Source organism: Crinia signifera, chromosome 5, assembly GCF_055691185.1.
Source record: "Crinia signifera chromosome 5, ASM5569118v1, whole genome shotgun sequence".
Classification (NCBI taxonomy): Eukaryota; Metazoa; Chordata; class Amphibia; order Anura; family Myobatrachidae; genus Crinia; species Crinia signifera.
In genome coordinates, this window is record NC_139221.1 from 299,876,442 (window position 1) to 299,937,389 (window position 60,948).

The 60,948-nt window shown below is 46.7% G+C and overlaps 1 protein-coding gene across 1 annotated transcript; it reads right to left on the bottom strand.

Annotated features, from left to right (window-relative positions):
* Positions 1-35,380: 35,380 nt before the first annotated feature.
* Positions 35,381-56,921, bottom strand: STEAP4 (STEAP4 metalloreductase). Its single transcript, XM_083189376.1, has 5 exons — positions 56,745-56,921; positions 45,237-45,695; positions 42,854-43,381; positions 40,676-40,840; positions 35,381-36,639 (listed from the first exon to the last, which is right to left on the bottom strand). The coding sequence occupies exons 2-5, from the start codon at positions 45,690-45,692 to the stop codon at positions 36,391-36,393; spliced, it is 1,398 nt and encodes a 465-aa protein (XP_083045502.1). The 5' UTR covers positions 45,693-45,695; positions 56,745-56,921; the 3' UTR covers positions 35,381-36,390.
* Positions 56,922-60,948: the final 4,027 nt, after the last annotated feature.

Genomic DNA, 60,948 nt, shown 5'->3' on the forward strand with positions numbered 1-60,948 from the left:
TTTACATTCCTCAGAATAGGTTAAGGCCACTTTGCAGCGCTATTGGACAAGCATAAATGCAATCCATATGTACAAGTAACAATGCTTACGGCCACATAAGTAATGCTGATATTGCTGGCTGAAGCCCACTTCGAGTTTGGGTTTGAGGTTCATTCCTTTATAATTTCATCAAGAAAGACACTTTGGGCCAGATGTATCAAGCTTCAAAAGTGATATAGTGGAGAGCGATAAACAGCCAGCCAATCAGCTCCAGTCTGTAATTTTTCAAACAAGATAGGAGCTGATTGGCTGGCTGTGTATCACTCTCTATTTTATTACTTTTTGAAGCTTGATACTGTACATCTGGCGCTTTAGATCTTATACATTTCTTCAAGCTTTTTCTTGTGGTGCTTTCATTGACCGAATCTGTTGACCAGATCCGTGAAATTTCCTCATATTTCCCGTAACATTTATATATTTATGGATTACCTATGGGAAATGACAAAGGTGTTCTAGTTACTGTAAAATAACAGAGCACTGAGAGCAAAGGGCAGACAGATATTTACTCACGGGAGACCAAGTTTACTTGTGTTACGATGACCGAATGTGACTATTTGTTCTTGTTATTTGTACAGGTCAAAGCTTGAGTTGTTTGGGTTTTGTTTCATAAGGTAGGATCTCCAGTATCCGGTGTTTCCACGGTTCCTGGCATAGCCCGAGTGATAACAATATAATCAGCATCATCACAGTTTATAAGGCAAAACAAGGAACAGTTACATAAAATGGAATAAAACAAGTAAACCGTAAGATTCATGAACAGACAAGTGATACGCGTCAGGACTGGACCTGTGTACATTTTCAGAGCAGATATAACCATAGAGTACAAAGTATGCGATAATCATACAAATCATGCAAATACTTTAATAAAGTCAATACGCATTAGGATATATATATATCTATATATATCATATGTATATGTCTAGTGGCAAACACAGAGGCAATCACAAGATAGCAGACTAGCTTTCGAAGCATTAGCTTTGAGTGGACTTACTTGTATGTGTATATATATATATATATATATATATATACATATATATACATATTTATATATATATATATATATATACATAGTATATATAAATTTATGGCTTACAGCATCATTCTATAAACTGGTTTTACTGTAATGATAATATATTGTATAATTAATGCCCATACAGCATCTTTTTTTATTAACTATGTATGCACTGAGGTCATGGGTTTGATTCCCACTATGGCCCTAACTGTGCAGAGTTTGTTAATTCTCCCTGTACTTGCGTGGGTTTCCTCCGGGTACTCCGGTTTCCTCCCACAATCCCAAAAAATACTGGTAGGCTAATTGGCTCCTAACAAAATGAAAAAATAACCCTAGAATGTCTGTGTGTGCGTGTACATGTGGTAGGGCAGGGGTTCTCAAACTCGGTCCTCAGGACCCCACACAGTTCACATTTTCCTGGCAGGTGCACAGGTGCATTCATTATTCACTGACACATTTTAAAAGAAATGTAAAATTATTTCACTTGCGACTCTGTGAGGAGACCTTCACAACATGCACCGTGTGGGGTCCTGAGGACAGAGTTTGAGAAGCTGCGTGGTAGGGAATATAGATTGTAAGCTCCACTGGGGCAGGGAATGATGTGAATGGTTAAATATTCTCTGTAAAGCGCTGTGGTATATGTGTGCGCTATACAAGAAACTGGTAATAAATAAATATATAGACTGGACACAAATTAAACGTCTAAAATTTAAGATGCTGTCTAATTATTGTATCTCCAATTCCACCATAATGTATTCTGATTTGCGATTAGACCTTGATTAAATAACTTATTCAGTAATTATGTGATTATCATTTATAGTTGTATCTAGTCAGAAGATTAGCTAATTGGAATTTATAATCTTGTCCAATTGGAGTTATTTATAAGACGAGAATTCCTTTGTAGATACAGTTTGTATAATCACCAGTTTAAAAACATAAAAACATATTGCTTTAAAAAAAAAAAAAAAAGAGCAGCGGCACTCTGTGTTTTTACTCTTGGCGATGAAGTACTGTATGTATTTTATTAATTCTACAACATTTAAAGGAAGATTACCGCAGAAGATGATTTTTTAACATATTTCCATATTAATTGTGATTGACTATACAGTTGATAGAATTCAATGCCTGCCGTATTCAATGTTCCCTGTCTGCAAGAGTTTGTAGTTTGAAAATCCCCTTTAAATCCTGAGTGCTGGATATAGATGATCTACATCAGGGGCTCTTAACCTCAATCCCAGGGGCGTAACTACCATAGGTGCAGGGGATGCAGCTGCTATGGGGCCCAGAGCTGAAGGGGGCCCATCTTTGCTGTCAAACTAATATGTTTTGCATACATTTATCACCATCAGTGGCTAAATAGGGGGCCCTTACAAACTTTTGCTATGGGGCCTACGAATATCTAGTTATGCCTTTGCTCAATCCCCAGTTATTCCCAACAGAGAATTTACTATTTTATTTTGGGGACAATTTAGTGGGGAGGGGGCAGTTAGTCTGCGAGGGGAGATGGTTAGGGTTAGGCTGTGTGGTGGACGGGGGAGGGGGAATACTTCTGGTGCTTGGTCTGCAGGAGGAGAGGATTAGGGTTAGGCAGCAGAAAGGGGAGAGTTATACCACTTTCACACTGACAAAACGTTTCAAAAACCGGTATTTTTAAACGGTATTTAAAACGGGTATGAGCCTTCACATTGCAGTAGATTACCGTTTTAAATACCGTTTAAGTACCATTCACATCAGTCAACCCATTTAATCCCCTGAACACGTTTCAAGGCAGAATGCAGGGGACAGCCTATCACAGGTCTGTAATCTGTTTACTAAATACAGTTTCAGAGCCATTCTCACTGCATAAAAAATGGCTCTGAAACGTGTAGGACTCTGCTTTTTAATCGTTTTGAAATACCGGTTATCTTTAACCGGTAAATGAACTCTGACGCTTTCCCGCTGCAGCCTTAAACGTTTTGAAATGGGAAAAAAACACTGCACACTCCCTTATCACATCCATCACTTCACCCCCCCATAACATCCCCATCACTGCGCACCCCCCCATAACATGCCCATTACTGCACACTCCCTTATCACATCCATCAATGCACCCCCCCATAACATCCCCATCACTGCAAATCCCCCCATAAAATACCCATCACTGCACACACCCCCATCACATCTCCATCACTGCACACCTGCATAACTGTACACCAGAGGAGGGGTTTATAGTAGCATTAGCATAAAGGTGTAGAAGCGATTAAAACACACAATCCACGGAAGCATCTTACTCAGAATCAACCCAATATCATCTACTCTCATAGGGCGGGATGTATTCGCCTTCCAGCCGCCGCGATGCTACCGCATATGTACTATACCTGTAATGTGGTGTGCGGGGGTCTCCATCACATCCCGGCGGCTGTCAGTGTCCCCCTGCGTCCCCTCCTCCCCCCTGCAGCCGGATGTCCTCCCGGCTGTGACACCTGCTGGAGGAGGAGGAGATCGATGGAGGACGGGGGGGGGGGACGCGCGGACGGCGATAGAAGCCCATAGGCCCTGCCAGGCGGAGATGGGGTGGACGGGTAATGGTATAGGAAAATGCGGTAAAACCCCTGTTTTACCGCATTTTCCCTTTAGTACATCCCATCCCGCCCATAGACAATAAGGGTAATTTTCCATCTGTCTGAAATTTTTTTGAACACTCCCAAATAGTGGCCGCTCAGAGGCAAGATTCAAATAGTGGAGCCACAACTACTGCCTAAAGGTGCCCATACACGCCGATACAACCGCTGGGTGCAATGAGATGCGCGCTCCCGTCACACATCTCATCGCCCAGCTCATAAAGTACCTTTTGGGCTGTGCAATGAGCTGTGTGATGGGAGCGCGCATCTCATCGCACCCAGCAATTGTAACAAGTGCAGGGACCTTTTATCCTCTGTTTGAATAACTGACTGCACTGCAGCCCCACCTCCGGAGTCGGCACTGTTGACAACCATTCCGGGGGCACTTTTTGTCCACTACAAGAACTGGATCCCCACCCCAAAACTTTATTTGTTTGAACACAGAACTTTTGAGGACAGTAATTACTGTGCTGCTTTGACAAAAAAAGTTGAGACACCCATAGATCAAGGAGAAAATGGCTCTCTCAACTCCAGCAATTAAAAGGGTTGAATTTTAATCTTTTCTTAATGGGGCAGCGTTACACATTGGTTCACAGTGGAACATAATCTATAGCAGTTTGCTGTATACATCCATTCTAGCACAGCGTATGCAAGTTATCAATGCTTACAGCGCAGCCGGATGGCCCTCCCCACCCACCAGGTTGGTCATAACCATATAATAACAGAGAGCTGAGCAATGCAAAGTTCTAGAACACTGATTGCTGCGGTTTTATTATGGCTCTAATTGAATTAGATAGCAGGGAAACTGTCACCAAATAATCAATCGTATTAATGTATGCTTTCATTAAGATGTAGGGGGACATTTACCAAAATGGATTCGTATTTTAAAAGTGAAAAAAGTCGTATTCGTAGGCGTATTGTCGTGAATTTCTGGCGTATTCGTGAAATCGTAATTTAACAAGTAAAAAAATCGTACTATCGTGGAAATTATCTTGGCGTGAACTTGTCATATTGAGGTCGTATTCGTATATCAAAATACGACTACGCATGTGTACGAAAAGTCTACACCATCGATAGAATACGAATGATTTTTGCATGGCCTAGGCGTATTTTCATCATGTACTAAAAATTCGTATTCGTGAAGTTGTAAAATAGGATTCGTAAACAACTCAGAATCGTAAAAAAATTCGTGAAATAAAATACACCCTCCTTGACAAGGTCTATTTGGAAGTGTATTTCACCTGCTTCAATGGAACACATGTGTTATCATTTTAAAAACACATCACAGACCTTAGAAATCACACGTGTGTGCCTTATAAAAGCCAAACATCCACCTACAAACACTTCCTGACTTCTAGCATGGCAGACTATATGCTATATCAGGGTGCTTCAGTGTGGGCTTTGAGACAGCTGATGTCTTGGCTGTGCCAAGGGAGAAGACGCCGGCGTCATGAAACTGAGCATGACCAGCAGGTCCACTCAGAAATCACTTTTCACAATCTCACCAAAAATCACCAAACAACTCTCTCCTACACACTCCAAACTACACCCACAACAAGTTTTGGCGCCTCCACGCCTTATATATGGGTGTGAGAGCCCTCCCCAGTGTAAAAGAGATACACCAATCACGCTTGTAGTTTCATTTTCGTAGTGAGCCATGTGGTTGAATATACGAAAATTCGTATTTCATTTTACGCCAAATTCGTGAAATAACAGCGTTTTCAGACAAAAATCTCTACGCCATTCGTATTTCATCTACGACTCTACGACACTACGAAAACATGTGTAAACCAACATACGAATGCCTACACCATCGGAAAATACGAATTTTAAAAATACGACTTTGTAGTAACTTACACTCCGGAACACGACTTTTTCAAGATCACTATCATTCGTACACATTCGTATTTCCTACGAATACAAATACGAATACGAATTTTTAGGGAATCCATTTTGGTAAATTTCCCCCGTAATGTCTAATTATGTTCAGAAGATTTGGCTTTAATTGAAACTGAGCAATATATATAATTAGAAAGGAATAGTTTTGGTTATAATTCTTGTTTTGTCACGATGATCTACAGTATCTCTCCACCAAACTGCAGAATGCCTTTAGCTAACTCTAAGTGAAAGTAAAACACCCCCCCCCCTCCCCTCCCTTCGAAGAATAGAAAGGACACTGAAGAAAAAAGTTGGTAAAGTTTATTTTTTTCTAATGAATAATGTTTACATACAGTAAATGTCAGCACTTTGATTGGAGGATAGTTACAACCATCCACCAATCCAGCCACAGGGAAAAGATGTCCTCTGGTCCAGCCTGCCCATGCTTGAATGCCCTTAATGTTGGGGTCCTGGGTAACTACCAATGTGCCTATGTATCTTTAGATATCCCTGTTTAAAGCCCATTTTATATTTTCACACACCTCATTTTGAAATTGGGACTAGAACAGCTGGCCTGTAAAGGGGATGGGTCATGGCAGGGAGGGGTGTGGCAACTTTTTTTTTTTTCATTTTGGTGGCATATCCAGCACTCCCTGAGCAGCTTCTAATCACACATTCTCCCACCTCATGGCAAGGCTTCTGTCGCTTCTTCCTGGTAGCTACTCTCTGTTCCAGTACACTGATTGAGGATTCAGCAAATTTGGAAGAAGAAGCTGCTACCACTGGGCATTTGTATCAATGCACAATGTGCCGGCAGCTCTAATACTCATATTATATACCATTGCTATTTTTGCCATAATCTGAATCACTTGCCAAGAGGATGAGGTTACCTGTGCAACCAGAACCCCCCCCTTCCCCCCTGCATTTGCCTATGACAGGGGTGTGTTAATAGAAGAGGGGCCTATGTGCAGTTTGCAGCCAGGCCCCCTCCTCTTTGTCCGGTAGATTGGCAACACATCGATGGGCAGTACCACAAAGTCTACAGTGCATATGCAGGTCTTCAAGGACATGGCACAGAGATTTTCAGGTGGTCATCAGACAGTAGTTGGCCATAAGTTCCTAGTTCTTAGCCCTAAAACTAACCTAGCCCCAATACTGACCAACGGTATTCTGCAGTTGGAATTCTGTCCGTTCGGATCCAGACCACCGCCATATTGACTACATTTCTGTTGAAGTTGTAATAAAATTTGTTTGACACTGAAAAAATCAACTCAAAAACTGATTATTTGACAGAGAGAACAGCTCACCGGAGACACGGAACACGAGCGATAATGCCAACAGCAAGACTGGAGGAGATTAGCATATTTTGTGTTCCAAGAGCTGATAAGATATATTTGCTGTATTTTATAACTTTATATATTTATAGTGTTGAAATCACTGCTTGGGTTTTTTTTTTTTTTGGTGCTATTTATGTAACCTTAAAAGTTCCTTCAGTGAGATGTTTTACTATAAAATAAAAACATACAGTATATCTGCAATTTTGTTTATGCAAGCCAGAAAGTGGAATTGCTTTATATAAAATGCTGATGCCGACTTTTGTATGGCGTGACAGGCATCTCGCGCCAAGTGATGTTGACACATTCATTTCAAATAGGTCAGAAAGATGCAGGAAAATATGTTATTTAAAATTTTCTCAGGCACTTATTCTTAAAAGTTTTGCAAAACGTCTACAGAACTTTGGAAAGTGTGGCTGAAATGCAAGCTGTCATTTACTTGTTGTGTTTGATTTGTATCTCAGCTTATTTTCCGTGGACGGCTCGCACAATATACCTTCACCCAACAAGTAGAAGTCTGGCAATCTGCAGAAAATATAGATAGGCTGAAATGTACGCTTTAAAGCGTACCTGTATAAAAGCAAGTGATAAAGTAACACAGATGTCCATTAAAATAGAAAGCGGCTTTTATTTAGGAAGCCCTGTCTGCTGGAACTGGCCTGACGTTCCCCAGAATGAAAAGCTGCTGTCTAAGCGACAAAGCCTCCGTGTAACAGCCAGGCCCAACTGATTTACAGCGCAAATCCTGGCGCTAGACAACTTCCAGCTCAAAGCTGGAAACTGCTGGAGCCTGATTGTTAATACAAAAGAGCTGCTGTCATTACGAGAAGTGATTTGCGGCCATTTTCTGTTGTTGAAAACAAGGATTAAAATGAGCAGTTTCACTGTAACACTAAAAGTTTAACTAATTTTCCGAGTTGCAACATTATGAAGCAATGTCAAAAAGTAAGAGCAGTCTTGGCTGCCTGCCTGGTTATTTTGTTGTAAATAGGCATGTGGGTGGCCAGAAAACTATACTTTTAAGTTGAATTGACATGATTGCAGCTCACAAGTAGATAGGTTAGAAAAAAAAATAAAAAAATGATTATTTTTTTCCACCAAAAAGCAGCAGCACAGCTAATAACAACACATGGTAAACAATCCTGTTATTATTGGATAACTCCTAGAAACAAGCATGGGTACCCTTTACCTAGAAGGGCGCCCAGGATTTTGATCTTGGGCATCGCAAGGTAAAAAATCGCGTTGGTCGCATCGCATGCGACCAAAAAATCGCATGCGATGCGACCGACGCGATTACGCGATTTCCCATAGGGAACAATGTTAAAAGTCCCAATTGACCCGATTTTCCATAGGGAACAATGTTAAATGGCCCACAGAGGCAAATAAGCACCCTGAAGTGTGAAATGGCCCCCCCAATTGTTAACGTCACCCCACGATCAACGTGAACCCGAAGCGTGGCGAGCGCAGCGAGCCCGCGAGGGGCGGCGGTACGCGTCCTACGACCTTTTCATACCCCCACTATCCACGTCGGCGTGGAGTTGAGAATAGAAAGTGTGGCAAGCGCAGCGAGCCACCGAGCCCGAAGCATGGCGAGCGCAGCGAGCCCCGCGAGGGGACGCGGACACCTGTGAAGCCCGCGAGGGGACGCGGATACCTGTGAAGGTATCCGCGTCCCCTCACGGGGCTCGCTGCACTCGCCACGCTTCAGGCTCGGTGGCTCGCTGCGCTCGCCACACTTTCTATTCTCAACTCCATGCCGACGTGGATAGTGGGGGTATGAAAAGGTCATAAGACGCGTACCGCCGCCCCTCGCGGGCTCGCTGCGCTCGCCACGCTCGCCACGCTTCGGGTTCACATTGATCGTGGGGTGGCCATTTCACACTTCAGGGTGCCTATTTGGCCTCTGTGGGCCATTTAACATTGTTCCCTATGGAAAATCGGGTCAATTGGGACATTTAACATTGTTCCCTATGGGAAATCGCGGTAATCGCGTTGGTCGCATCGCATGCGATTTTTTGGTCGCATGCGAGCGACCGATGCGATTTACATTTAACATGTATTTCTATGTAAAATCGCGGGCATCGCATCGGTCGCATCGCATGCCATAATAATGGCATGCGATGTACATGCGATGCCCGCGATGGGCGCCCTTCTAGGTAAAGAGTACCCAAGCATGTACAGTAACTCCGGGCAATGAGCATGTAGGTAAGCGGCACTTATGTGGCATAATATGTAAAAGGCATTATGGTATCATATGTCATAGGCATTATGGTGTGTGGTGTAATATGTAATATGCATTACGGTGTGTGGTATAATATTTAATAGGCACTAGGTGATTCATCGCGCCCTACGGGCGCTCTTCACACCGTCGTAAGGGGCTGCGCCCCCTTAATTTGTGAACGTTTGTATATGAGAAATATGGTTAGAATTGTATGAAAGATGCCCTGTATTGCAACTTAGGTGTCCGCGAATCGCGGGTGGGGGGGGTCGCGGAGGGTGCCGCGAATTGCAGGAGGGGGGGTCGCGGGGGGTGCCGCGAATTGCAGGAGGGGGGGTTGTGGGGGGGTGGATAATGCGAATCGCGGGAGGGGAGGGATTGCAGAGAATCGCCGGAGGGGGGTCGCGGGGTGGGTTGCCGCGAATCGCGGGAGGGGGGTTACGGGGGTGGGGGTTGCGGCGAATCATGGTAGGGGGGGTCGCGGGGGGTGTGCCGTGAATCACGGGAGGGGGGGTCACGGGGTGGGGTGCCGAGAATCGCGGGGGGGTGTGTGTGTGCCGTGAATCGCGGGAGTGGGGGTTGCGTGACGCGAATCGCCACAAGAAAAAATCAACACAGAAAGGTCAACACATGTAAATGTTGACATAAGTGTGGCACTTCATTGGTGTTCATGTCGACACATGAGAATGAATATGAAAACATTCAAAAAATGAAAAAAAAAACTTCAAAAACTCATGTCAACCTTTTTCATTGTCGACCATAGCCATGTCAGTGTTTTCCATGTGCAATTTAATTCTGGAGCTGCCGCGAATCGCGGGGGGGTGCCGCGAATTGCGGGAGGGGGGGTTACGGGGCGGGGGTTGCGGCGAATCATGGGAGGGGGGGGTCGCAGGGGTGTGCCGTGAATCACGGGAGGGGGGGGGTCACGGGGTGGGGTGCCGAGAATCGCGGGGGAGGTGTGTGTGCCGTGAATCGCGGGAGTGGGGGTTGTGGGCGGTGTGACGCAAATCGCCACAAGAAAAAATCAACACAGAAAGGTCAACACATGTAAATGTTGACATAAGTGTGCCACTTCATTGGTGTCCATGTCGACACATGAGAATGAATATGAAAATATTCAAAAAATGAAAAAAAAAAACTTCAAAAACTCATGTCAACCTTTTTCATTGTCGACCATAGCCATGTCAGTGTTTTCCATGTGCAATTTAATTCTGGAGCTGCCGCGAATCACGGGGGGTGCCGCGAATTGCGGGAGGGGGGGTCGCGGGGTTGGGTGCCGCGAATCGCGGGAGGGCGGGGTTCACAGGGGTTCCGGTGGGGGGTTGCCGCGAAATGAGGGAGGTGGGGGGTTACGGGGGGTGCCGCGAATCGGGGGGGGGGGGGGGGGGTGTGACGCGAATCGCCACAAGAAAAAATCAACCCAGAAAGGTCAACACATGTAAATGTTGACATAAGTGTGCCACTTCATCGGTGTCCATGTTGACACATGAGAATGAATATGAAAACATTCAAAAAATGAAATAAATCTTCAAAAACTCATGTCAACCTTTTTCATTGTCGACCATAGCCATGTCAGTGTTTTCCATGTGCAATTTAATTCTGGAGCTGCCGCGAATCACGGGGGGTGCCGCGAATTGCGGGAGGGGGGGGGTTGCGGGGTTGGGTGCCGCGAATCGCGGGAGGGCGGGGTTCACAGGGGTTCCGGTGGGGGGTTGCCGCGAAATGAGGGAGGTGGGGGGTCACGGGGGGTTGCGGGGGGGTGTGATGCGAATCGCCACAAGAAAAAATCAACACAGAAAGGTCAACACGTGTAAATGTTGACATAAGTGTGCCACTTCATTGGTGTCCATGTCGACACATGACAATGAATATGAAAAAATTAAAAAAATTAAAAATAAATCTTCAAAAACTCATGTCAACCTTTTTCATTGTCGACCATAGCCATGTCAGTGTTTTGCATGTGCCATTTAATCCTGGGGCTGCTGCGAATTGCGGGGGCGGGGGGGGTGCCGCGAATCGCGGGAGGGGGGTCGCAGGGGGGGTGCCGCCAATCGTGCAAGGGGGGGTCGCGGGGGGGTTCTTTTTTGCCGCGAATCGCGGGAGGGAGGTCGCGGGGGGGGGTTTTCCGTGAATCGGGGGGGGGGTCACGGGGGAGGGTTTGCCGCGATTCGCGGGAGGGGGGGTCGCGGGGTGGTGGTTATGCCGCGAATTGCAGGAGGGGTCGTGGGGGGGTTCTTTTTGCAGCGAATCGCGGGAGGGGGGTCGCGGGGGTGTTTTTGCTGCGAATCGCGGTAGGGGGGGTCACGGGGGAGCGGGTGTTTTTGCCGCGAATCGCGGGAGGGGGGGGGGCGCGGGGGGGTTTTGCCGCAAATCGCGGGAGGGGGGCGCTCACCTGGTGGCTGTGGAGTAGCAGTGCTGGGCAACATGGGAAGTCAGTGGGTGTCTGGCACTGTCTGTGGGCTCACTGGGCTGGTTCTCTGTCACATACCTCCCAACATGACCCTCTCCAGGAGGGACACAATGCTCTGTTTCTAGACTTCCCCTTAATGTATGATTGCCATCACCTGTTTTAAACAGGTTAATTTCTCAGAAAGGTGTTCCGCACAGATGAAGGCAATCACACATTAAGAGGAAAGTCCAGGAACAGAGCGTTATAGACACAGGCACCCACTTTGAGTGACAGATGTAGCCAAATATATAGGAGATTACAGTGTGTGGTATAATATGTAATAGGCATTACGGTATGTGTCACAATACGTAATAGCTATTATGGTGTGGCATATGTTATAGGCATTACGATGTGTGTGCATAATATGTATTGGGCATTATGGTTTTTGTATACTGTAATATGTAATAGGCATTACGGTGTTTGGTATAACATGTAATAGGCATTATGTTATGTGGTATAATATGTAATAGTTGTAATAGGCATTACATTATGTGGCATGTACTGTATGTGTAATGTAGGAGCCGGACTGGAGGCAAAGCCTGGGGGTAGGCTCCCCTGACAGGGTTTGTAGGGAGCTGACTAGCAGGATAGTCATAGGAGGGGTGTCTAAGGAGAGGGTCATAAGGGGAGGGGCTTAACGGGGTGTTGGAGGGGTTTATAAGCAGGGTTCAGGCGGGAAATAGGGGTCACTGGGAGATTTTTCTCAACAGCTAAGCAGCGCTGGCATCTCCCATGGCTTCCCCAGGCAACGCTGATGCTGAGGTATCCGCTGCGCTTGCTGCCCTCAGGGAGGCAGCGGGCACCAGAGGGGCTGAGTGGCTGCAGCAGCAGATGTCAGGTCTGTTGGGGGGACTGGGAGCAGCAACGCAGGAGGCTGCTCCAGCGGGCGCACGGCCTCGGAGGTCTAGGCCTCCGGAGCGCTTCAGCCCATCTGTGTCCCCCAGGGTTCAGCGCCGTTCACGGAGCCCCGTCAGGGACCCTCCAGGCCAGGCTGCGGGCCGGGCACCTTCCGCCCGCAGGACCAGGTCTGGGAGGAATCCAAGTAGCAGGCGGAACCCTCCGCGCGGGGGGGATCCCCCCCCGTGCAAGAAGATCCGGCGGTGCGAGGTACTGGACCTGGAGCGGCGGGGCATGCGGCGCATGCTGCCGCCCAGCGTGGGGTGAGTCGTGCCAGGGGGGCTGAAGTACAGGCTGGGGACCGCAGGCCTGGTACACGGAGCGAGCGGCGCACAGCTGGCTCCGCCTCCAACGAGGTCACGCCGGCTGGTGCTGTGCCTGAGGGTCGTGATGACAGGAGAAGAGAGATGTCAGCGTCAGCAGATGATGGAGAAGTGCCTGGTCCTTCTTCATTGGCTGGGGCTCGTCAGGACACTGGACCTGCGGCTGCTGGGTTCACAGCCCCCAGGCAGCCTGGTGAGTCTGTCTCTATGTCTGTTAATGCTTTAGCGCAGAGTCAGGGGGGGGGAGGGTTAGCCCTCCAGGGGGAGATGAGCAGGGGCTTTAATGAATTATTGAGTGGTTTTGCAGATTGGTTAGTGGGTTTGCGGCAGGGGGCGGGGCCGTCCCCGGCGGCGGCGTGGGCGCCGCAGAATTCGGGCACACCAGCTAGCAATAGTGTGCCAGTCAGTAATAGTGTGCCGGTTAGCAGTGGGGTGCCGGCGAGCAGCGGGGTGCCGGTATCTGGCGGGGAACAAAGTAGCGGTAGTGCGGGGGCAGAAGGGGGCAGTGTGGGGACGCAGGAGGAGAGTGGGAGGCTCAGTGACACTGCAAAAGGGCAAGTGTATGTATGTTTTGAGGGGCCATTGGGGGCCCATCTGAAGCAGGAGGTGAGGGAGAAAATTTGGAAAGGGGAATACGTGGATATATTTTCACTGCTCCCTTTAGAGCGTTTTAACCTGGATAGGCCCCGTAAGGAGGAGAAGGAGGAGGAGGAACGGCGGCGGTATCGGCTGATACCGCGGTCATTCACGAACTGGTTGCAAGCATTTGCTATTTTAGCTAGCGTGATTGGGGAGAAGGCACCTGAAAATTGTTCAGGCTTGTTTTGTTACATGGACGCGATAGGAGAGGCGTACCGGGTGTATGGGGGCTTGGCTTGGCTCCGGTACGACGAGCAGTTTAGACAGAGGAAGGCGGTGCGCCCTAACATACGTTGGGACCATAAGGATATTGCTTTATGGTTAAAGGTGACGGCTCCCATAAAAGGTGGGCAGCCCTTTCGTGGGGACGGGGGGGGGGGGCCGAGGGAGGCCACAAATGGGACGGCCATGCAGAAGGGACTCTGCTTTGCCTTTAATGACGGGTCATGCCGGTTTGGGGCGAAATGCAAGTTTAAACATGAATGTTCCTCGTGTGGAGGGACCCATGGTGCAAATAAATGCTTCAGAGGGAAGTCACGGGACGGTAATTCGAAAGGGGGAGACACCGGTTCGGCTGGAAAGGATGCTGGGCTATCTGCGTAGGTATCCTGACCAGCAGACAGCCGTGTTGTTAGAGGAGGGGTTTAGGGAAGGTTTTAAGATACCTTCTGATGTGCAGGTTTCAGGGAGTTTTAGGAGGAATTTGAAGTCTGCAAGGGAGCATCCAGAGGTGGTGCAGGAGAAATTGCTTAAGGAGGTGCAGCTGGGTCGTATGGCGGGACCTTTTAGGGCGGCACCATGGCCAGATTTGATAGTCTCTCCATTGGGGGTGGTACCAAAAAAGGAGGCGAACAAGTTTCGTCTTATACACCATTTATCTTTTCCAAAGGGGGCGTCGGTCAATGATGGCATTGACCCCGACATCTGCTCGGTGGTTTATACATCGTTTGACGCGGCAGTTCAGTGGGTGAAGCGGTTAGGGAAAGGGGCCAGGTTGGCAAAGACTGATATTGAATCGGCATTCCGTTTGCTGCCGGTTCACCCAACTAGTTTGCGTTTGTTGGGATGTTGTTGGGACGGGGAGTTTTTTGTTGATCGATGTTTACCGATGGGTTGCTCCTTGTCGTGTGCTTATTTTGAGGCCTTTAGTTCTTTTTTGGAGTGGGTGGTTAAGGATGTTTCTGGGTGCAGTTCAGTTATTCATTACCTAGATGACTTCTTATGTATTGGTCCTGGGGGGACCGGTGTATGTGATTTGTTGTTGAGGACTGTTGAAAGGGTGGCGGCAGACTTCGGGGTCCCGCTTGCGCCAGGTAAGACGGAGGGCCCTGCGACTGTGATCAGTTTTTTGGGTATTGTCATTGATACCGAGAATATGGAGTGCCGGCTGCCCGAGGAGAAATTGCTGGGTTTGAAGGCCGAGGTAGGGAGGGCATTGCTGTTGAAGAAGATTAGATTGCGGGAATTGCAGTCCTTGCTGGGTAAATTGAATTTTGCGTGTCGCATTATGCCTATGGGCCGCATTTTCAGCAGGAGGCTGGCAGCAGCGACAGCGGGGGTGGCTCTTCCGCATCATTTTGTCAGATTAGGTAGTGAGTTGAAAGGGGATTTGCGGGTGTGGGCAACTTTTTTGGAAGCTTTTAACGGCAGAGCTTTGTGGATGTCAGACACATGCGGGGCTACTGAGCTAGACCTCTTCACAGACGCGGCCGGGAGTGTCGGTTTTGGAGCATATTGCCAGGGACATTGGTGTGTAGGCCGGTGGCCGGAGTCTTGGGTGCAGAGGGGCATGGTGAAAAACTTGGCTTTGTTGGAGTTGTTTCCTATTTTGGTTGCAGTAGTTGTTTGGGGGGATTTGTTCCGCAATAGGAAGATCTGTTTTCACTGCGATAACTTGGGCGTTGTCATGGCTATTAACCAATTGTCGGCATCTTCACCGCCAGTGGTCACTCTTTTGCAGCAGTTAGTATTGGAATGTCTGGCTTTGAATTTGTGGGTGGTGGCTAGGCACGTCCCCGGTGTCTCTAACGGCATTGCGGATTCTTTATCTCGTTCACAGTGGGAACGTTTCCGGGAGTTGGCACCAGAGGCGGACAGGGAGGGGACCGGGTTCCCGAGTCGGCTCTGGGCTCTGCTGGACGGGTAGTCGATCAGCTCATCAGGGAATCTTTGGCCCCGAATACGTGGTCAGCATACAATCAGGAATGTCGGAGCTGGTTGGAATGGCGCGAGGTGGTAGGTTTGAAGGAGGATGATGACGAGTTGGCGGTTCTCTTGTATATAGGCCATTGTAAGGAGATTGGTTGGTCAGTGGCAAAAATCACGCGCTGCATGGCGGGTTTGGCTTTTGGGTTTCGTGCAGGCGGCAGGCCCGATGTTACTAAGAATTTCCTGATTGCGCAAGCCTTGAAGGGTTGGAGAAAAGGTCATGTGGTACAGGATCAGAGAAGGCCGGTGTCCTTCCAGTTGTTGCAGAATATGGGCATGAAGTTAGGGGAGGTCTGTAGTTCCAATTTTGAGGAAAGGTTGTTCGGGGTAGCCTTTTCGCTTGCCTTCTTCAGGGCACTGCGGATAGGTGAGCTCGTGAGTCCAAGCGTGTCCAGGCCGGGGGGCTTGTTAGAAGAGGATGTGGATTTATACTCGGATAGGGTGGAGCTAGTGGTGAGGAGGTCTAAGACGGATCAGTTAGGGAAGGGGAAGAAGGTAGTTCTCTTCTCTGTACCAGGGTCGGAGATGTGCCCGGTGACACGGCTAAGGATATTCAAGGAAGTCAGAGTGGGCAGGGAAAGGGATCCCTTGTTGATGCATGCAAATGGATCCTTTTTATCACGGTTCCAGTTCACAAGCGTGTTTAGAGCAGTCCTACGGACGTTGGGCCTCAAAGGGGAGGAATACGCGGGTCACTCTTTCCGCATTGGGGCCGCAACTGAGGCTGCTAGAATGGGATTTGGGGATGAGTTAATTAAGCGTATTGGGCGGTGGGAATCGTCTCGCTTTCGTTCTTATGTTCGTTTAGGGGATTGTTGAGGTTGACTGTGTTTTTTCTGTTTTAGGGCAGCCTCCGTGCCTGATTTGGATTTTAGGACATTCATATGTCTTTTGGGGAGCTTTACGGGCTGATGTCAGACCGATCGGCCGCCAGCTGGGTTTGGATAGAGAGGAGGCAGTGGTTCGCTGGCTGGGGAAACGCGGTATGGTATGGAGTGGAGTGCTGCAGGAATTTCACCGTTTTGTTCGGCTTGATAGGGTTCCCGACATATTAGTTTTGCATGTGGGCGGGAATGACCTTGGGGGCAGACCATTTAGGGAGTTGATACGGGATATTAAGTTTGATCTCCTACGGTTATGGGCAATGTTTCCGGAATTGATCACGGTTTGGTCGGATATCGTGCCACGCCATTATTGGAGGGATGCAAGGTCGGCTGACAAGCTCAATAAGGCACGGATTAAAGTTAACAGAGCGATTGGGCGTTTTATGGCCAGGAACGGGGCTGTTGTGGTGAGGCACAGGGAACTTGAGTCTGGTGCCGGGGGATTTTGGAGAGGTGACGGTGTGCACCTGAATGCTGTGGGGATAGATGTTTGGTCTTTGGGACTACAAGAGGGAATAGAAACAGCGTTCCGGATGTGGGGGGGGCGCACGGGGTTAAGGGTTTAACCTCGTGCTTAGTGGCGGAGGGGGGTCCTCGAGGTTGGTGGCATTGAGGCTTAATTATGCGGCGGGGAGGGCCCCATGAGGGGGCTGGACTCCCCTGGGTGAGGTTAATTAATGAGCACTGGGTGTGTACAATTGATGCCCTCGAGCCAATCGCTATCGGCTGGGGGTAAGAGCTCCTGGAAGTGCTTAGAGGTGTGGATATATATTTATTGAGGGCCTCGGGGACCACCTTCCGTGGGAATGTTTTTGGGTTATTGTTAGAAAATTGTATTGTTTCAATAAAGATGGCTGCTGTGGCCAATTTTATCCAACAAGAGAGTTATGTCATTTGTGGGGGGATAATTGGGCACAGCGATTAGACAATACCCTGTCATGTAGGAGCCGGACTGGAGGCAAAGCCTGGGGGTAGGCTCCCCTGACAGGGTTTGTAGGGAGCTGACTAGCAGGATAGTCATAGGAGGGGTGTCTAAGGAGAGGGTCATAAGGGGAGGGGCTTAACGGGGTGTTGGAGGGGTTTATAAGCAGGGTTCAGGCGGGAAATAGGGGTCACTGGGAGATTTTTCTCAACAGCTCCCACCCACCCTTCCCTATTTTTTATAGTTTAGGTAGAATATTTGATAGGATGTCTTTTTGTCACAGTGGCCTGTGCGGAGGGGGGTCCTCGAGGTTGGTGGCATTGAGGCTTAATTATGCGGCGGGGAGGGCCCCATGAGGGGGCTGGACTCCCCTGGGTGAGGTTAATTAATGAGCACTGGGTGTGTACAATTGGTGCCCTCGAGCCAATCGCTATCGGCTGGGGGTAAGAGCTCCTGGAAGTGCTTAGAGGTGTGGATATATATTTATTGAGGGCCTCGGGGACCACCTTCCGTGGGAATGTTTTTGGGTTATTGTTAAAAAATTGTATTGTTTCAATAAAGATGGCTGCTGTGGCCAATTTTATCCAACAAGAGAGTTATGTAATTTGTGGGGGGATAATTGGGCACAGCGATTAGACAATACCCTGTCATGGGTATTATGCTGTACATAATCCTGATGAAGTGTGTCAAAAGGGCTCTACCTGGCACAGTGTCCTAAGGAGCTCTAACTGGCACTACTGTGTGGTGTAATGTGAACAATGGACACTACTGCGTGGTTTAATATGAATTGGAACAATTATATGATTATATGGGGGGGTTACCAATTCCTTTTCTTTAACAGGGCACCAAGATGTCTAGATACAGCACTGCTGCTACTGAGCATATCATGTGTAAAAAAAGGCACAATTACTCAGGGCATTATACACCCTATTTTCAGCATGCGCCTTCCCCTGTCTCTTTGTACAGCATGGGAGGGTGCAAATTTATAGTTTGCAGGGTGTCGAGTGTAGAGTTTGTGGGGAAGGGGAGGGTTACGGATACGGTCAGAACAGTCAAACTCTGGAACTCTCTTCCCAAAGAGGTGGTAACGGCTGGCTCATTAAATGCGTTCAAGGCAAAGTTGGACAAACATTTACTGGAGAAAAACATCCATGGGTACAAATAAGAAATATAATTTGTCTGTAAAATACCAGAACCTACCAAATCAGCAATGGATATCTATACCAGGTTGAACTAGATGGACGCAAGTCTTTTTTCAGCCTTACCTACTATGTGACTATGTGACTATGTGGGTTAGGATAAGGCTTCAGTAGGGGATGGTTAGGCTTAGGCTGTGGGGGAAAGAAAGTTAGGGTTAGGCTGCAGGGTGGGAAAGGTTAGGCTGTGGGTAGTGAGGGTTAGGGTGTGGGAGGGGTGGCTTAGGGGGTAGGGTCAAAATACTTACCGGGATCCACCACTGTGGGCATGCTGACCATAAGTATTTTAACTATTGGGATTTGTAACCAATCCGCCTTCCGCAATTTATACCATAATGTGTTATCTGCATTATAAACATAGAATATTCTATAGGAAGACAATGCAGATATAAGTCTTTCAAGTGTTATTATCGTACATAAAGTCCACTATGTTATATTAGTGTAACCAGCAAGTTCCTTTTATCATTACTTTTTCCTTAAGAGAATTTATGTTTTGTATACAGGGGGTTATAGAGGCCTGATTGCTTCTCTGCATGCGATCAGACAGCCGCTGCGATAGAAACAGGCTGATCGGGGCCAGAGCTGACGTCCCCAACACTTCCAGAAAATGTTTGGTTACACCCCCAAATGCTGGCTTCCTGTCAATCAACTTGCGTACGGCCAGCGATGAAATAATAAGCTAGATTGGCCTCGCGCATGCCTACTGCAAGCCATACACATGCCCAGTTGACCGATTATTGCTCGACCTGCGTAGTCGCAGCTGTGCCATCAGGTCCGAATAACCCCCACAATCCGCTGGCCTCTGGTTTTGTGGTGTTTACGGGGCAGCGGAATTCTTTTTTAGTGTTACTAATATGCTGCCGGAGCAAATGGTTGCGATGCTTTACATGTATTTTATTATTCAGTGTAGATAAAGCTGCAATACTTCATACTGGAGTATATTATACATTCTAGTACAACAAAAAGGATAAAGATGAGAGAGAGTCGTCAGTCTGGGGAAACTGGTGCTAGCATACTGATCTTTGATTCAGGTTCTCTGTAAACGAGAACAGATGGGCACACCTGGGAATGCGCACAGCGCTGCCATCAGTATACTCAGGATGAGCACAAAGACATGACATATCTGTAACATGTCCAGAGGAAAAACAAGGAGAATAACACAGATCCAGAAGGAGAAAATACACACTCACAGGTAACACGAATTGGCATTGCCTGGCATCCCTGTAATGTGTAACTGTAATAGCCCAGATGTAAGTAACGTGGCTGCTAACAAAGTGTATAACGCAGCAATATCCCAAATATTGGGCCCGATTCAGACCCAGGAGTCACTCGGCAGCTGCACGGATCGATGCGAATTCGGGCGGGTGCCAATTTCATGTGCCTGTTCCGAGCAGGCACGTCCAGGAAGCGCCGGGGGTCCACCCGGACGCTGCCGGCCCCCGGTTGGGACGCGGTACAGTCTTCAAAAAACGTGACTGCCCAGCAAAAGTCGGGACAGATGGGAGGTATTCAGCAACTTTTTATTGTTGTTCCTTGTATTTCTACAAGGAACAACTATTTGTAGCAGCCTCCTAACATATTGGTCTACAACGGGCGGGGGGTCCCCCCAAAAAACGTGACTGCCCCACAAAAATCGGGACAGTTGGGAGGTATACTGGTGCAAGGAACCCATCAACAATTCCCCCTATACACCCACAGAAGACATATATGCTTATGTCCAAACATCACATTTCCGTGGGATGGGACTGGTTCACACAAATTCATGTAGAATTAACTTGTTTCCATTTTGACAAAATTCAGCTGCAGCTTTCACGTGTCCCCCAACATACTATGCAGTACAATAGTGATGAGATGAAGATACATCCTTTCTGTGTTTCTAATTTGACACACTTGCAGGGACCAATGGATGCTGAGGATTCCATCAAATTAAACTTACTGGAACGCTGCTCCGGATTCCTTCCTCCATCGGCTCAATTCTAACTTCCATACACAACACAGAGGATTCACCTTTGGACCAATGGGAATGTGGCTCCAGACTCTCCTCCAGTGGTAATATCCCATGGTAAAGTGCACTTACCTGCCCACTAATAAGCTGCTCAAACTCCCCGCCCCCTCTTTTTTATGCCCTAATCCACGCTGCCTAAAATCATCCTTTGGTTCCTGCAATTGTGAGACCTGATAATTTTAGGGGTGATTCTAATCTGCTCAGTTCCCCGCGTATTCGCACCAGGGACTGATGTTTAGCCTCTACACATGTGCATATTTGCTGCTGTGCGAACACCTAAGACGACTTGGAAAGTCGCCATAACATTTTCACAATGGGGGGGCAGTGGATCGAGGTGGGTAGGGGGCCTTCGCATACGGACGCCCAGCTATTCCTTGGCCCATGCGAATGCAGGCAGGCAGCTGCCTGCCGGGGGCGGGACACTAACGTCACAGGACGTCAGCCGCTTGCCGGGGTCAGGCAGCTGACGTCACAGTTTTCGGACCGGATGGTGCAAATATAAGGTCAGTCACGACTGACTTATATTTGCAAGCAAGCGGGCGGCATCAGTTGGCGCTCTAACGAGTGATTTTTCGCTGCTTAGCGAATCAACCAGAATCAGGCCCCATATGCGTATGTGTATATTTTTATTTATTCATATATTTATGCTTTAATTAAATACTTATTTTTTCTCAATCACTTGTTCAACTATTTTCTCTTTAGTACTGCTTTTGCTTTCTTCTTGTTGTTTTTTGTCTGTGGGGACTGACTATCCCCGTGTGAATAGCAGCTGCTTGATTGAGAAACAGCCCAGGACCAACCTTGGTTGATTAGTTTTTCCAGATTCCACAGAACGCTTGTCTTCCTGCACCTCTGCCATCTCACAACAGGTTAATATTTCCTGACTTTGTTTTCTAAATAAAGACACTTCCATCGTCACGTCGCTCAGTAACTGTTGGAGATAAAGAGTGAAAAATCCCAAATCTCTCATCTCGTCATTTTATCTCACATTCTGAACAATGTCGCAGATGTACCGTCTTTCACTCATAACTCCTTCCACATCATCCACATAAACCAAGACATAAACCAAGACAAGAATTTTTCCATTGATGTCTTCTTAAAGGAATCTGTTTTTATCCCGGTAAATCCTGCCCGCAGTGGGGAATTGCTTCACCTTCTCATTGCAAGCACTGGCTACTTGCTCAAGATCAAAGACACTGGAAGCATGATTTCCACCAGACCCGACGAACCTGCGGCTCTCCGAAACAACAAGTCCCAGAATACACTGATACAGTTGTACTATTAAATAATGCTAAAACTGTGGCAGGGCATGCTGGGATATGTAGTTTTGCAAAGACTGAAGAACCACAGGTTGTCGAGGAGTTGCAGTAATGTTGAACATTAATGGCCTCCTGTGCAGGTCTGTTTCTAGACTATTTGGCTCCCAGTGCAAACAGGTCAAAATGTTGCCCCCTGCTCCAGAAAGGGGGTGTGGCCTCACATGGAGGGGAGTGGCCTTGCAATAGTAGTGTGGCCTTGCAGGAAAAGACTACCTTACAGCAACTGCTGCACAGGGTGACTGTCATAACAATAAAAAATACAGTAACATCAAAGAAAATCAACACAATATAATGTATATTGCCTCTGTCCTTAGTGCTTCAAGTTGTCTGAATCACATTTAGAAATCAATTACATTTACCCATAGCTGCCTACCCTCCTGCATTCTGCAGGAGACTCCCTGAAATAGCAGCAATCTCCCTCTCTCCCTCATTAGTCTAGCAATCTCCCTCATGTCACCTAGCCCACATTACTCTGTTACATTTTTTTGGGGAAAAAAAGAATGAGAGATAGATACATTTACATTGAATCACCAGCACCATTTCCCAGCACTTTACCAAGTATAGTAGCTCTTACTAACTGCTTTGGGGCTCACCTACATTTGGATATGTCATTTTAAAAGATTCCTCTCAGATGTAGCAGTGCACACCCACGCTTCCAGGTGCCATGTTCACAGTCTCTTTTCACGATCTCTCCATATATGGAACTAGACACGCCCTTTGGGAGGAGCATGAAAAACCCCTTCAATGGGGCGCTGTTCAAAATTCTACTACCAACTATAATCTCCCTGAAACTAGTTTGCAAAAGTAGGCAAGTATGCATTTACCTTTTTAACAACATGATGAAGACTGCTGAATCATCCGAATCATTTGGAGTAAATACGCCCACCAAGCGGAGTACTAGGGCGGTGATAATGGCTGTGGGACTGGGAGGGGAGGAACAAATCGGGGGACCCAAAGTGAAGCCGCTGGGAGCTGGCAGTGTAAGTGACTCACTTGAAGAGAGACTCAGCAGCAGTGGTAAATGTGGGCTGGTGGGCAGCGCCAGTGGCAAAGGTGGGCGAGAGGTGGTGGGTCACGGACTCACAGGTGAGCCGGTGGCAATAAGAAGTGCGAGACCAGTCAGCAGGCATGGCTCCCCATGTGCTTGCACAGCTAGTCCGCCTGTAAAAACAACACTGCTTCTTTGTCAAGGGTATAACCAGAACTTGGTGGGGCCCTTAGCAAGCCGGAGGGGACCCGTGGGAAGCGCCGTCGGAAGGGGACGCGCGCGCATCTCGTGCATGCGTGTCCCCTTTCGCAGATCAGATGGCGGCTGGTGGAGGATGGCGGCTGACGATTCTTCTGCCATCTCCTGCAAAGACCAGGCCAGCTCCATTTGTATGTCAACATAGACACTTGAAAAACCGTGATAAACTCATGTTGACCTTATTCACGTTGACCATGTCAACCATAACCTGGTGTCGACATTGTGTCAATGTCGACCATTTCAAGGCGTCAACCTAGTGACTATCGACCATTAGGGGCCAACCTAGTGACGGTCAACCTAGACTACCATTTATACCATAACCGAATTAAGCCCATAGATTGATCTGCCTTAAATTTGGTTTTACTGCACTCAACATTTCTCTCGCCATCTCCATGTGGCCTCATTCACCTTCCTTCACTTGTCCTACAGAGGAACTCTACCTGCTCCGTGACTCATTTTCCCTCAGCTGTTAATAATAGAAAATGAGCAAATTATTGTGAGGCTCATTTACAAATTAATTTTAGCTACTTAAAACTCATCGCACGTGATAAATGGTGCTTCAGCCAATCAGCTCTTACAGAGGTGTTCTGCTTTATTGTTGCTCTGTATTGCAGCTTACAGTAGTCGGGTCACGATACAGACGCAGCGCGGCATGTCACAATCGTCCCCATCGAAGCCAGAGTCACCATAATGTCTAGTATTGCGTCTGCTATGTTGCATGTTGTATCCTGCGGAAGGACACATCTGTAACTGTCATGTGTTGACAGCAGTAGATTAACTGAAGCAGTATTTATCATACACAATGAGTTTTAAATACATAGCTAAATCTTGTTGATAAATGGGCCCCTTAAAAACAAAAGTTCAGTAAAGCCCAGGTGTTGTGGTGCCTGAGCACATGTAAAACTGATAGACTATCTTCGGCAGAGTTGCTGGATGGATTTATAGCATAGTTGCCTAACCTCCTGCATTCTGCAGGAGACTCCCTGACATAGCAGCAATCTCCCTCTCTCTCTCATTAGTCTAGCAATCTCCCTCATGTCACCTGGCCCACATTACACTGTTACATCATAGTTACCTCCTCTCCTGCATTCTGCAGGAGACTCCCTGACATAGCAGCAATCTCCCTCTCTCCCTCATTAGTCTAGCAATCTCCCTCATGTCACCTGGCCCACATTACACTGGTACATCATAGTTACCTCCCCTCCTGCATTCTGCAGGAGACTGCCTGAAATAACAGCAATCTCCCTCTCTCCCTGATTAGTCTAGCAATCTTCCTCATTTCACCTAGCCCACATTACATACTGTAGCTGTCACATTTTTTTTTAAAAAAGAATGAGAGACAGATACATTTACATTGAATAATCATCAGCACCATTTCCCAGCACTTTAGCAAGTACAGTAGCTCTTACTAACTGCTTTGGGGCTCATCTACTGTACCATTGGATATAAGTCGTTAAAAAAGATTCCTCTCAGATTTAGCAGTACACACCCACCCTTCTAGGTGCCATGTTCACAATCTCTTTTCCCAATCTTTCCATATATGGAACTAGACACACCCATATAAGGAAATAGACACGCCCTTTGGGTGGAGCATGACACACCCCCTCAGAGGGGTGCTGTGCAAAATTCTACTACCAACTATAATCCCCCTGAAACTAGTTTTCAAAAGTAGGCAAGTATGGTTCATAGAAGTTGCGAGAAGCTGCTGAACTACAGGTGAAAGCCCACAACAGCGGGATTTCAGCCATTAGCCTACAAACACAACAATGATGCCAATATAACAATCAGAAATAAATGTTTAAACAGTAACATGAAAAGACCGTAATGAGTAATAGATCAGCCCTGTGGAATATATTACTGTGCTGATGGTAAGGAAATAATATCAGAAGGAATACATACAAAACACTGTGCATTATGCATGGCGGAATGCCTTTCTGATGGGAGCATAAGTACAAGGCTGACCTCTCAAATAACAACGTTCTCTTGTCTGACATTGGGAAACGAGATTATATTTTCTGTTTAGTGTACTTTATAGTTGCTTCCCTGTTACTTTTTTGTATCATCAGCACTACTGGTGAGCGTGCATTATTGATACACTCTATGCGAGTTACTCTGTAAACTATTATACTGCAAGGACTCACAGCTGTGGAAAAGAAAAGTCTGTTATTAAACTGGTCACAAACAAGAAAGAACCAGTTACGGAATCTCAAGTAGCTGACACCATAATACCCATTGCACATTATACCCCACACCATAATGCCCATTGCATCTTATGCCAGACACACACTATGATGCCCCTTACATAATATGACACATGCCGTAAGGCCCATTACACATGATGCCACACAGCAATGCCCAATACACATGATGCCACACACTGTAATGCCACTGATACAAGTTTTTGCTACACATAATATTGCCCCTTACAAATGGCCCACCGTAAGTCTTTTAATTATATTTTAAATTGCCCGCTCGTTGTCAGGGGTTTCATGCTCATTGTCAGTGGTTTTGCTCTCCTTGCCAGGGGTCTCATGGCTGAAGATGAGGCTTTCTGCATCTAGTCCCAGTGGCGCCAGCGTTTTGCACTATTGGGTAACACTATGGCCCTTATTCTGATTGATTCGGTCGGCACCGTGTCTAGTCGGACGGCCGATGGTTGGTATTTGCGCATGCGCAGAGGCGTATCTGCGCATGTGTGAACGCTTCGCACGTCTGAACACGGAGTGAGATCCGTGCAGAAAACGATCGGTCGGACCCATCCGAGCAGGGGGTGGAGAGGGACGTGAAGGGCTGTTTGGGCTCATTACTATATGCTTACGCCCCACGTTTCATGGGTGTTCCCATGAAAACGCTGGGTGTACGTATGGTAATCCGGCCGTGACTCACGTGTGGGGGTCAGACAGCTGACATAGCCGGATGCCAGCTGCCCGCCCATATCCCTGCTTTCATATGGAGAAATGTCCGAGTGGTCTGGAGCACTCGGCGACCATCGGAAGATGGGGGAGGTTTCCACAGATGGAGGAGGGGTTCACATGAAACATCCACTCGCGGTCCATACGCTCGGTGTCTTACTGCATTTGGACGGTGTGAGGGATCCGTACGGTAGGCGGGGCTAAGAACATTCGGCTCATGTCCGAAATACGCATCCGTCCGATTCAACCAGAATAAGACCCTATATGTGCAGTTGCAGAACTACAGTATATAGTTTGCGACCTCAGGCCCCAGTGGCATTTTAGTGCCACTTACACATAATGCTCCCGGTGGTGCAGTGGCACACCCAGCTCTTTTATAGGGATGCCCACATGATGTCCGTGCTCGCCCCGATTTAGGCAATCTGGGGGCATAATACAAGCCAGTCTATACTTTTATTAGCAAACGGGTGAAAACTTATTTGATCAGAGACCATCAAATGACTTTTCGGCTGTGCGGCGTTTACCTGTTGCTAGGCTGCGTACATATGCAGTCTACTGAACATTTCTGAATCAGGCCCCAAGTAAGAATGAATTTTATACTGTACCAAACGGAATACTTTTGTGGTTTATTATATTTGATGCCGTATTGTGCAGGTTCTCAAACTCGGTCCTCAGGACCCCACACAGTGCATGTTTTGCAGGTCTCCTCACAGAATCAAGTAAAAGAATTAGCCCCACCTGTGGATCTTTTAAAATGGGTCAGTCAGTAATGAGTGCACCTGTGCACCTGCCGGGTGACATGGAAAATGTGAACTGTGTGGGGTCCTGAGGATTGCCTTATTGCAAAAATAGAAATGTTTTCCAGAGCTTGTTCTGAGATGTATTAATCCTGTCGATGTACTGCCTTAATAAACACTTTCTTATATTTTATATCTTGAAGTCTCTCTATAATGAAAACCATTCGCTATTTTATTTCCATTTCCATCAGTGCAGCTACTTCACATGTTCCAGCACACATCCATTCAGGGGTAATGAGACTCTCTTAAATGTTCTTTCTATTAAAAGTTGTGCTACAGTGTTTTCAATTGTTTTCAAATCATCTTTCCCAATTCTTTCGAATTGCTGTACATAGCACCCAAAGCATCATTTTACTGGCTCTAACGTCCAGCCAGTTCAATTACTGTAACAAGGCTCAGGAACCTGGGGCTCTTCTAGTTATTCTGGAACAACAAGTACCGCCAATGCCGGGCTGAAATTTGCAAAACACAGAAGCCAAATAGAGCTATTTTCCCGGGGTATTATTATTTGCAATATTGGAAATGAACTTGGTGTCCAGTATGTACTGTACAGCTTGTAAAACCAGCCTCTTTTTTGCTGTTCCTGCATTAGAGGACATGTACGCTCATTGGGGTCAAAAGTGTTGGCGTTTCTGCGATGGAATCTACCAATGATGTATGCAGCGGTCAGCTTCACATAAAAGATGGTCACAGGAGTTACCTTGCAATCAGATAGGATGAGTCTTGTAAAGGTATAACTTCTTTATGTATAACTGAGTAACAGGATCAATATAACATTACATGACATCAGCATTCAGTGGTATCTTGTTCACACAAGATGTCTGCTACATGTGCTTCTCCATTCCTTCTCTTAAGACAACAACAAAACAGGAAACATCAGAGAGATACAGGAATATAACAGCAGACAAACAATACATATGACAGTATATCGCCATCTACTGTCCCTCCAGTGTACATACACATGTATATGCATATGAGTGAAACCCACAGTCTGTTGCACATATTCCAACAAAAAGTGCTTTCTTTCCTATAGAGATCTGAGCCATTTCGTGGGAATATGGGTGGAGTTTGGGTGCCATTGCTGACGTCGAAACACCACAGTAACAATCCTACTTTCACAAACAGCAATTATATTTCAAGGTGCATTGATTGAAATTGAAAGTGACTTGTAATCAAATCCTGCCTATCAATGATGTTCTCATTGAACCAACCTGTAGCCAGTCAGAATGCTGTCTTCAGCACTCCTCAAAATGTTGTTGCCACTGGTTTATTTACACCAAGGAACAATGTACACACAGCAAGCCCCCGAGTCCAGCGAAGTGGGGGTCTGGGGCAGGAATGGGGGGAGAGGATTGTTACACCACACATGCTGCATCAATTTTTTGAATACTTACTCTTGCGGTCGGTGGAGGAACTTATGGGTTGTGGGCCATATCATCCAAGTTCACAATGTGCAACACGGCAGTGGATGACTGGGAGAGGTAGAGGGTGACAGGGAGAGGAAGGAGGGGCAGAGGTAAAAACAGTGGGTGACAAGGGCAACAGTGGGCTCCTTACTCCTCAGGGGCCCCGGTGCACTAAAACCGCTACAGGAACAGTAGTTCCACCCCTGCATCCCTGTCCCGCACCGATGGCAGCAGCACTATAGAAATCACAGAGAAATGCACAGTAGTAAAATTGCTGGGATTCCCAGAGATCTGCGAATATTCACTATACTAGACCTCTAGAGTTCAGACTCTACAAAGCTTCCGGTAGAGAGGAGGGAGTCTGAATGGATGAGTTTGCACATGGGCCTCCTCCCTTAAAATGGGAGGAGCTACACACATATTCGATCTTTGGCTGAGGGGTATGTATCCAACTGCTACCCCCCTGTGATTCAGCATCAGCGAGGTAAGCGGCTACTCTATAGGGATTGGGAGGTCAACTGTGCAGTAAATTATATGTGACCCTGTTGCACAAGCGTTATAAGATATTTGGGTACTTTGTGTAGTTTCACGGCGCCACTGACCGCGGATCGCAGTGCACGCAAATCAAATGCAAATCATATGCGATTCGTTGTGATTTAGCACACCCCCACTATCCACGTCAGCACGACGCGTGGTGAGTGCATAGGTATGCGTCCACCTGACCTGTTCATACCCCCACTATCTAGCCTGGCGTGGAGTTCATTTTTATAAAGTGAGCCTGAAGCGTGGCGAGCGGACACGGAAAATGAGCCCGAAGCGTGGCGAGTGCAGCGATCCTCATGAGGGGACGCAGAATACACGTCAAATAATGGGCGGCTCCTTGCAGGGCTCGCTATGCTCGTCACGCTTCAGGCTCGTTTTCAGTGGCTCATTGTGCATGCCACACTTTATTAAATCAACTCCATGTTGACGTGGATAGTGGTGGTATGGACGTGTTGGGAGGACGTGTACCGCGTCCACTCGCCACGCTTCGGGGTGACGTGGATAGTGGGTGTGTGCTAAATTGGATCGCATGCGATTTTCATGCGATGCGATAGTGGGGTGTGCTAAATCACATCGCACGCAAATCGGTGCCATCCGCGGGCAGTGGCGCCATGAAACTACACAAGTACCGATATTCATTGGTTAATGCTCCGGCATCGCTACTGCATACACACCTACACAATCGTCGGCGATTCACCTGATATTAGTGTACCTGGCTTTACATACAGTAGCTCCTCTTACCAATACAGTATCTTCCTGGAATATCAGTGTTCATTGATCGCAATACATCCATATGTATTTAATAAAGGACAGGGTCCTGTGTGACCAGAGGTGTAGGGAGGGTGGCTCGGGTGGAGCTCAAGCTCCAGGAGCCGAGAAGGAGAGAGGGTGCATTTCTGGCCACCTTTCCTCCCTCCTCCGCTGCACTTGGAGATGGGACACTTGGATTTGGGAAGCGGTACCTTCATCCACATGCAGACAGAGGCCCTGCACCCCTCCAAAAATGGCTGCCTCCATAAAGGAGACAGGCGCTAGAGGTCTTCCTGCACCTCTAGCATCTGTCATAGAAGCACAGCGCTGGAAATGCGGATACCGGGTAGCGCTGGTGGGTTTTGCCCCTGCAACTTGCACCAAAGTGCAATGAGCATGTACCCCTAGCAAAAGGGGGCATTAGTATAAGAAGGAAAAATGACTGCAAGGGGAGGGGGGGGGGGTTTGCCAAAACATACCGTGTGCAATCTCCTTTTAGGCCCCCTCCAGCCAGCAGCAACGTATGTGTGAGCTGTGAAGTGCTAGTAGATTCTAATATTGTGCTAGAGTCTACTGCCTGTACCAGGGAACATGGCGCTGCACCCATATTCCCCGCAATTTCCTCACTGCTCAGGTGCAAGATGACAAAATATATGTATAGCGCACACCGCCTACCGCACGCACTGCACCCATTATAAAGATGCCACTGAAAACAAGACAATAACAGGCAAAAGTTGGCATATACCAACTACTATGGAGCTGTACAGTAGTTGGTGTATGCCACCTACAGCACCATAGTAGCCCACCATGAGACTCCTTGTTTGTCTGGGCTTACTTCACCCGAGAATAACACATGAGAACAAAGATTCCAAATTAGATACCATTATGAGCAACCAGTGAGGTAACAATGCCACTGCAGTCCTAGTAGTGGCTTGGGTGCCAGCGCCATGGGGACACAGGATCTCTGTAAATACCATGTGGTCAGGTCATCGTCATGGAATCTGCTGAAAATGCCCTTTCAAAAATTTCCACCACCTTGGAGGAGACAAATAGTTAAGGTTCTACTGGACCTCTAGTGTCTGTCAGGGGAGCGCAGCATCTACTCCATACTTGCCTACCTGACCCTCTCCATGCGGGAGAAAATGCTCTGCTCCTGGACTTCCCTGGTAATGTAGAATTGCCATCACCTGTGGGGAGCTAGGTATTTGATAAAGAAAGGGGTTTCACCACAGATGATGGCAATCATACATTACCAGGGAAGTCCAGGAACAGAGCATTTTCTCCCGCATGGAGAGGGTCAGGTAGGCAAGCATGGTCTACTCTACAACATTACTCAGAAGTGATGGATTCCAGGAACGCATGATGACCTGCAAGCAAGAAACCCCTGGCAACAAACAAGAAAGCCCTGGCAACAAGCATGTAACCCCTGGCAGCAAGCAAATGAGGACATTGAGGCAAATTCCTTCCCAAATGGAAAAAAAAACATGTGCACTGCAGGTGGGGCAGATTTAACTTGTGCAGATAGAATTAAATTTGGGTGGGGTTTTACTTCAAAGTGAGATCTATATTGCAGTGTAAAAATAAAGCAGTCAGTATTTACTCTGCACAGAAACAAAATAGCTCACCCAAATCTAAAGCTGGCCATACATCTTTAGATTGATTGTCAGATTGTACTGGTTGGAACAAAAACCTAGCAATATTTAAAAGACTGTCAATTTTCCATCATTTTGAAGCAAATGATCAACTGGTCTTTGCTTTGATCCATTACCAGGTTTTTGTTCCAACCAGCCAGATTGGACAATAAATCTGTAAATGTATGGCCAGCTTAACAATCTCTCTGCACAAGTTACAGCTGCCCCACCTGCAGTGCACACGGTTTTGTCCATTTGAGAAGGAATTTGCCTCTGTGAGTGAACCAAAATAAGGGCCATTATCTTCTAAAAGGTGCTAAATAAATAAGGTGTCGATTCTGATTGGTTTCCCATAGCAACATCCCAAGTGAAATAGAATTCCCATCTTAGTAAATGTACCCCTTAAAATGTGCATCAGGTATAACTGAAGAAAGCTTCTGAACAGAATAATCTGTACCCACATATGAGCATACTTGCCTACTTTTGAAAACTGGTTTCAGGGAGATTATAGTTGGTAGTAGAATTTTGCAAAGTGCCCCATTGAGGGGGCGTGTCATGCTCCACCCAAAGGCGTGTCTAGTTCCATATATGGAGAGATTGTGAAAAGAGATTGTGAACGTGGCCCCTAGAAGCGTGGGTGTGTACTGCTACATCAGAGAGGAATCTGTTAAAATGACTTATATCCAAATGTAGATGATCCCAAAGCAGTTAGTAATTAGTTAGAGATACTATACTTGGTAAAGTGCTGGGAAATGGTGCTGATGATTCAATGTAAATCTATCTATCTCTCATTCATTTTTTACCCAAAAATGTAACAGTGTTATGTGGGCTAGGTGACATGAGGGAGATTGCTAGACTAATGAGGGAGAGAGGGAGATTGCTGTTATTTCAGGGAGTCTCCTGCAGAATGCAGGAGGGTAGGCAGCTCCGATGTAACTGTGCAATGTGGGCTAGGTGACATGAGGGAGATTGCTAGACTAATGAGGGAGAGAGGGAGATTGCTGTTATTTCAGGGAGTCTCCTACAGAATGCAGGAGGGTTGGCAACTATGCATATGAGCACGGTCTGACTTTCTGCTGCGTAAATTGAAGCTTATTCTTATTATTAGACACACAGTAACTCACCTACAAAAAAAAACAAAAAAAAACAAAACAGAATGAAGTGAGGGAGCTCTGCAAGGCTGCAGAGCATCGCTACAGCCACAAAGCGCAGTCAGCCTTAATTGCTGTTTTTTTGTGATTAAAACAACTTCATTTTCTATGATGACTGTTTATAGCTCATGAATATGTATATGTATTACTCTATGAATTTTCCTGCCCCGGGCAACGCAGAGAGCATCTGGGATTAGTCCAGTGTTGCAATTCCTAGCTCAAACTTCGATGGAAAAACTGTTTAAACATTATACAAATAGCTTTTGTGTGACATTTCAGGCCATTTCCAAAGCACATTTCACATTTACTGCCGGATAAATCATGTATAAAATATTTATCAAGAGCAGTGAAAACAACAGGAGCCGTACAATACGGGGAATACAGATCTAGCGCTTGGGCTGGATTAGAAGACAAACTTGGCGCAGAAATCCCTCCAGCAGAAGTTTTATTGGCTGCCGCATGGTCCCGGACAATTCATGAATGTCTCCAGCATCGGGGAAGTTCTTTTATAGATATGGATGATCTACAAGCAGCCCGGGAAAGCCTGCAACTATGAATCACATTTCACCATGTGAAATATTACAAAGTGGTCTAAAAGTTGGAAAGCACAAAGTGGCTGAAAGCTCAATGGATGTTCCTTGCAGGCTGATCACGTTAAGTCTCCTGTGTGTATGGTGAGCCAGAGGCAGACAATCATGGCTTTTATTACATAACTAGAACATTATATATTTGCTGGAAACACTGAAAAATAACATTTACCGCTCAATGGGCCCTGTTTCAGTCCCATACGCATTTTTCCTGTAATCACTTTTGCGCATGCACAGATGAACACTTAGGGGGGTATTCAATGTGAGGGTCACGGCAGTCGAGCTTGCTCGACCGCCGTGACCCAGTTCCGTTCTTGGTCAGCTCGACCAAGAACATGCAGGCGGGATTTAATGTCCCGCCTGCCAGGGAGCTAGAAGGGGGCTTGGCCGCGAGTTGCGGCCGGGAAGAGGCGAGCTGCAGCCGGCAGCTCGTCACTTCCCGGCTGTTCTCGGCAGAACGAGCCCAACAGCTCATTCTGCCGAGATACCCTGCTCAATGCTGTCGGGGAAGACAGCATTAAATAGGGCCCGGCGGGCATCTCCCCGACAGGAGATGCTCGCTGGCGATTGAATACACCCCTAAAACTGCGGTCGCCTATCAATTGCAGTTTAAGTTCCGATGGAGGTCGGCGACAGGGTGGTGATGCAGCATTTTTTGGGACCAGGTGGGTTCGGGCCTTTTTCAGGATAGGGGCGCAGCGTCTGCCTGACGTTACACACAGATGCTATCACCTGAAACATGGCTGACTTGCGTCTGGCTTTGCAGCTTGGCTGAGCAGCCATGGAGCTGCTGGTTACATGCGAGTACTTTGCTGTGGAATTTTTTGCAGGCACGTCGCGGGGAGGGAACCAACATGTGGGACGGCCTTGCGCTGTCCTGGGTGCCCCCACCCTTGACTTAGCGCAGGCAGTTAAACTGTTGTGAAATGTCGTAACTGAGTCTGAATCAGGCCTGATATTGGCCAGTGGCAATTGGGCATAGGACAGTGGCTATGGCACATGTGGGGTGGCATCAATAACTCTAAATTCAATTTCAGTATATATGATTTATAGCCGACTGTGTTGCCCACATAGTCATTATCATGCTGTCAGGATGATGGGGCTCTTATTATATGGAGGCATGGAGCTATAGCTCAGTCTGCCCCATTGTTATTCTGACAGTTTGCTGAAACAGTCACCGTCCCAGCAATATTGGGACCACCAAGGGGCAACTAGGGGCGGTCACCCCGGGGCCCCCACACATCAAGGGCCCCCGCACTCCAAGTGGGTGGTAGGCAGCTGGATCCGGGCAGTGCGTCGCTGGGGTCGGGGCAGCGCGGGGCGGGCAGGGGGTCCCTGTGGTGGCTGGACAGTCAGCAGCGGGGTCCCTGTGGCAGATGGGAAGCATTGCAGCAGTGCTGGGGGATAGATGCCGTGTTCTCCCACTCAAATGCTAGCTCTGCATCTTCCAGCTGCCCTGCTCTCTTGTCACACTGTCTCTTGGGGTCCTACCCCGCTCTCCTCACCCTGTGTCCCAGGCGTCATGAAGAGGCCGTGCCCATGCAGCAGCTCCGACTCCAATGTGCAGCGAGAATAACTACTCCAATGAGGAGGGGGGGGGGCACAATTTTTTTGACCACGTTGACCTATTGCATGTCAACCTTTTTTTATGTCGACCTTTTGACCCAATCAACCTTTTGACCCTATTGCCCTTTTGGGGTAGACCTATTGACTGTCTATCTAGACGCTGTCGATCTATGAACCAGAACCAGTTGTATGCATAGGGGTGTGGTATGACGGCCCCACGTTCAGGATTCTGATGGTCAGTATACTGACATCGGCATCCCAACTGCCAGTACTCCGACAGGGGAGCAAGTGCAAAAAAGCCCCTTGCGGGCTCGGTGGCTCGTTGCGCTTGCCACAAGTTCTATTCTCCCTAATGAGGGCCGTGGACTTCCACGAGGAAAAATAGCCTGTCAGTTGGGATCCAGTCGGGATTCCGATGACGGTATACTGCCCGTCGGAATCCTGACTGTTGTTTTAATTGCATCATCTCTAAAGTGGAGGGTTTTCAATTGCTCATTGTTCCGTCTGAATTCTATCGTCTTGTACTAACAGTTATAACAACAAAAATTTTAATATTGTAGAGAGATAATGGAAAATGAAATGCTGACACAGACACAGCAAATAGTTAAACACAAGAGAAAGCTCAATCTTATACCCCTTTCACACCGCCGCAAAAACACAGGTTTTTCCCTCGTGGACCCGGGTCAGCAGCGGTGTAAAAGGGGTTGGATCCGTGTTCCAACTGCCGGGTCAGATCTGGGATTTGGGTGTAAAATGGGTATTAATCTTTGCAAAGTTTAACACAACATAGCAAAATGGTGTATACTGTAGCAGCGCTTTGACCATTTAAAAAAGAATATAATTATCCTATAAATAAGGATTGGACTGATTTTACATATATGAATACATTTTAATAAATAAAAATTAACTGATGATAAAGCAATATTTAGTTTAAGAACAATTCAAACAGCATTGAATTATGTTATCCTGCACAGTTCTTGGTAAGTGGAAGTGGTACTGTCCGTTCCTAGTATGCCCCTATGTTGTATTTAGGTAGGTAAATCGTTAATTATCATCCACCATATGTATTGTGGCAGTCCTGCACTCCTGTTTGCCTCCTGGCAAGGTGTATTAAACTGGTCATGGGGGAATCCAGTCCACCGTGGAGGATAGCTGGCAGTATTTAAAGAAGCTGGTGGAAGGCGCTCCTATTGGGGTGCATGCACTAGTGATGGAAACATCTGGGGCTGATCTGGGTCAGTCCACACAATCAAACAGATGTACCAGGACAGGGTCCAAGAAAGCTGTGACGGTTACACTGACGCGTTTTGCCATTTCAAGTGACAACTTGTTGTTGCCTTCAGAAGGGTTCTTATACTGAATGAATAAATGGTAATTGATCACAACATATTTAGGAACAGAAAACTGGATTATTGCTTTTATTGGAGAAGTGAAGTTTGGTTCCCTAGAAATCCAATTCCACCCGATTTTTGTGGATCCGAATCAACCCAAAAACCTATTCTATATCTCCCAGGAGATCCAATGTGAGGTTTGTTCCGATGTTCAGATTTAAAATCCAAATTTTTGTTTTTGGATTGCCAAAAATACATTATTTTAGACTTTTTCTTTATTTTTAATCATTTTTATCAATGATTATTATTTTTAGATTGATTTCAACTTAACCAAAACACTTGAAGGTGTTTTATCAACACTAAAAACAAGATCCGCACACATCTCAAATTTTTATTGAATACTGCGCCTTTAAGCCAAACTCCTATTGTATTATATAATGTTCTGTGTAGTTTAAAAACCTTTTCTTTAAAAAATAAAAAAAGTTGTAGTTATTCAGCCCAGCCATTACCGAAAGTCTGATATATACAGTAGCTTGATATCGTCTTTTTAAACCTTTGCGTTCGAATGGGTTTTCGAAGATCTTTCCCATCCTTGACGTATGTTGGTAATCCTTTTATCAATGCATGGGATTATCAGAATGAATTTCAGAATTAGGACTATGCAGGGAATGGTGAGTGATAACGTGTAAGCAGGAGGCATGTACCACCTGAAACTGGCCACATTAAGGAATTTGCTCCAGCCGTAGAGGAATGCATGTCCTGTGCACAGCAACAGCGTAAGGTAGCCAAGTTTTGACTGGAAAAAAAAATTATATTGGCGTAAATAATTTGTGAGAAGTACATACATGTGGTATCAGAGAAGCGAATGCTGAAAGAGCGATCAGATAAGTAGGATGAGAATCAGGAAAGAGCTGTGTCATTAAGACCAATGGATTGTAGTGTTTGTATGAGGAGAAACAGTGCCAAAAGCAGCAGAGAGATCAAGAATGAATGAGTAGTTAGTAATGGCCTTTACATTTAGCAGTGGCCAGATCATTGACTACTTTAGTCAGTGCTGTCTCTGTGGAGTGTGCGGAAAGAAAGCCTGACTGAAGTGGATCCAATAAGTTGTGGGAGTTAAGAAAGTGTGTGAGGCGAGTGTAGGCAAGCTTAGAGATAGGACGGTAGTTAGAGAGAGAGAGAGTTAGGGTCAGAATTGTGTTGTTTCAGAATGGAAGTAATAATTGCATGTTTGAACAGAGAAGGAAGCAAGAGAGAGATTGCAGATTTTAGTTAAGGTTGGGATGAGCACAGGAGAAAGAATTTTAATGACTTTTGAGGGTACAGGATCAAGAGGAGAGGTAGTGGAGTAGGAGTATGAGAAGACTTTTGATATTTCTTCTGTATTTGTGAGCTCAAATAAGGAAAAAGTGCCAGAGGGTTCAGGTAAGGAATGGAGTACAGTAGGTCACTGGTTGCAGAAGAGCATACAATCTCTTATCAGATGTTATCAATCTCATCCTTAAAGTAGGAGGCAAGTTCTTCTGCAATGATGGTAGTTGGTGGAGAGGGTGAGGCCAGAGAGGGTATAGAAGTGTTTTAAATGTATTAAAAAGTTACTTGGGGTTGGAGGCTTGAAAAAAGATAAGAGATTGGAAGTATGTTTGTTTGGCAGTGTCAAAAGCATTGCAGTATGAGTGGTAGGCAGTCTTATACGTGAGGAAGTCACCCAGACTCCGGGTTTTACACTACTGACTTTCTACTTTACCTGACTGATTATGTAGTTGTCTTGTTATTTTGATGTGCCACAGCTGGCACCTATGTCTGAGTGGGGTGTAATGGGTAGCTGGAGCCACTTCGTCAAGGGCTGTTTCTAGTGTCTGGTACAGGTGGGAAACAGCAGAGTCAATAGAGGTAAATGTAGAGATTTGATGAGAGCTGTTGTTGCAGAGAGGTAGAAAGTTGCATCAACTGTCTATTGTAAGATAATTGGTTGGACCACTGGGTACTTGTTTCTTAGCACGGCCACACCGATTTGCATCGGGGTGGTCGTGTCGGAAAAATCGCGTCGGTCGCATCGCATGCGATGCGACCGACGCGATCGACCCGATTTTTACATTGAATCAAATGTAAATAGGGTCCCTGGGACCCTATTTTACATTGGATTCAATGTAAAATATTCCCCATACCACCAATTTGACCCCCTCAATGCCACCCCACGATTGACGCCAACCCGAAGCGTGGCGAGCGGAGAGAGCCCGCGAGGGTCGGCAGTGCGCGTCCTCCGACCTTTTCATACCCCTACTATCCACGTCGGCGTGGAGTTGAGAATATAAAGTGTGGCGAGCGCAGCGAGCCGGCGAGCCCGAAGCGCGGCGAGCGCAGCGAGCCCCGCGAGGGGCCGCGTATAACTTCACAGGTATACGCGTCCCCACGCGGGGCTCGCCACACTTTATATTCTCAACTCCACGCCGACGTGGAGCTCGCCACGCTTCGGGTTGGCGTCAATCGTGGGGTGACGACGGGGCCATATACAATGTGAAATGGGTCATATTGGCCCATTTCACATTGTTTCCTATGTGAGATGGACTTAATCAAGTCTATCTCATCTTGTGCCATTATAATGGCACAAGACCGACGCGATGCTCCCGATTTCAATGTTAAAAAATATTTTAACATTGAAGCCTATGGCAAAATCGCAGGCATCGCGTCAGTCGCGTCGGGGGCCATGTTAATGGCCGTGACCGACGCGATGCCCTCGATTTTGCCTTTGCCGGCAAAATGGACCTGATTTCAAAGGAAATCGGGTCCATCGCGGGCATCGTGTACCTTAGCTTAAAGGTACACGATGCCCGCGATTGTGGCCGTTCTAGGAAACAAGTACCGACCACTGTTATCTTTTAAAGTTAAGGGGACATGTGTGAAGCCTTTCGGGAGAGATAAAGTGGAGAACTTGTCCAATTCAGCCAATCAGCTTATGTCATTTATCTAGCACAGTCTTTGAAATGTCAGTTAGAAACAGATTCGTTATTTTGGGTGGAATACAGACGCTAGGTCGACACTATGCAGGTGTCGACATACTGTACATTAGGTCAACCACTAAATATCAACATGGCTTATGTCGACACATGAAATAGGTTGACATGGCTAAGGTCGACAGGTTCGGAATGCCGACACAAGCATTAGATTGACAATTGGAAGTTCGACAGTCAAAAGGTCGACATGAGTTTTCAGGTTTTTTTTCTCAAAACAGGTGGTATTTCACACTCTACCATCCACTAGGGCGTGGAGGGAGAATATAATAGTGTGCCGAGCGAGGAACCGCGCCCGAAGCATGGCGAGCACAACGAGCCATGCGAGGGGACGCAGTACGCTGATATGGTGCCCATGTCGACTTACGTCAAAATTTGGGACAAAAAAACGTAAAAAACTCATGTTGACCTTTTCATTGTCGACCTTGCCATTGTAAACCTATGGCTTGTGTTGACCTTCCAACACTGTTGAGCTTAGCCATGTGTTGCCGTTAGTTTTTGACCTCATGTATGTCTACCTTCATAGTGTCAACCATATAACCCATACCAATGCAATTGGCATTATTTCAAATCTCCTATAAGCAGAGGCAGAACTCTGGGAGGCAATGGAGTCATCACCCGCCGGGCTCCTGCTCCCAACAGGGCACCTCTCCTCCCCTTCAAGTTTGAATCATGTAATTAAAAGCAGTTGATATCGCTAATGTGGCTGATTGGGTTCAAACATAATTTGTGCAAGTTTCACACTCTGTATTAGATCCCATGACCTGTCCTTATGGAGACAGACACCTTACTGATTGAGCTGTTTGGGGGGCACCAAAATTTATCTTGCCTCCGGGCAACTCGGATGAACTTACGCCACTGCCTTTAAGTAAAACTATAATAAAACTAATAAGGTTTAAATGAAAAGAGTTCAATGTTTTCCAGTGTTTGGTGTTCCTTTATTAAGTGGATTCCTGTGTTATCATCAACAATGTGTCACTTAACCTTTACCATTCTCCTACTTACCATTTGTAGTGTACATGTGCATCTCTGTTTTTGTTTGAATCGCGTCGCGCGGAGAAGAAGCGGGCACTGAGCTGCCTTGTATGTGGATACAATGCTGAATAACCGCTTACAGTACAGTGCACTTATCCTTTATATTGGTAACGTTTTAAAACGTGTTCTGTCAATGCCTTTATTTTATTCACGTTTATGGTGTATTTAAGAGGCGTCACCTGGCAGTACATCGCATCAGCGCACCGGACCCGAGGGGTCTCTCATTAACGAGGTGAAGCAGGAAGGGACACCGACAAGTTGTATTAATATCTTGTCCACCGAAGCGGGGGAGTGCTCAGGCGATGTTCCCTCCTGGAGACGGCGCATCAGTTCAGACTGATGCGCTGTCTCTTACTGGGCATGCACGAGATCTCATGCACAGCCCGGAACCAGCAGCAGGGCTAGCGTTGTCCCTGCAGTGGGAATAGGACAATGACTGCCCTGGGCAGGCAAAGCGGCCGAGGCGGTTAACGGGTGCTGTATGACTCGGAGGCTGGTCATACATCACCTGCACTGCTAATTGCTTGGAGGATTGAAGAGGACAGCCGCTCCAAGCCTTAATCGGCGGTCTATCCCTAGAGCACGTTAGGTGCACTAGAAATACATTATAAAAAAATGTAACCCCCAGTTAACTAGCATTAAGTGCATATGCTACACTGTATGTTGTCGAGAATATTATGTGTAAGTGGTCCTTAGGTCGACCTTCTGCATGTCGCCTAATAGTGGTCACTGTCAACATAGACACTGTCAAACTAATGATCCATACCCACATAAATGTGAAATCACCTGAACAAAGCGGAATTCCCTCCAGTTGACCGCATTACTGACGGAGGGCAGGGACGTTATTCCCAGGAGAATGTAGAAGAAAAATCCCAGGATTCCAAGTGCTATGTAGGCATCAGACCGCCAGGCCATGACGTTTAGGAAGGGGCTGGTTTCATTCTTATTAATCTGATGTAAAAAAAAAAAAAAAAAAAAAAGTAATTCAATTCAGTTTACATCACAATAAATCACAAAAACAGTGGAACACAAGTAGATGATAACCTATTACATTTTTCTACTACAAATGTAGCCACGCTCATCGTTGCCGGATTGTCACCACTCCTTCCTGTTCGTCACGCCAGATTCACACCAGTGGCGTAGAATCACCACTCTGCGGTATCACTGCTCAATACATTTCAATGACATGCAGGTGCAAATCAGAGGCACGCGTATGGCGATAGGCTCACGCGCATATCGCCACGGGATCGAACATGGCGAATGGAGTGTTAACAGTGAGCATGGCTACATCTGTAATTTTAAAGGCTAACTTCAGTTTAACAGGTTATATACTAGTAGATAATTAGGGTGTTTCATATGAACTGTCACCTGCTGTACCTGACATATGTTTGATAGATGTATACTCTTTAGATCTCATCTTCAGGCACAGGCACTGTTAATTAGTAACCTCTCCCACCTCACTATCCATGCCAATGGGCATGATCCTGTATACAGCTCCCAAACACTCAAGCTGAGCGTGTCAGTTTGCAGTTGGTTTCCTATCAAAGTGTTGCCGTTTGAGGATAGAAGGAGCAATTAAAAACTCTAATACTATATACTGTAGTGTGTGTATATATGGGTGTTTTTTTGACATGAGGCCCAAACTAGCATAGGTCTTGGACTGATCAATCGTCTTTCCTTCCACCTGCCTATAATCCAATTATATAAGCACAATATAGAATATTTAATAAATGCATAAATAACACACATCCATTGTCCATTTTGGAATGCCTAGGACATGCATGCCAAGCCTAGAGCCAGGGGCAGGAATGGTTTTGATGCGCATCTGACTGGTCAGTTTTTTTTGATTGGTACTGCAATGCACAATAAAATCCAGAGCAGCGACCACTACTATTGCGTGGCATTATGTGTATAAGGTGCACTACCGTGTGGTATAACATGTATAAGGGGCATTACTGTGTGGTGTAATTTGAATAGTGAACATTACGGTGGAACATAATGCAAATAAAAGACACTTCTGTGAGGTGTAATGTTTATAAGGTAAATGGGCACTTTGGTAAGGCATAACATGTATAAGATAAAATGGTACTACTATCAGGCATACAGGTAAACAGGCACTACTGTTAGTCATACCACATAGAATATAAAGAGGCACTTCTGCCTCTCTTTACAGTGAGGCGCAATGTATAATGTAAAGGGGCACTTCTGTGAGGCATAACATGTATCAGGAAAAGGGGCACTACTGTGAGGCGTAACCTGTATAAGGTAAAGTGGTACTACTGTCAGGAGCAACATGTATAAGGTAAAGAGGGACTACTCTGATATATAATGCGTATAAGGTAAAGGGTCATTACTGTGAGGCATAACATGTATCATGTAACTGGATACTGCTGTAAGGCATAATGTATATAAGGCAAAGGGCACTACTGTCAGACATAATGTGTATAAGGTAAATGGGACACTAATGTGTGACATAAAGTGAACAGGGGACACTATCATGTGCAATAATGTGAATAAAGTTGCACTACTGTGTGGCCTCATTTGAGTTGGGGGTACATGCCCCTACCTAGCAAGACCATGCCACGTTTTGAGGTGCGCACTGTAGCTATTTAAAATATTGTTCATTGGGGCACCAATACTCTTGATGGCATAGAGCACCAAAAATGTAAAACATGTCTAAGTTAGGCCTGTGGATGAAGATTTCTATGGGTGAGGAGTGTTGCTGTCTACTGCTGTGATCTGTGCTGCTGTGCTGGGTCAGAAGCAGAACTATCGGTGGTACTAGGGATGCCAGCCAAAATATTTCCTAGGGCATCATATTGGTTAGGGCCGGCTCTGCTTAGCGTTGCCTGTAAATCTTGGAACAAGTGTAATATTCAGGTTCAACAGTGCTTTCCTTTGGAAACGGCCATCGGTATACAGTTTGTGGCACAGTATACTCACCATTAATTGCAATGACATTACCTGTGTAATGGTGCTGGTTGTTATCCTGTGCCTAACATAATATCGAATTGGGATGACGAGAGTATAAATCGCATGGAGGAATGCATATGACAATGCCACCAGCCCGAGCTGCTTCCTACATAACATCCATTGGTCCAGCCAGTTCGGGAAGCGACTGTACTTTGTTCCTCTGTACAACTGAAGAATGGCAGCAAACACACCAGGGAGATAAACCAAGGCCAACAGCATGAGAGAGACGATGGGAAAGACCTTGTTAGGGATGGATATCATCATTCGGAATGAGACGTCTTTTCCAGTAACAACAGCGGAGTAGACCACATCTTGTATTACACAGTATAGAAAGACCAGCACGGTCAGTCCTGCACATATGTACATGGGGAGCCTCCACATTGGGAAAAGCTGCAGGGGGTCATTCTCCACCTCGTTAGCAGAGAGCAGAGAACCTTTGTCTTGTGGCGTCAGCCCAATGGCACGTACAATATCCATTACCTTTTGTTTGGCTTTGTTGTCATTGGAACACACAGAGACCTACAACGTACAGCAAACAAACTTTAACATTTCATTTTAATACATTTTATTATTTATTTTCATCTGATCAGGTTTCATTCCACTTGATTTTTCCATAAATGTTGATTTAAACTAAAATCTAAACCAGCGATGATCAAACTGTGGGTCGCGACTCTGTTGTTGACCTTCAGGCTGATGACTTCTCTGATCTCAAACAGTGGTCCAAGGAGTCTGAAAAATCAGTTGAAATCTCTGTTACTTCAGACTACTCGCATCATGTTGTACCTCCGCAATGCTGCTGTGCATGTGTTCTGCTGACCACACATGTGGCACTGGCAACCATTCTGTGGTAACTTGCTGGGGTCCTGTAATAATCTTTATTGTCTGACAGGGTCCCAGAGCAAAACAGTTTGAGAAACCCTGGTGTAAATGAATAATGAATTGACATTCGAGCCTTGATTCAAGGCAGGGTTGCCGACTTTGATGTTTCACCTCTCCGGGAGAACCCCGGAGAGGCAACACATCATAGGGGGCGGGGGCAACGCTGACATCACTTGGCCTCGCCCCCATGCCATAAAACTCAGTGAGTTGTGGGTCAGACCAGCTATTTGTAGTAAATGAACCAGCGGGGAAGAGGGGAGAGGACGCTCTGGCCAGCAAACGGTAGACTTGCCGACCTTCCTGGGGGGCAAGGAGCCTCCCAGCCATTCCGGAAAGGTAGTCAAGCCTGACTTAAGTGAATATACAGTACATTGGGTGATATATTGACCAATGTATAGTTTTGATTTGTATTGGAACAATATATCGACCATATATTTTGTAATTGCGATTATGTGCTATCAGCCATAGCCAGTGGGGTCATCCCTGTTATGCTGCGGAGGACTAAGGGCACTCACAGAGTCAGAATGAATATTGGTGCACTGGAGGCCCCTCAGAATGATAACATTGACAAAAGGTCAACACAAGCAAAAAGTCATCCTGATAAAGGTTGACATGAATTTTTTAGTTTTTTTTTGTGTCTGTGTGGACACCTGAGCACATGGACCCCGAGGTGTACCGCTTACCCTCACTTCAAGCCAGGTGCCTTGTCCCTCTACCCCTGTGCTCAGCACTTCACCATTCCCAACTGGAGTACAAGTTGATGGTAAAGTATAAAAAAAAACTTTTAAAAAAATTGTGAGAAACTCAGGTCGACCCATTCATGCGTCAAGTTTTTGACACAAGCAGTTAGAAGCTGATTGGCTGGCTCTTTAACTCTCTTAGTGGTTTATATTGGGATGGGGAACCTTTTTTCTTCCAAGGGTCATTTGGAAATGGATAAAATCCTTCGGGGGCCATATAAAAGTAAGCAAATTAAAAATGACCCTGCTTCCCCCGTCCCACGCTCCGGCTGCCACTGAATAACTGCTGCCGGCTGCTGCTGCTGACGCCTTTTGCGAGAACTCGATCCCGCCCGTGTCACCACCTCCCCCTTCCTTGTCTCCTGGGCAGACAGACGGGAGGGTAGGTGGTCCAGTCAAGCTGGCTATGGGAGCCATTTACGACCCGCGGGTCAGAGGTTCCCCACCCTTGGTTTAGAACATAGACCCCTAAATTACTTTGCTGTTCTTGTATTGAGTAAAGCAGCCAGCAGATAATTTGGGGCATGATTTTAGTGGGCGTTGTCAAGTGTATGGTGGCAGGTCCTCAGCCCATGAAGAAGTGCCCTCTTTACCTGTTGAAAATTGTAATGGCCCATTGGGGTCGACTGCAGTCTGGACCCCTAGACATGCCTGGGTCTTTCTAAATGCTGTGCCAACCCCTACCCATCACAACTGGTGGAAGTGGAATCCATACCATATGACCATCTACTTAATTTTCATGGAAAGGTGTTTACCTGTCTGCTGGCATCCAGTGCACCGGACTGTAGAGCCCATGCCGATACCGTGTTAAATGCTTTGACGACTGTAGCTCTGGGCTTGATCTGGGCAAGATACTCAGCATTAGATTGAGGATATTGGTTTATTTTCAGGTTATTGCTGACATCTACTAGAATTTTGTCATCTAGTTCTTCTGTTAGCTCATTCAGAAAACTGTAATGGTCCCTCTGTACCGCCAAGATAATAAGGGGACATTTTCCTGCTGCCTCGGCGTGACTTAGAACCTGAACTCCTCTGGGGACCCAGCTATAGTGCCCAGGATTACGGCTTCCGAATATCACAGAAAATCCACTTTGTAGCAGTTTAAATCCAAGTGATCGTCCAAAATCCCCAGTTCCAAAAATGCAAATGCTCTCTTTCTTTTCTGTGAAATCTGAGCACAGAGGTATCATGTTTAAGCCGTTGGGTTCCATTGTCTGAAAGAAGAAATAGACAAAAACTATTATATGGCTTTGCCGATGTCAGCTGTGTAACAGGTATATCAATAGCTAGATGTTGCAGCATATCTCCCAGCACGTGAGGGACAGGAAGCGGGACCCTGCGCATGTCCAAAATTTTGGTGGCGTGGGGGAGTATTGCCTATACTCACTGCGCTCCCGCTTCGTTGCAGTCTATTTACTGCAGAGCAGCACCGGGCAGGGGGGACTCCCAAATGCCTCGCCACCACCACGGAACACTACTGACCTCAGGCAGGACCGTCCCAAAACAACGGGATGGTACCCCCAAAATCAAGACAGCTGGAAGGTATGTTGCAGTAAGAGCTTTCTTAAAATGCTAGGAGCAGTGTCTAATAGTATTTGACTGTTTGGGAATTGCGCTGAGTGTGCTCATAGGTGGTTTTGCCTTGTAAATGATTGCCACTTTAAATATATGGGCAGGCTCACCTTTAATAAAATACACACCCAAATGTATTTACTAAAGGACGTATGCCTATAGCCTGTATTTTTCTGTAGGTTAATGATGGTTGCTAGGAACCAATTGCTGGTGATTGACAGCAGGTCCGATGCGATGCGCGGTCCCGTGTGCATCGCACCGGGGCCTACGAGTCGCACTGGTTGTATAAGCAATCTGTTGGTTTGTTTCTGAGCCGGGCAGGCCTGGCTGGGATAGAAACATAGAAACATAGAATTTGACGGCAGATAAGAACCATTTGGCCCATCTAGTCTGCCCCTTTTTTACCCTTCAGGTAAACTCAACCCTTTTTAATCCTTATTTCTTTGTAAGGATATTCATATGCCTATCCCAAGCATGTTTAAATTGTTCTACTGTCTTAGCCTCTACCACCTCTGATGGGAGGCTATTCCACTTATCCACTACCCTTTCTGTGAAGTAATTCTTTCTAACATTTCCCCTGAACCTACCTCCCTCCAGTTTCAGTGCATGTCCTCGTGTTTTATTACTCGTTTTCCTTTGAAGAAAATTTCCCACCTGTACTATGTTAAAACCCTTGATATATTTGAAGATTTCTATCATGTCCCCCCTCTCCCTTCTCTGCTCCAAACTATACATGTTAAGATCTTTTAGTCTATCCAGGTAAGTTTTGTGATGTAGGCCATGCACCATTTTAGTTGCCCTTCTTTGTACACTCTCCAATGTATTTATATCCTTCTGAAGATATGGCCTCCAGAACTGGACACAGTATTCCAGATGAGGTCGTACCAATGACCTATAAAGTGGCATTATTACGTCTTTTTTTCTGCTACTGATTCCTCTCCCTATGCAACCAAGCATCTGACTAGCCTTCCTCATTGCTTTGTTACATTGCCTCCCTGCCTTTAAGTCACTTGAAATAGTGACTCCTAGATCTCTTTCCTCCTCAGTAGTTTCCATTATAGTACCCTTGATACTATATTGAGCCTTTGGGTTTTTGAGTCCCAAGTGCATAATTTTGCATTTTTTAGCATTAAACTGTAGTTGCCATTAGCATGCGATATATCGCATGCAAAAGGCCTCCATGTAATATATCACATCGATCCTGTCGCCTGGGAAGGAGTAGAAATTGTGGCGTAAATACACCATAAGATGCACACAGAGAGGTGCAATTTGGTTTGTGCTTTTGGGTGGTAACAGAGGGTTTTGTGTTGATCATTGTTGATCAGTTAACATCTTTCACCGGGGACCATATTCAGGCAAAGATTCTGTGCCTCCATAGTACATGTACAACTTTTACCGTGTGACCCTTGGTGTGTCTTAATACATAAAGGGGGTCATTCACACCTGTTCGGTAGGCTGCATATATTCGCAGCATAGCGAACAGGTAGATGCAATGCGACCAAATGCCCCCTCCCCCCCCCCCACTGTGCGAATCCCCGCTCCTGCTCTGTTAATGCACTTCCTTGCCAGTGGCAATTGCTAAAGTGGGGCCACAGCACAGTCCAAAATACAAAGAGGGAACCACACCAACTGTCACCCCAAACATTGCCGGCATGGCCTCCGTGGCAGTTGGTGTGACTCACCTATTGGAATTTTGAACCGTGCTGCAGCCCCACCTCAGCAACTACCACTCACATGGATGTCCAGGAACAGAGCATTGGGGAGTGTGGGGAGGCTGACAATCATAGAACAACGAAAGTATAATGACTAAAGTACAATTGGACACAGAAACGTTGGTCATGAAGCATCTTTCCTACCGGTGCTGGAGAAATGGGGACTTGTGCTGGGCCCCTCCAACCAGCCCAGGCCTAGGGAGTAACTGGCCACCCTCCAGTCTGCATTCCTGGAGTGGATTGTCTGTAATAAATTATTCATATATAAGCATGTCCTTGTGGGTTCAGGAATGGTCCAAGTGGAAGTAACCATATAATGGGCCAGATGCACATAATGGGCCAGCTTCATATGTAATAAAGTGGAGAATGATAAACCACCAGCCAATCAGCTCCTACCTGACATTTTTCAAACCCAGTCTGTGACATGACAGGTAGGAGCTGATTGGCTAGCTGTTTATCACTCTCCATTTTGTCACTTTTTGAAACTTAGTGCACCTGGCCCCATGTCATTAATGGTGGGAAGAAGACGTGCATGTCTTCTTCCCACTAATAAGGACAGTGGGGGTGATTCTGGTTGACTTGCTCAGCAGCGTAACTAACACCACCCGCGCAAATGCCCGCTGCGGTCTGCACATCACTGCATAAACATCCATTCGCAGGGGAGGCTAAGGGGACGAAATTAGGGTGGCGTGCTCGCCGAACGTCGAAAGATTTCTTCCCTGTTCCCAAATCTAAGTCAATCTTGACGTATATTTGCACCGTTCGGTCTGAGAACGCATGGCTATGCCCAGCGTCTTCCTGGGCGCACCCAGCGTTTTCATGGGTACGTCCAGAAAACGCTCCCCCTGCCCGCCTCGATTCGACCCCCCCCCCCCGTGCGAACACCTCGGCGACTCTGGAAGTCGCCAATGCCACCCACAAAGCAGCCCTGCACACGTGCATATGGGAATGTACACATAGGTTAAACATCGCCCCCCGGTGCAAATGTGCAAATTAGAATAACCACCATTAAATGGTTACTTCCAATTGGACCATTCCTGGACCCACAAGGACGCACATTCCATCTAGGACATCACTTTGGGTCTCCATAATTATCTTGGCCAGCACATCAGCACCATAAATCTGGTAATGATCCACTGACTTTCAGTTAGGGACATTGTCATCCTAATCATCGGGCGGTGGAAGATTTGATGAATATATATCTGGCATTATGTGTTTATGCCATCGGGTCTGTGTGTGTGTGTGGTCTATAGCCCTCTTTGGTCCTATGTGTGTGGTCTGTATATAACAATAGAAACAGGTGAGAGCGATATACATGTGTATTTTTGTCCATCTATATTGCATTTTTATTTACTGATTCATTTTAAATCTTGCTTTTTAATACATAAAAGGCTTACTATATGCCTCACCTCTGAGGTGCAGTACTGCCGGTGACCACTAGAGGCCACCTGACAGACCAAATTACCCCTTAACCGAAAGTGAAAGTAAAGTGATCTGTTTTAAACTTGCTGGAGCTGTGAAGACAGAGATTGGAGGTAGGTGCAGATAGGGACTAATGCGTCATTTTGACAGGCTTTTAACTAGTAACATTAAAAAATATAAACACTAATCATTTTCTACAGACAATCTATTCTATAATATCAAGATTTTATTCATATATTTCTTTCTCTACATTATCATACATGGCTGCAATAGACATGACTGCAATTGTCATGACAGCTCTGAGGAATACATTTATGCTGCTTTCACACTGCAAAACCTGGTATTTAAAACGTGTTTTTTTTTTTTTAATGGGTCAGAGAAGTTTAACCCCTTTCACATCGCATGTAAATACCTGGTCTAAAGCAGGTTTGCGGTGTGAAAGCAGCATGAGGGTGACACACTAGAGCCGGCACTAGTACTTCCCTCACATACCTGTAGGTTGGTATATTTAGGCATGGCTGTACTCAGACCTATGAGTGGTAGGAACCGGGACCAGTCTTCCTGGGAAACTTAACCCTATACACCCCGGAGCATGCAAGCTGCAGACTGCCGTTACCTCATCCATATATGTATAGTGCCGGCTCTGCCACACTGTGCCCAGATCAGGTTGTCCGCGGCATGTCTGCTAGTATGCACATCCGGGCTGTGCATGTATGTCCTGGCTGGCGTGCAGCACGTTAGTGCCGGGGTCACATCCACTAACCCCCGGCTGGTTGCTCTGCTATGCATCGGGGTACCAGGGCTGGATCTCCTCCGGCTGGCTGCTCTGCTCCCAAACACCGGGGCTAGATCTCTCCCAGCTGGCTGCTCCCGGACAACGGGGAGAGTGCCCTCCACACTCTGAAGTCTCTCTCTGGTGCAGGGTACACTGAGCATTAGCTGGTCCCCTCTGAGCCAACGCCGTGCATATTTAATGAGCCGGACGCTCATTACATATGCACATATGTAATGAGCGGCCGGCTCATTAAATATGTACGGCGCTGGGGACCAATAATGCTCACTGCTGCCTGGGTACCATTTCAGACCCCTTCAGACAGGTCTGAAACGGGTAGAACCCTGCTTTTTTACCGTTTTAAAATACCAGTTATTTTAAAACGGTAAATTCACTCTGGACCTTTCACTGCACATATTATCGTTTTGAAACGGTAAAAAAAAGGGCAATATACCGGTTAATATGTGCAGTCTGAAAGGGGCATGCATTTAATCCTAACACATCAACTCATCATAACCATAAGCACATACTGCAAATGCTAAGAACTTTCTGACAGTGGCGTAACTTCAAATATTGCATTGGGAATTCCTTCTATTGTAATAGATATGAGACTAATTAAAGAGAGTGCATGCATACCAATATGTATAATTTTATTTAAAAAATCAATGGGTAAAAATAAATTTGATAATATCAACCCTAAGACAAATCTATTGGGTGTAAAGTGTCCCTTGGGCTAAGTCCCTTGGTACTTGTGTATTAGCAGGGCGCCCGGCTACGCTGACAACGTACCTTAGGATACGTTGCCAGCGTAGCGTAGCCGGGTGCCCTGCTAATATGTGTGTAGCGCGTTATACTTACCTAACGTCCATCACGATCCCCGCAGCAATGTCCCCGGCGCCAGCTTTCCCCTTTTCCGGCATGCGCCTCCTCCATGACACCCCGGCGGCAGCATTCCCCTCCTCCGGCAGTCACTCCCCGGCAGCAGCAATGTACGTAATTCAGCGTAGTGCCGCTGGAGGAGCATAACATGGTTTCCCTGCTCCCCCAGCGGCACTACGCTAATTGCGTACATTGCTGGCACCGGGGAGTGACTGCCGGAGGAGGGGAACTCTGACGCCGGGGTGTAATGGAGGAGGCGAGTGCCGGAGGAGGGGAATGCTGGCGCCGGGGACATCGCTGCAGGGATCATGATGGACATTTGCCGGGCCGGAGGAGGGTAAGTATAAAGCACTACACACACACTATCAACACACATTTCACCCACTAACACAATCATATCCCCACTATCCACATCATACCCCCAGCATCCACGTGGGCCCAAGTGGATTCTGGGGGTATGACGTCCCGAGACATGTGATATCATACAGTCTCTAGTTCACAGTCTAGGACCAATAATCGATAGTTAATATAAATCCTGAGTTGGTTCCAGGCGCCGTCTGCAATAAGCACTCCTCGGCAACTGCACATCACATACCTGTAGGGCGCTGGATGATGGATCGGATGGATCCTATTGCCGGACTGGTGCTTGGTTTTAATTGCTGCGGTTGAAGAAATAGCAACCTTTGGATCTCTGTGGATACTTGGCAAGAGTGACGATAGGGTCCTGGGTTGCCCAAGGGGAAAGAAACTCTTTCCTTGACGCGATTCTCCGTCTAAGAACTCGGACGGTTTCCTCAGTAATAGGCAATCACTCTACTATTTATAGTGGACGGCTGGTAGATGTAACCCACCGCACTATGGCCAGAGTGCACGCTGGAGATTGAATTATATCCAAAGATCCAATATCAGAATAAATATTCAAGACGGAGATGAAAGCAGAATGGAATGTGATCATAGTGTTACCACATGACATTACAGTGTTCATGTCTAGCCCCTGCTTTTATGTGATGCTGAATATCTTCATTCAACTTGAAGCAGCCTTGAGACCTATTAATGTTCACTTAGGGCCTTTGTATATTGTATAAAGGTCACCAACAAACGTCTGCCAGAGATACAGCACATGAATAAAGGATAGATAGAAAGATAATTAGGTCATCCGGAGCTTCCTACACATTTCATCATTCAGACTTCATCAAAGAAGTGTGACTGGTGGAACCTGCAGGGTGGTTCCTGATGACCACCGTGGCCCTTATTCTGGTTGGGGCGGTAATATCCGCGTGCGTTCGTGCCGCCGATGTTTTGTGTCTGCGCATGTGCAGAGGCGTCTCTGCGCATGTGCGAGCGGGACGCACGGCCACATTCCGCATGAAATGTGTACACTACGAACAGGGGGTGGAGAGGGGTGTGAAGGGCTGTTTGGGCTCATTACCATATGTTTACACCCCGCGTTTCATGGGCGTTCCCATGCAAACGCTGGGCGTACGTATGGTAATGCGGCCGTGACGCACGTGTAGGGGGCGGACATATGACATTGCCGGATGTCAGCTGCCCGCCCAGATCCCTGCTTTTGCACGGAGAAATGCCCGTGTGGTCTGAGGTTGCGGGAGCTGCCTGGCCACTCGGTCCTGCATTCGATGGTCTGCGACCATCAAATGATGGGGGAGGTTCCCCGAGATGGAGGAGGTGTATTCATGAGAAATACACGTGCGGTCCGTTCGGACAGCTTCTTACCGCGTACGGACGGAGGTGGCGATCCGTATGAAAGGCGGGGTTTAGGACGCACGGTGCTGGCCGCATATTCGGATCCGGCCGCACTGATCAGAATAAGGGCCACTGTACTCTAATAGCACTGATTTCCATATGTGCCTCATATCAGGATTAAAAAAATAATAATTTTTAAATACATTTTTTAAATTATGTTTATGGATTTAGATTAAATAAATACATTTAAAAAAATGTTTTCACTTGTGCTCCTGATTGAATATATTTGAGACTATATTTAATTAGTATATTATTTATGGTAAAAGTAAGTTCGGTACTCTTTACCTAGAAGGGCGCCCGCGATTGGAATCGCGGGCGTCGGGGGTAAAAAATCGCGGGCATCGCGGGTAAATCGCGGGTACATTAAAATCGGGTGCCCGCGATGACCGCGATTTTCCCATAGGGATCAATGTTAAAAACGGTGATTGACCGCGATTTTAATGTTAAATGCCTCAATGCCCGCGATTTGGCCATAGGAATCAATGTTAAATGGGCCACAGAGCCCTAATAGTCACCGTGAACTCTGAAATGGCCCCCACAATTGTTAACGCCACCCCACGATCAACGTGAACCCGAAGCGTGGCGAGCGCAGCGAGCCCGCGAGGGGCGGCGGTACGCGTCCTCCGACCTTTTCATGCCCTACTATCCACGTCGGCGTGGAGTTGAGAATAGAATAGTGTGGCGAGCGCAGCGAGCCACCGAGCCCGAAGCGTGGCGAGCGCAGCGTGCCCCGCGAGGGGACGCGGATACCTTCACAGGTAAACGCGTCCCCTCGCGGGCTTCACAGGTGTCCGCTTTTCGCCACGGACACCTGTGAAGCCCGCGAGGGGACGTGTATAACTGTGAAGGTATCCGCGTCCCCTCGCGGGGCTCGCTGTGTTAGCCACGCTTCGTGCTCGGTGGCTCGCTGCGCTCGCCACGGACACCTGTGAAGCCCGCGAGGGGACGCGTATAACTGTGAAGGTATCCGCGTGTCCTCGCGGGGCTCGCTGCGCTCGCCACGCTTCGGGCTCGGTGGCTCGCTGCGCTCGCCACACTATTCTATTCTCAACTCCACGCCGACGTGGATAGTAGGGCATGAAAAGGTCGGAGGACGCGTACCGCCGCCCCTCGCGGGCTCGCTGCGCTCGCCACGATTCGGGTTCACGTTGATCGTGGGGTGGCGTTAACAATTGTGGGGGCCATTTCAGAGTTCACGGTGACTATTAGGGCTCTGTGGCCCATTTAACATTGTTTCCTATGTAAAAATCGCGGGCATTGAGGCATTGAACACTAAAATCGGGTCCAATCTCATTTTTAACATTGGTCCCTATGGGAAATCGCGGCCATCGCGGGCATCGCGTCGCACCCGATTTTTAGTGCATTCGATGGTCGCGATGGGCGCCCTTCTAGGTAAAGAGTACCGTAAGTTCTTTTAAGGATCTTTACCACTATATATGTGTCACTATTGACCGCCAGATACAGTACGCCTATCCACCCTTTTCACATACTAACACTGCACTGACTGAACATGTAGAATATCCAAAAAGTCGGAAAGAGAAAATGATTGCCACTTTAGAAAGATGGGAAGACTCTAAACAAGGAAATCTCGAATTGTCATGTTGCTAAACTAGGGTACTGTTTAAAAAAAATGTGCTCTATAGTAACCATGTGATCAAAACAGTCACCACTCATAGGCTAACATTTTGAGGAATAATTTTCTGTGCTATAACGCATCATTTTACCATTGTCTTACATTGACAGACCTGTAAAAACCTGGCTATATACTATACTGGGTGTGAATTGTTAACTCAGAACCCTTAATAGGTTTAGCCAATATGAAGTGCAGGACAGGCCAACCTGTGGCTCTCCAGATGTTGTGAAACTACAAATCCCAGCATGCTTTGCCACAGTTTTAACACTCCCTTATAGCAAAACTGTGGCAAGGCATGATGGGATTTGTAGTTTGACAACATCTGGAGAGAGACAGGTTGGCCAGGCCTGATGTAGTGTGTCATGCCCGTAGAACGGCGCTGCGATACTCATCTGTCCGTCAGCTTCAGTCCTTGCGCTGCCCCGGCGTTTGGCTGAGGGGCTACGGCAGGTAGGAGGCACAGACGATAGCTTCTCCATGGGTCTGGTCTCTACAACGCCAGCTCCGGCCCGGGTGTGGGCGCCTCCATCTTACTTCTGGGTAGGGGTGTACGAGTTTCTGCTCTTTTCTGATCTCTGCTGGAGGTCTGGCCAATGACAGTCCCTCAGAAGGGATTTATTCCAGGACACTAGAGTTCCCGTTGCTGGAATGGGATAGGTACGAAATCCCTGCGGTCGGAATCCCAACCGCCGAAATACCGACAAGGGGGGGGCCGGGGATCATCCCCCCTTGCGGGCTCGCTCACTATTTAATTCTCCCTCTATGGGTTTCGTGGACACCCATAGAGGGAGAAATTGCCGGCATTGCGGCGGTCTGGATTCCGGCATCGGTATTTCGACTGCCGGGATTCCGACTGCCGGGATTTCGTACCTATCCCATTCCTGCCGGAGCCCCTCAGCCAAACGTTGGAGCAGTGCAAGGACTGAAGCCGACAGGCAGATGAGTATCGCGGCGCCGTTATCTATGCCAAGGAGGCAAATTTTCAGTTCCGTTAACACACCAAGTTGGCAAACCTTCTGTTACATTAATATGCCAAGTGGGCACTTCTTTAGTTACATAATTTCTCCAGGTGGGCTATCCTCAGTCGCCCAAAAAACACTTTCAGTTTGTTTCCTTTTAAAGAAACCAGCAGTAGCAGTATCTTCACCATCCACCTTCGGTGCCTACTACTTCCCTGACTACCGAGGCACTTCCGCAGGAGGGTCACGACCTGCTGCGTGCAAGCAGCGCAGTCCAAACCCCCTTGTGGGGGGTCACTGGTGAAAACTGCCACACGGTTAGACTCCGCGCCTACGTCTGGAAGTTGATGGAACGCTTCGGTAGTCTTGCAAAGGCAGTACAATCACCAAGCCACCTTCACTCCAGCCGTATCTCCAGTGTCAGAACAACCGCACAGAGCGCCTCTACAAACCCAGTCTGAGACATATTGTAGTGTTAGTATTAACTCTTATTTATTCTTATTCTACAGGTGACATTTGTATGCAGCATTACGGATTATAAGGAATTCCACAGAAGAATTTTAACAACAACAGCTAAGACAATCTGGGGGCGTACTGGCCCCAAATTGTCTTAGCTGTTGCTATATGAATTTTTGGCTGCAAGTACTATACAGTGGAGTTACAAGATGCTTTAGGAACATTGAACCATATTTCAGGACACCCAGTGATTAAATTAAAGAGCACGTGAGAGGGACTCTAGAACAAGGTAAGTTCTCTGCAAAGTCTGCTGCTACAGTATATCAATACAAAGGGGTACATTTACTAAGATGGGAGTTCAGGCTGGTAAATCCACAGAACATGCACAATGCACAACGGTATAGATGTTAGTACATGCACAGGCAGAACAACACATAAACAGGTTGCTACACTGTTATGTGCACCAATGGTAAAAGGAAATATAGAGTACAGTATGCAAACTTTTACTGCACTGACAACATAGTAACATACAGTATTCAGCCTGGTTAGCCTATCTTTGTATTCTAGTGATTCAAGACCTTTTACTAGCTTAGACGCCCCTTCTCTGTACCTGTTCCAATTCATTTATGTCCTTCCTAAGGTGCGGTACCCAGAAGTGAACACAATAATCCAAGTGTGGTCTCACCAATGCCTTGTAAAGAGTCACTATCACATCGGCATCCCTTGAATCCATTCCCCTTTTAATGCATGCCAGTGTCCTGTTTGCTTTTGCTGCTGCACTTGAGCAGTGTGCACTATTACCCAAATTATCATCTATGATGACCCCCAAGTCCTCCTCTACAGCATAATTCCCTATGTATTTAATAACTTACACAAACCCTCAAGATAATTTATCTCTATCTATTCTAGCGTTTGCTTTTGGAGTTTGCTGATCCTTGACCTGGTCTCTTTGCCGAAAGAGGGGAACAACATCCAGCTGTAGCAGGAACAGAACCATCTGTACATTGGCACGTTGCTCACAGCAGAAAGTTTTATTTTTTTTTAGAACGTGCAGAACAGGATGAAAAATACACAGAATTAAGTTTTTTTTTACTTACTTGCAGGTAAGGGATCTCCTTACTAAGAGGCTGATGAAATATGTGCAAAGTGACACCGCTGAGTGTATGTCCAGCACCAGGCTGTTGATCCTTGATCTGACGTATTTATTTTGGTGGAGGATTTCGCAAGCTCCTGTCTTCCTGGAAGCTAAACTGTACTGAAAGATTTGCCAAAATCAATGAGGGGAAAATAGTTCTGCAACAGTACATTGTGTAACTCCTCCGTCCCAGGGCTCGTGGTGGAATGTTTTATTTTGAAGTGGTCACTATAACGAAAATTCCAATTACCGATGAAAGTGCTGAGGTTGTTCTTCTGGCATCATCAAGGGTTCAAACATTGAGTATGAATTCTGTCATTTCGGAATTTCCAGGGGCTGTTGCAGAGTTTAAATCAAATCTTCTGTAATTGCTTCTATCGCTGCGTACACAGAACTAAGGGGCCGATTTGGGATCATTCGTAGTGATAAGAATTCGGCGCCAGCCTAAATGCTCGGGGATTGCACATGTGCATTTATGCAAATGTGCAAAATCCGGCACCAAACTGTTTACACACAGTTACACACTCGCTGAGTTACTCTGAGTTAAACACTCGCTGGGCCGTTCGTTGCGGGGAGGGAATTACTGGGGGGGGAATTGGGTCCTGGACCATGGGAACGCCCAGCGTTTATGGGCATCCGTATGGAAAAACGCTGGGTGTTCCTATGGGAACGCAGGCAGGCCGATGACTGTTGGGGACAGGCGCCCGCCCCCCTCTTCAGCAGACACCAATGGAAATAAGTCAGTTCAGACTGACTTTTAGTTCCGAAGGGGAGAAAAGTTATTTGATGCTCGGCGACCAACTAATTATTTCTCTCCCCTTTGGCAGAATACATCCCCTCGCATGGTACCAAGGAGATTCAGCAAGGGAAGAGGGGGGCATATGTTTGGCTGGCATTTGGGGCTCAGAGGCCAATGAGCCAGTCTCCCCCACACCCAACGCACACTGGCTTCAGCATGGTAATGTGAACTGGGGCCATGGTGTGTTTTTTGGGGGTTCTAAGTTTAAATGAAAGTCCAGGTCGGGGAGAGCCATGGGTGAACCATCATTGGGTCAGGTAGACTGCTAGACTAGTGAGACACTTTTCAAAAATGCCACCCAGTGTCACCAGGAGGTTGAATGTTATACACAGATGGTGAACAAGTTGACAGTAAATACAGTAGGTCACCAACAGAAAGTCAACAGTGAATATGTAGACAGGGTCAAAAGTTTGGCATGTAATTGGTCGACGGTGACTAGGTCAATGGGGTTAAAAAGTTGACACACTGAAAAGATTTACAATCACATGGTTGACACAAAAAATGGTTCACACAACTTTCCTCTCCAGAATTGTCACCATGGGGGTGATTCTAATTTACTCCGTCCCTGGCGTATTTACACCGAGGAACGGGGATGTGTGCATGTGCAGAGCCGCTGTGCAGACACCTTCAGTGGCTTGCGCAGTCGCTGAGGTGTTTGCACATGGGGGGGTGGGATTGAGGTGGGAAGGGGGCTGGAGCATAGGGACACCCAAAAACAGTGGGTGCGCCCAGGAAAATGCTGTTTTCATTAGGACAGCGAAGACTGGATTCTTGTGTTTAAATCTGGGTACACACTTTATGGTTCGCAAATGATTTAGCGCATACACACTGAACACATACACACTGAACACTATTACATACGTCACAACGTTCAGCAGGGGGACTCAGAACGCTCGTGCATGTCACTGCCGCACGCTCTGGAAAAAGAGGTGTGGTCTCATGAAAAAGGGGCATGGACTTGTTGTGATTGCATGGCCTCTCGCTCTGTCTCCCAGAATAGACAATGTCTATTTGCTGCTGCTTTGCTAGGCAGTACAGTAACTAGCAGGGGGGACGTCTATCTGCACCCCTCCACCACCACCACGGGACACTGCCAGCCCCCAGGTGGGATATGGAACAGTCCCAAAAAAACAAGCGACAATCATGACAGTTAAGAGGTATGGATATCGTTCAGTGACGCCACCTGGCCCACGCTGAACATACAGTTGTTGAAGATATATCAAATCTGCATGCATTTTTAGACAACAGATGGGGTCATTAACGACTCGCAGGAGCGCATATTGTTACTGATATAATGGGTAATAACCACTAGACGTCAATATATACTGTATACCAGGGATCGCCAACCCGTCGCTCACGAGTGACGGGTAGCTCTCCGGGTGTTATGCGGTAGCTCGCCGCGTCACTTTGCGGCAGGAGGTCAAATGCGCAAGATAGTGACCTCCTGACGGAGTGTATTGGTTCCTCGCTTGGAGGCAGGAGGTCAGAAAGTGACTTCCTGCCGCTCCACGATCGTGCAGCGTGAGGTGACTTCCCAGCAGGAGATTACACGCCTTCACCCCCATGCCGTTGGCACCACCACCTCCCGTAGCTGGTAACTGTCACTTTGCTGTTTTTTTTAAACTCTGCAGTGCGCATTTGCCTGTGACCCATCCGCATACAGCTTTCACTGCTGTATAATGGGCATCATGTGTGGGACACATGTATAATGGGCATCATGTGTGGGGCATATGTATAATGGGCATCATGTGTGGGGCATTTGTACAATGGGCATCATGTGTGTGGCATATGTATAATGGGCATCATGTGTTGGGCATATGTATAATGGGCATATGTATAATGGGCATCATGTGTGGGGCATATGTATAATGGGGCATCACGTTGTGGGGCATATGTAGAATGGGCATATGTAGAATGGGCATCATGTGTGTGGCATTTGTATAATGGATCATCATGTGTGTGGCATATGTATAATGGGCATCATGTGTGGCATATGTTTAATGGAGCATCACGGTGTGTGGCATATGTTTAATGGAGCATCACGGTGTGTGGCACATGCTTAATGGAGCATCATGTGTGTGGCATATGTTAATGGGCATCATGTGTGTGGCATATGTATAATGGGCATATGTATAATGGGCATCATGTGTGGGGCATATGTATAATGGGGCATCACGTTGTGGGACGTTTGCATAATGGAGCGTCACATTGTGGGGCATATGTACTGTATAATGGGCATATGTATAATGAGCATCCAGGTGTGGGGAATATGTATAATGGAGCATCACGGTGCGGGGCATATTTATAATGGGCATCACAGTATGCGGCATAGGTAAAATGGGCATCACGGACTGCACTATTGGGGTCATGTGTATTATGTATATGTAGTAGCTCTTCAGGCGGTTTATTTTGTCGCGAGTGGCTCCCGCCCCGAAAAAGGTTGGAGACCACTGCTGTATACACTACCATACCATACACTAGTGTGATTTGAGCACTTTTCCTCTGATTCCAACAGATTGGTCTGATAAATCAGATGAAAAGTGTCAAACTGCATGTGTTTCACCTTCGATTCTGATCCGACACACAGTGCGCATTGGATCGGAGCCGGAAATTGCAAGGGCTACACTATTGATGGATTAATAAATAAAAAATAAAATAATAAACTTACTAATGGAACTATTGCTTTATGTACATTGTGCTACAGCGCCAGCTGGGCAGCTAAAGGACAAAGTCTCCTTCCCACAAGCATTAGATCCTACATGCCAGTTGTATACCATTGTTACATGCACATGGGCAGTATGACTGGCGAGTCCCTAAGCACCCATACACATGTGTTTAGCAGCATTACCGGTGGAGCTACATGTGTATTAGCCTGGGACACCTGGAACCTTTAACCAGGCCCTGCATTGACCGATTTAGGAGTAGATGTATGAAGCAGTGATAAGTGATAAAGTGCCTGGTACTTTATCACCGGCCAATCAGCTCCTGACTGTTAAGTTACAGGCTGAGTTTAAAAAGGCCAGTGATAAAGTACCAGACACTTTATCACTTCTCCTCCCTTATCACTTCATACATCTACCCCTGTGTTCTAAATATATATATATATATATATATATATATATATATATATATATATTCAAAAAAAGTTTTCCAATTAAAAATTGTTAAGTAAACATACTGTATATGACAGGTTCCCTGAAGAGATATCATCTTAGGATAGGTTCCTGACAAACTGATGGGCAAACAGTGGGATATAGTTTACTGCCTTTGAATTTTTTTTTACTTTTGCTTTTTACTAGCATTGTATGCGGTCAGTGGTTCCATAACTTTTCTGAGTCACAGTACCCTAGAGTAGCAGATTTGTTTT

Coding starts and splice junctions, on each gene's coding strand:
- STEAP4 (XM_083189376.1), bottom strand. CDS start 45,692: ATGGAACCCAACGGCTTAAACATGATACCTCTGTGCTCAGATTTCACA. Junction 43,382..45,236: donor CACTGGATGCCAGCAGACAG/GTAAACACCTTT, acceptor TGTACGTTGTAG/GTCTCTGTGTGTTCCAATGA. Junction 36,640..40,675: donor GGGAATTCCGCTTTGTTCAG/GTGATTTCACAT, acceptor TTTTTTTTCCAG/TCAAAACTTGGCTACCTTAC.